General features: G+C 43.0%; 1 protein-coding gene across 1 annotated transcript; it reads left to right on the top strand.

Moving 5' to 3' along the window:
* The first annotated feature begins 9,908 nt into the window (after nt 1–9,908).
* LOC124279167 (flocculation protein FLO11-like) lies at nt 9,909–36,300 on the top strand. The gene is made up of 6 exons (XM_046714968.1): nt 9,909–10,012; nt 10,384–10,467; nt 28,769–29,025; nt 34,730–35,251; nt 35,419–35,509; nt 35,746–36,300. The coding sequence occupies exons 1-6, from the start codon at nt 9,909–9,911 to the stop codon at nt 36,056–36,058; spliced, it is 1,371 nt and encodes a 456-aa protein (XP_046570924.1). The 3' UTR covers nt 36,059–36,300.
* Nucleotides 36,301–66,354: the final 30,054 nt, after the last annotated feature.

Genomic DNA, 66,354 nt, shown 5'->3' with positions numbered 1-66,354 from the left:
ATGTATACTCCATAAGTAATGTCTTCATCATATACATCTATCCTAACTCCCCATGACTTCTGCCACATGGGACACACACTTATGCCAGGTACGTTCATCATGGGTTACACACCATCCTAACCTCCGGTGATGACCGCCACACGGGATTTACATAGCGCCAGGTACGTTCATCATATACACTCCATCTAACTAACTGATGACCTCCGCACGACGGCAAAGCCCAGGTGCGTCCATCATATACGGACAATAATTTGACCATAGCGCCAGGTAATGCCCATTCATCATACACTCCATCTCACCTTCCTGATGACCGCCACACGGGACACACTTAGCGCCAGGTACAAGTTCATATATCATATACACACTATCCTAACTTCCCTAGTGATGACCGCCGTACACGGGATACACTTTTAGCGCCAGGTAATGCGTTCATCATATACACACCATCCTAACTTCCTGATGACCGCCACACGGGGACACACCTCTAGCGCCAGGTACGTCCATATCATATACACACGCCATCCTAACCCTCCTGATGACCGCCACACGGGACGCACAGCGCAGCGCCATTTGCGTCCATCATACATACACACCATCTCTAACCTCCTGATGACCGTCACACGGGACACACTTAGCGCCAGGTACGTTCATCATATATACAATCTATCCTAACTCTCCTGATGACCGCCACACGGGACACACTTAGCGCCAGGTAATGTCTTCATCATATACACTCTATCCTAACTCTCTGATGACCGCCATGGACGGGACACTTTAGCACCAGGTACGTTCATCATATACACTCCATTCCTAACTCCTGATGACTGCCACGGGACCTTAACGCGCTAGGTATGCCCATCATATACACAATCCATCCTAACCTCCTGATGACCGCCACACTTGGGACACACTTAAGCGCCAGGTACGTTCATCATATGCACTCCATCCTAACTTCCTGATGACCGCCATCGGGACGCACTTAGCGCCAGGTACGTTCATCATATACACAATTCATCCTAACCTCTTGATGACCGGCTACACGGGACACACTTTAGCGCCAGGTACGTTTCATCACATCATATACACTCCATCCTTGCACTCTCCTGATGACCGCCACATACGGGACACACTTAGCGCCAGGTACGTTCATCATATACTACATACCCATCCTAACCCATCCTTGATGACTGCCACACGGGACACACTTAGCGCCAGGTACGTCATCATATACACTCCATCCCTAACCTCCTGATGACCGTCACACGGGACACACTTTAGCGCCAGGTACGTTCATCATATACACTCCATCCTAACTTCCTCCTGATGACCGTCACACGGGATACACTTAGCGCCAGGTACGTCCATCATATACACCAGCATCCTAACCTCCTGATGACCGCCACACGGGACGCTTTGTAGCCATGGTGTAACGTTCATCATATACCATCCTAACTTCCTGATGACCGCTCACACGGGACACACTTAGCGCCAGGTACGTTCATCATATACATACCAAAATCCTAACCGCTCCTAATCGATGACTGGTGCGCCACATGGGACACACTTTCCTAGCGCCAGGTAACGTCCATCATATACACACCATCCTAACCCATCCTCCTGATGACCGCCACATCGGGACACACTTAGCGCCAGTGCGTACGTTCATCATATACACGCCATCCTAACCCTCCTGATGACTGTACGCCACACGGTGATGTTCATCATATAATTTATCCTATCCATCGCCACCGCCATCTGCGCCATGTTGCCCTGCACCGCCAGGCATATTGCGGTTCATCCTAACAATTTATCCTAACCTCCTCCTGATGACCGCCACATCGGGACACACTTAGCGCCAGGTACGTTCTCATATACACTCCATCCTAAACCTCCTTGATGACCGTCACACGGGATACACTTAGCGCCAGGTAATGTCCATCATATACACACCATCCTAACCTCTTGATGACCCGCCACGGATGGATAATTTAGCGCCAGGTACGTTCATCATATACACACCATCCAACTCTCCTGATGACCGCCACATCGGACACACTTTTCTTTTAGCGCCAGGTACGTTCCTATCAGATATACACCATCCTTAACCTCCCGATGATGACTGTCACACGGGACAATACTTTAGCGCCAGGTACGTCCATCATATACACTCCATCCTAACCTCCTGATGACTGCCACCACGGGACACACTTAGCGCCAGGTACGTTCATCATATACACACCATCCTAACCTCTCCTGATGACCGCCACACGGGACACACTTAGCGCCAGGTACGTTCCATCATATACACACCATCCTAACTCTCCTGATGACTGCGCCACACGGGACACAATTAGCGCCAGGTACGTCCATCATATACACACCATCCTAACCTCCTGATGACCGCCACACGGACACACTTAGCGCCAGGTACGTCATATCATATACACACCATCCTAACTCCTCCTGATGACTGCCACACGGGACACACTTAGCGCCAGGTACGTCCATCATATATACACCATCCTAACTCTCCTGATGACCGCCACACGGGATACACTTAGCGCCAGGTACGTTCATCATATACACACCATCCTAACCTCCTGATGACCGTCACACGGGACACACTTTAGCGCCAGGTACGTTCATCATATACACACCATCCTAACCTCCTGATGACTGTCACACGGGATACACTTAGCGCCAGGTACGTTCATCATATACACTCCATCCTAACCTCCTGATGACCGCCACACGGGACACACTTAGCGCCAGGTACGTCCATCATATACACACCATCCTAACTCTCCTGATGACCGCCACACGGGACACACTTTAGCGCCAGGTACGTTCATCATATACACTCCATCCTAACTCTCCTGATGACCGCCACATCACGGACACACACTTAGCGCCAGGTACGTTCATCATATACACACCATCCTAACCTCCTGATGACCGTCACACGGGATACACTTAGCGCCAGGTACGTTCATCATATACACTCCATCCTAACCTCCTCCTGATGACCGCCACACGGGACACACTTTAGCGCCAGGTACGTCCATCATATACACTCCATCCTAACCTCCCTGATGACCGCCACACGGGACACACTTAGCGCCAGGTACGTCCATCATATACACACCATCCTAACCTCCTGATGACCGTCACACGGGATACACTTAGCGCCAGGTACGTTCATCATATACACTCCATCCTAACCTCCTGATGACCGCCACACGGGACACACTTAGCGCCAGGTACGTTCATCATATACACACCATCCTAACCTCCTGATGACCGCCACACGGGACACACTTAGCGCCAGGTACGTTCCATCATATACACACCATCCTAACTCCTCCTGATGACCGCCACACGGGACACACTTAGCGCCAGGTACGTCCATCATATACACACACCATCCTAACCTCCTGATGACCGTCACACGGACACACGCATTTAGCGCCAGGTACGTCCATCATATACACACCATCCTAACCTCCTGATGACCGCCACACGGGACACACTTAGCGCCAGGTACGTTCATCATATACACTCCATCCTAACCTCCTGATGACCGTCACACGGGACACACTTAGCGCCAGGTACGTTCATCATATACACACCATCCTAACTTCCTGATGACCGCCACACGGGACACACTTAGCGCCAGGTACGTCCATCATATACACACCATCCTAACCTCCTGATGACCGCCACACGGGACACACTTAGCGCCAGGTACGTCATCATATACACACCATCCTAACCTCCTGATGACCGCCACACGGGACACACTTAGCGCCAGGTACGTTCATCATATACACACCATCCTAACCTCCTGATGACCGTCACACGGGACACACTTAGCGCCAGGTACGTCCATCATATACACTCCATCCTAACCTCCTGATGACCGCCACACGGGACACACTTAGCGCCAGGTACGTTCATCATATACACTCCATCCTAACCTCCTGATGACCGCCACACGGGACACACTTAGCGCCAGGTACGTCCATCATATACACACCATCCTAACCTCCTGATGACCGCCACACGGGATACACTTAGCGCCAGGTACGTTCATCATATACACACCATCCTAACCTCCTGATGACCGCCACACGGGACACACTTAGCGCCAGGTACGTTCATCATATACACACCATCCTAACCTCCTGATGACCGCCACACGGGACACACTTAGCGCCAGGTACGTTCATCATATACACACCATCCTAACCTCCTGATGACCGTCACACGGGATACACTTAGCGCCAGGTACGTCCATCATATACACACCATCCTAACCTCCTGATGACCGTCACACGGGGACACACTTAGCGCCAGGTACGTCCATCATATACACACCATCCTAACTTCCTGATGACCGCCACACGGGACACACTTTAGCGCCAGGTACGTTCCATCATATACACACCATCCTAACCTCCTGATGACCGTCACACGGGACACACCTTAGCGCCAGGTACGTCCATCATATACACACCATCCTAACCTCCTGATGACCGTCACACGGGATACACTTAGCGCCAGGTACGTTCATCATATACACACCATCCTAACCTCCTGATGACCGCCACACGGGACACACTTAGCGCCAGGTACGTTCCATCATATACACTCCATCCTAACCTCCTGATGACCGCCACACGGGACACACTTAGCGCCAGGTACGTCCATCATATACACCATCCATCCTAACCTCCTGATGACCGCCACACGGGACACACTTTAGCGCCAGGTACGTCCATCATATACACACCATCCTAACCTCCTGATGACCGCCACACGGGACACACTTAGCGCCAGGTACGTTCATCATATACACACCATCCTAACCTCCTGATGACCGCCACACGGGACACACTTAGCGCCAGGTACGTCCATCATATACACACCATCCTAACCTCCTGATGACCGTCACACGGGACACACTTAGCGCCAGGTACGTCCATCATATACACTCCATCCTAACCTCCTGATGACCGCCACACGGACACACTTAGCGCCAGGTACGTTCATCATATACACACCATCCTAACCTCCTGATGACCGCCACGGGACACACTTAGCGCCAGGTACGTCCATCATATACACACACCATCCTAACCCTCCTGATGACCGCCACACGGGATACACTTTAGCGCCAGGTACGTCCATCATATACACACCATCCTAACCTCCTGATGACCGCCACACGGGACACACTTAGCGCCAGGTACGTTCATCATATACACACCATCCTAACCTCCTGATGACCGTCACACGGGACACATTGCTTAGCGCCAGGTACGTTCATCATATACACACCATCCTAACCTCCTGATGACCGCCACACGGGATACCTTAGCGCCAGGTACGTTCATCATATACACACCATCCTAACCTCCTGATGACACGGGACACACTTAGCGCCAGGTACGTTCATCATATACACACCATCCTAACCTCCTGATGACCGCCACACGGGACACACTTAGAAGCGCCAGGTACGTTCATCATATACACACCATCCTAACCCCTCCTGATGACTGCCACACAGGACACACTTAGCGCCAGGTACGTCTCATCATATACACACCATCCTAACTTCCTGATGACCGCCACGGGACACACTTGAAAGCGCCAGGTACGTCCATCATATACACACCATCCTAACTTCTCTGATGACCGCCACACGTGACACGCCTTTAGCGCCAGATACGTCGATTCATCATATACACTCCATCCTAACCTCCACCTGATGACCGTCACACGGGACACACTTAAGCGCCAGATACGTTCATCATATACACGCCATCCTAACCTCCTGATGACCGTCACACGGGACACGCACTTAGCACCAAGGTGCGTTCATCATATACACTCCATCCTAACCTCCTGATGGCCGCCACGGGACACACTTAAAGCGCCAGGTACGTTCATCATATACACACCATCCTAACCTCCTGATGACCGCCACACGGGACACGCTTAGCCGCCAGGTACGTCCATCATATTAACACCATCCCTAACCCTCCTGATGACCGTCACGCCGGGATTACACTTAAGCGCCAGGTACGTTCATCACATACACACCATCCTAACCTCCTGATGACCGCCACTGGGACACGCCAAAACGCCAGATTACGTTCATCATATTTACACTCCATCCTAACCTCCTGATGACCGCCACATCGACACACTTAGCTGCCAGGTACGTCCATCATATACCGCACCATCCTAACCTCCTGATGACCGCCACACGGGATTACGCTTAGCGCCAGGTACGTTCATCATATACACACCATCCTAACCTCCTGATGACCGTCACACGGGACACTTAGCGCCAGGCATTTCATCATATACACTCCATCGCAACCTCCTGATGACCGCCACTTTGCCGGGACACACGCAGCGCCAGGTGCGTTCATCATATACACACCATCCTAACTCCTGATGACCGCCACGGGACACACTTTAGCACCAGGTACGCGCCATCATATACACTCCATCCTAACCTCCTGCGCCAGATTGCGTTCATCATAGCCACACCATCCTAACCTCTGATGACCGTCACACGGGACCCACTTAGCGCCAGAGTTTTCGTCCATCATATACCCCGCACCATCCTAACCTCCTGATGACCGTCACACGGGATCACTTTTACGCCAGGACATCATATACACCAGGTTAACGTCCTGATGACCGCCACATAGCGCACCATCCCATCTATACACACCATCCTGATGGCCGCCACACGGGACACACTTAGCGCCAGGTTGCGTTCATCATCATATACACTCCATCTCAGCTAACTGTCACATGTATGACCTTAGCACGGGACTCATATACACACGATCCAAGATGATACGTTACATCGCTATACGTCCATCATATACACAATTATCCTAACCTCCTGATGACCGTCACACGGGATACACTTAGCGCCAGGTACGTTCCATCATACTACACCCATCCCTAACCTCCTGATGACCGTCACACGGGATAAACACACTTTAGCGCCAGGTACGTTCATCCTAAAGCACACCATCCATAACTGGCCTCCAGTGATGGCCCGTCACGGGATACACTTAGCGCCGGGTACGTCCATCATATACACACCATCCCTAATCCTCCTGATGACCGTCACGGGATAAGTACTTAGCCAGGTACGTCCATCATAGCATGACACCATCCTAACCTCCTTGGCCTGGCCGCCACTTTGGGTTACACTTAGCCGCCAGGTACGTTCATCATATACACGCCATCCTAACCTCCTGATGACTCGTCACGGGACACATTACACATGGCGCCAAGGTACGTCCATCATATACCGCACCATCCTGATCGCCTCTGGATGACCGCCACACGGGATACGCTTAGCGCCAGGTGCGTCCCGTCATACGCACCATCCTAACCTCCTGATGACCGCCACGGGACGCTTAGCGCCAGGGTACGTCCATCATATACAATACCATCCAACCTCCTGATGACCGCCACGCACGGGACACCCGAGCGCCAGGTACGTTCATCATATACACGCCATCCTAACTGGCCTCCTGATGACCGCCACACGGGATACACTTAGCACCAGGTACGTCCATCATATACACACCATCCCTAACCTCCTGATGACCGCCACACAGGACACGCACTTAGCCGCCAGGTACGTCCATCATATACACCATCCTAACCTCCTGATGAGCCGCCACACGGGACACGCCAGCCTCAGATGTGCGTACGTCCATCATATACACACGCCATCCTAACCTCCTGATGACCGCCACACGGGATGCACTTAGCGCCAGGTGGAATTGCGTCCTAACTCTCCTGATGACTGCCACACGCGACCACTCCCTACGTCCATCATATTAAGCCCATCCTAATCCCTCCTGATGACCGCCACACGGGACCCATTTCCCGCGCCAGGTACGTCCATCATATACACACCATCCTAACCTCTGATGGCCGCTACACGGGACACTCCGCGCCAGGTACGTCCATCATATACACACCATCCTAACCTCCTGATGACCCGCCACGGGACCCGCCTTAGCGCCAGGTACGTTCATCGCCGCACCGCACCATCCTAACCTCCTGATGACCGCCACACGGGACCGCATAGCGCCGGGTACGTTCCATCATATACACACCATCTAACCTCCTGATGACCGCCACACGGACACGCTTAGCGCCAGGTACGTCCATCGCCCGCCCGCACATCCTAACCTCCTGATGACCGTGCACGGGTGCGGGACCGCCGTCCAGAAGCCAGGATGACGATCCCATCTTAGCGCCAGGTACGTCACCATCCTCCATCCTAACCTCCTGATGACCGTCACACGGGACCACACTTTAGCGCCAGGTACGTCCATCATATACACGCCATCCTAACCTCCTGATGACCGTCACACGGGGATTACACTTAGCGCCAGGTACGGTTCATCAATATACACCATCCTAACTTACCTCCTGATGACCGCCACACGGGATACACTTAAGCGCCAGGTACGTTCATCATATACACATCATCCCTAACCTCCCTGATGACCGCCACGCACGGGACACACTTGAGCGCCAGAATTACGTTCATCATATACACTCCATCCTAACCTCCTGATGACCGTCACGGGACTACACTTAGCCTCCAGGTACGTCCATCATATACAATACACCATCCTAACCTCCTGATGACCCGATCACACGGGATACACTTAGCGCCAGGTGCGTCCATCATAGCCACACACCATCCTAACCTCCTGATGACCGCCACGGGACACACTTAGCGCCAGGTGCGTTCATCATATACACCCATCCTAACCTCCCCTGATGACGCCGCACACGGGACACGCCAAAGCGCCAGGTAATGTTCATCATATACGCTCCATCCTAACCTCCCCTGATGACCGCCACACGGGATACACTTAGCGCCAGGTACGTCCATCATATACACGCCATCCTAACCTCCTGATGACCGCCACGGGACACGGGATACATCATTACACACCATCTCTAACTCCTGCCGAGCGCCAGGCGCGCATCGTATTATACACTCCATCCTAACCTCCCTGATGACCGCCACATCGTCACGCACGGGATGCACGCCAGCACCACACACTTAGGGTACGTCCATCATGTACACAATGCATCCTAACTTCCTGATGGCCACACGGGATACACTTAGCGCCAGGTACGCAGGGACCGTCACACGGGATGCCACCTTCTAGGCGCCAGGTGCGTCCATCATGCAGTACACCATCCTAACCTCCTGATGACCGCCACACGGGACGCACTTAGCGCCAGGTACGTTCATCATATACACACCATCCTAATCCTCCTGATGACCCGCCACTGCAGGACGCACTTAGCGCCAGGTTGCGTTCATCATATACACAATCCTAACCTCCTGATGACCGCCACGCGACACACTCCACGCGCCAGGTACGTCCATCATATACACACCATCCTAAACTCCTGATGACCGCCACACGTGACACACTTAGCGCCAGGTACAGTCCATCATATACACTCCATCCTAACCTCCTGATGGCCGCTACACGGGACACACTCCCGCGCCAGGTACGTCCATCCATCGCCACTCCAATCTAACCTCCTGATGACCGCCACACGGGACACGCCGCCAAGCGCCAGATTACGTCCATCATATACACTCCATCCTAACTTCCTGATGACCGCCACACGGGATACACTTAGCGCATCCAGGTACGTTCATCATATACACTCCATCCTAACTTCCTGATGACCGCCACGGGGACACGCCCAGCGCCAGGTACGTTCATCATACACTCCATCCTAACCTCCTGATGACCGCCACACGGGACACGCTTAGCGCCAGGTTGCGTCCATCATATACACACACCATCCCTAACCTCCTGATGACCGCCACACGGGACACACTTAAGCGCAGTTACGTCCATCATATACACACCGGCATCCTTAACCTCCTGATGACTGCCGCCACGCAGGACCTCCGCGCCAGGTACGGTCCATCATATACACACCATCCTAACTCTCCTGATGACCAGTGACGCGGGATACACTTTAGCACGGGACTATACACATCTATCCACGCCAGATTGCGATCCATCATTATACCACGTCCATCCCTAACCTCCTGATGACCGCCACGTGACACACTTGGCGCCAGGTACAGTCCATCATACACACCATCCTAACCTCCTGGATGGCCGCCACGTGGCTTACGCCTAGCGCCAGGTACGGTCATCATATACACACCATCCTAACCTCCTGATGGCCGCCACGGGACACACTCCGCGCCAGGTACGTCCATCATATACACATAATCCTAACCTCCTGATGACTGCTACTTTGGGACACACTCCGCGCCAGGTACGTCCATCGCCATACACCACACCATCCTAACCTCCTGATGACCGCCACTTACCGGGACGTCTCATCGCCACTAGCACCAAGGTACGTCGTTCATCATATACACACCATCCCTAACCTCCTGATGACGGTCACGTTTGGGACGCACTCCGCGCCAGATTGCGTTCATCATATACACACCATCCTAACCTCCTGATGACCGCCACGCACGGACATACCCAGCGCCAAAGTTACGTTCATCATATACTACACCATCCCTAACCTCCTGATGACCGCCACACGGGACACACTTAGCGCCAGGTACGTTCATCGCTGCTCACACACCACCATATTACATGAATGTTAGGCGCATGTTTCAAAGAGGAAATAAGCCTTGTTTTGTGGTTTGTCTGCAAATCTTGTGTTTTCAACAGTGTTTTCTACTATCAAAGTAGTTCAAATTATACATACAGTCACCTCCCACAAAGAGTTGAAACTATCCAATGACGATATTCAGCGCAAACATCAACATTTGATTCTGATATTTCAGATTATTATAGGTATTTGTTCTTGGCAGCCACAATGGCGGGGTGTCCAGTATACAATGATCTAGTCTCCGCTATACTGGAGACTGATGTCACGAAGCACCTTCTGCTGACGGATTTGCTTGCAACATCAAGGCTATTTCGAGTCTGACCACCGAATAAACCAGTCGACTTTCCATTTTGAGACGAATGAATTTACAAGATGGACGTAAAATACGAATTTAAAACACTTACATTTCTTGTCTTTTCAAGGCCAATATCTGATGGCTTTAAGATAACTTCAAATAAGGCAGACCAAGGCATCATTTGTCAACTCTTTGTGGAAATACTTGGTAACGCTTAAAATCTACATTGAAGACTTTATCGAGGAAACTGTCGTATTTGTCTGTATGATGCTGGTATAGCAACATGGAGCTTCGCTCTCAGCCTCCTGGCGCTATAGGCATGCTGCATGTTCTGGGGCACCACCGGGAAAGTGCCTTAGGGCCGGAGTCTAAAAATATCCCCACCCTCGCCGGGTTGTATCTACGCGGTGTAGAGGGGAGGTCTTCTGATTTCTGAGTGGAGAATGAAGTATCAATCAAGCTTCACGAGGATATTGGGTTGACAGGTGCCCGACTCAAGGCATTTGCGTTGGTGTTAAGTTTGAATGAGGAGGTGAGCTGCAAGATACATTTGAGGGAAAACCCCTAGTTTACTTAACGTATAACAACTCAACAGACAAAATCACATCCTGTTTTTAAAGAGTTTTGGCCCTAGGAGCAAACAATGATGATGTATGGCAGTGAGTATCTGTGGGTAGCATATGGTGGGAACCAAACAGGCGTGGCAAAGTATCTGTAGAATTTGTGGTGGGACAGAGCATAATGATAATATGGCAGTACAGTATCTGTGAATTGTATATGGTGGGAGCAAACAAAAACAGTAGTATGTGATAAGTATCTGTGAGACCCATGCCATGGTGAACAGGAAAAACAACCAGCCATTATGGCGTGAGTGTCTGTGGTGCATATGGGGAACAAACAATAGTAGTATGGCGGTGGTATCTGTGGGTGTATATGGTGGGGAACAGTAAAAGCAGTAATATGGCAGTAAAATTATCTATGAATTGTATATATAGATTGGGAGCAGACAAATAAATAATATGGCAGTAGTATCTGTGATTTGTGTATATGAGACAGGGAACAAACAAACACCGTATGGCAGTGGTGTGTAGTTGTATATGGTAGAGACAAACAACCAGTGAATTATGCTTAATGGTATCTGTGAATTGTATACAGTTGGAACAAACAATGAGTAGTATGTGGTGTCTATGAATTGGCATGTGGTGAACGAGTATGGCAATTATGTAGTATTACATCTGTGATTTAGTATGGTGGGAACAAACAAACAGTAGTGTATGGCAGTGAAGGCTGCTCTGTAGAGATTTATTATGATTTGGGGCAAACAATGATAATATGTGTGTCTGTGAATTGTATATATGGTGGGAACAAACAAGCCAGTGTGAGTATGGCAATGGTATCTGTGGATTGTATATGAATTGGAACGAAATATGTGGTGGTATGGCGTGTAGTGTCTGTGGTGTATGTGAGCAGACAAACAATAAATTAATATGGTGGTGTCTGTAGATTTATTACTTGGTTGGGAACAGAGCTAAACCAGTAGTATGTGAGTATCTGGCAGTTGTATGGTGGGGCAAACAGGCCAAATGTGTAGTGGTATCTGTGGGTGTATGTATGGGTGGGAACAAAACAATAAATATGGTGTCTGTGGTTGTATATGGTGGAACAAACAGACTGATAATATGTGGTAGTATCTGTGAATTGTATATAGGGTGGAACAAACAACCAGTAATATGGCAATGAGTATCTGTAAGGGTGTATATGGTGGAACAACTGATAATATGGCAGTGGTATCTGTGAGTTGTGTATGTAGTTGAGACAAACAACAGTAATATGGCAATGAGTATCTGTGGTGTATATGGTGGGGAACAAACAATGATAATATGGCAATGGTATCCTATGGATTGTATATGGTTGGGAACAAACAACAAATAGTATGGCAGTGAGTGTCTGGCAGATTGTATATGGTAGGAGACAAACAACCAGTGAGTATGGCAATGGTATGTGAATTTGTATATGGTGGGGAACAAATAAACAGTGGAGTATGGCAGTGAGTATCTGTGAATTGTATATGGTGGGAGCAAACAATGATAATATGGCAGTAGTATCTGTGAATTGTATGGTGGGGAGACAAACAATGATGAGTGTGACGTGGAAGTATCTGTGAGATTGTATATGGTGGGAACAGGCAGCTCAGTAGTATGCTTGGTAGTATCTATGGATTGTATATGGTGGGAACAAACAAGCAGTGATGTGTGGTGGTATCTGTGAGATTGTATATGGTGGGAACAAACAATGGCTCCAGTAATATGGCAGTAGTGTGTGGTGTATATGGTGGGAGACAACAATGATAATATGGCAGTGGCCTCTGTAGATTGTATATGGTGGAACAAACAACCAATTAATATGGCAATAGTATCTGTGAGATTGTATGTGAGACAAACTAACCAGTAATATGGCAGTGGTATCTGTGGTGTGTATATGGTGGGAACAAACAACCAGTAATATGTAATGAGTATCTGTGGGTGTATATGGTGGGAACAAACAATATAGTAATATGGCAATGGTATCTGTGAGATTGTATATGGGTGGGAGACAAACAACCAGTAATATGGCAGTGAGTATCTGTAGATTGTATATGGTGGGAGCAGACAACCAGTGTATAGTGAAGATTGTCTGTGAATTGTGTATATGAATTGGGAACAAACAACCAATGTGTGTCTGTGAGTTGTATATGAGTTGAGACAGCCAGTAATGGTATCTGTGAATTGTGTATGTATGGTGGAGACAAGAGCAATGTGTGGCAGTGGTATCTGGTGTATATGGTGGGAACAAACAATGGTAATATGTGATAGGTATGTAGATTGTATATGGTTGGGAATAAGACAACCAATATAGTGTGTCTGTGAAGATTGTATATGGTGGGGCAACCAATAGTAAGCCAATGTGTGGTGGAAGTATCTGTGAATTGTATATGGTTGGGAGACAGACAATGATGGTATGGCATTAGGTATCTGTGGATTGTATATGGTTGGAGACAGTGACCAGTAATATGGTGGAGTATCATGTGATTTGTGGTTGGAGACAAACAATGATGAGTATGTAATGAGTGTGGTTGTGTATGGTTGGGGACAAACAATGATGGAGTATGTGATAGAGGATTGTGTATATGGTGAGACAAACAATGATAATATGTAATGGAAGTATCCTGGCCAATTGTATATAAGGTAGGAACAAACAACCAGTAAGTATGGCAATAATTATCTGTGAATTGTATATAGGGTGGGGAACAAATAACATTATCTACCAGCAATAGTATCTGTAGAATTGTATATGGGAACAAACAATAGCAAATGTCAGTAGTATCTGTAGATTGTATATAGGTAAGACAAGCAATATGGTAATATGGCAATAGTATCTACATGAATTGTATATAAGGAGGTGGGAACAAAACAACCAATAATATGGCAATAGTATCCATGAATTAGTATATGGGTGGGAGCAAACAATAGCCAGTAATGAAATATGGCAATGAGTATCTGTAAGGGTGTATATATGGTGGGAGCAAACAACCAGTAATATAGCCAATAAGTATCTGGGAGAACAGCTTCAGTATGCTGTGGCATCTGGGTGTGGGAGCCAAACAACAGATGGCTAACATGTTATCCATGAGAATTATATGGTGAGAACTTAAACAACCAAATGTGTAGTATCTGAGTGCCTGGGTGGGAACAAACAACCAATGGTATGCTTGTGTATCTTGTGGTGTATATGGTGGAGACAAACAACCAGTAATATGGCAATAGTATCTGTGAATTTGTATATGGTAGAGACAAACAACCAGTACTAGTAGTATCTATGGTGTATGTAATTGAGACAAACAATGATATGTAATGTATCATGAATTTGTATATGGTGGGAGCAGCAGCTTCCAGTGAGTATGTAATAGTATCTGTGGTGTATAGGTGGGAGCAAACAATAATAATAGCAATAGTATCTATGGTGTATATGGTTTAGAATAAACAATGATAGTATGGCAATGAGTATCTGTGAATTGTGGTGGGAATAGACAATGATAATATGGCAGTGAGCATCTGTGGGTGTATATGGTGGGAATAAATAGTAATTATGTATGAGTATCTATGGTGTATATGGTGAGACAAAACTAATGATAATATGGCAATGATACATCTGTGAATTGTATATGGTGGGGAACAAACAATAGTGGTATGGCAATGAGTATCTATGAATTGTACTGGTTATACAGAGCCATTATATATCCATAAAGGAAATGATAGGGTTTGCTGGTCCCATTTGCATTCATTGAAACCCCCAAGGGCAGGGAAGGGAGAATGCTTCTTCCTTTAGGGGTGGAAGTGTCAGGGAGAACTCTACTTGGGATAGAGGGATGTTGCTTAGCATGGGCATGTTGAAGTGTACTTTCATGTCAAGGGAAACCTATTTATGTGTGCAGTTTTTTGTGAGAAGCAGTATACTGTAGACATAAAATATGGTTTAACCTTGTCCAGGGTTTTGCAGATGAAACATTGCTTTTGGGGCCCAATCACCACAAAACAATTGTCTATATTTTCTGGGAAATATCAAATGGATAGATATGGTGGAATAAAGTTCTTTCTGAGAAATTACAGAACTATTTGTTTCAAGGAACCATTATTTGTATGTTAAAGCCACAGCAGCACCACTTGGCTTCAACAATGTCTCCCACGTTAGGCATGCTTGAGGCTTTGAAACTCCTGGGCAGTCCTGAATTTGTTTTGATTAAATGGCCCACTGTCCATTCCATTACTTATATCTGAGGCGTTCAATTCTATCATACGTCTCATATCCACAATGCCTCCCTATGTGCTTCTAGTGAAAGAACCCTCACTAAAATGTTACATTTAATAAGCAAATGGCCTCTTCAGTTTAAAAGCATCAGCTGCCTTGTACACATCCATGTCTGCATTTAATGTGGGCAGTTCAATGTTTCTTACATAGGTGTAGATTCTTAGCTAGAATACCCTCTCTGTGACCTTCACTTCTGACAGTGTATCCCACTTCACACCGATTGTGTTGGGCAGGTTCCAAAGGAGGAGGGAACTATGAAGATTTGGTTCCCCCAAATTGAACATTTGGGTGGTTCCAGGGTGCAGTGAAGGTGGTTCCCAAGTGGAGCTGTGGGGTGGTTTCCCAGGAGTTGGAGCTGGTTCCAGAAGTGACCTGTAGAGTGGTTCCCCAAAGGTTGAACTAGAGGTGGTTCCCAAGGGTAGAACTGTGGGGTTTGTTCCCAGTGTGAGCTGCAGGAATTAGTTCCCAGGGTGAAGTGAAGGTGGTTCCCAGAGGTGAGGAGCTGTAGAGTTGTTCCCAGGGTGAACTGCAGGTGGTTCCAGAGGGTGAAGTGAAGGTGTAGTTCCCAGTATTGAGACTGTAAGGTGGTTTCCCAGGGTGAGAACTGTAAGATGGTTTCAAGGTGGAGACTGTAGGGGTGCAGTTTCCCAGAAGGTGTTCAGACTGTGGGTAGTTCCAGGGTGGAGTAAGGAAGCTGGTTCCCAGTGTGAACTGTAGAGTGGATTCCTAGGAATTGAACTGTAGGTGGGTTTCCAGAGTTAGAACTGTGGGAGTGGTTCCCAGGGTGAACTGTAAGTATGGTTCCCAAGGTGTAGAACTGTGAGTGCGTTCCAGGAAGTGAAGCTGTGGAGTATAGTTCCCATAGGGTGAACTTCCAGGTGGTTCCCAGAATTCGAACTGAGAGATTCCAAGGAGGGTGAACTGTAGGGGTGGTTTCCAGTGTGAGACTATGAGAAGTGGCTCCCAAAGGGAGTGAAGACTGTAGAGTGGTTTCCAGGATGAATTATGAGTGGTTCCAAGTGGGAATTATGGAGTAGGTTTCCAAGGGTGGAAGTGAAATTGATTCCAGGGGTGAACTGTGGAAGGTGGTTCCCAAGAAGCTGAACTGCTAAGAGTGGTTCCACAGGATGAATTGTGGGTGGTTTCAAGGATAGACTGTGGGGTGGTTCAAGGATGAAGCTGTAGAGTGGTTCCCAGGGTGAGAAGTGAAGGCTAGTTCCCACAAGAGACTCTGAACTATGGGTGTAGTTTCCAAGAGTTGTTGAACTGTGGTGGGTTTCAAGAATTGAACTGTAGGTGGAACCCACAGTGGTCAGAGTGAAGGTGGTTTAAGAAAGGGTGAGACTGTAGATGGTTCCAAATTGGAGGAAACTGTAGAGTGGTTCCAAGAGTGGAACTGTGGGTGAAAAGTTCCCAAAGTGTGAGCTGTAGATGGATTCTAGAATGAACTATGCAGGTGAGTTCGAGGAGGTGTGCATTATGAAGAAAATTGATTTCCAGGGTAGGAACTATACAGGTGGTTTCCAAGATTTGAGCTTCCTTTGGGTGATGGTCCCAGGGAGGGAGCTGTAGGTGAGGTTCCAAGGGTGAAGCCTAATGAGTGTGGTTCCCAAAGGGGTGAACTGTACATGTAGTTTGAAGGATTCAAAGTGAGAGAGTGGTTTCAAAGTGTTGAACTGTAGAGTATGGTTCCCAATTGTGAACTAATAGGTGGTTTCAAAGCTACAGACTGCCAGGTAGTTCCAAGAATTGAACTGCGGATGGTTCCAAGGGTGAAGTAGAAAGGTGGTTCCAAGAGGTGAGCTAGGGTAAAGGTTCCCAGAGTGTAGAGCATGGAAGTGGTTCCCAGGATGTTGAACTGTGATTATTTCCCAGGGTGAAGTGAAAGAGTGGATTTCCAAAGGATAGACTGTATAGTGTGGTTCCAAGGATGAATTGTGGGTGGTTTCCCCAGGATGAACTAGCAGAGTGAAAGTTTCCCAGGATAGAGAAATGTAAGAGTGGTTCCCAGGATGAACTGTAGGTGGTTCCAAGGTTGAACTTGTAAGGTAGTTCCCAAGGATGGAGTGAAAGGGGGTGGAACCACCTTGTGGAGTATACGCGTCCTTCATCAAAGACATGAGGTTTCGCGTTCATACGGCATTGAACATACTTGCGTTGGCTTATTTGAGAGAATTATATGTAAGACAGTAGTGATTTGAAGCCCATTGAATGCCAACGTCTCCAGTCAAATATGGAGCATCAATGTAAATTATATACAGGCATTTGGCCATTTGGATGAAAAATGCCAGTCTTGTCATAAGGCATCGTGTAGAGGTATAATACAGGCTGTGTGAAACATTGAAGTCCAGCATTGAGAGTGTAAATATAAGAGTGCATCAATATAGAGTATATCCTGACTGTGTGTTGGCTATTGATGAGTCAACGTCCCCAGTGTAAAATATAAGTGCATCAGTATAGAGTATATCCTGACTGTGTGTTGGCTATTGAAGTCCGCGTCCCCAGTGTGAAATATAAGTGCATCAATGTAAATCCATACATATCCTGACTGTGGTGGCCATTTGGTGCCAACGTCTCCGGTAAAATATAAGGAGGCATCAATATAGGTATATCCCTGACTGTGTGTTGGCTATTGAGAATCAACGTCCCCAGTGTAAATATAGGGTGCGTCAATATAGAGTATATCCCTACAGGCACAATGTATTGTTAGCTATTGATAGTCAACGTCCCCAGTGTAAATACGAGGGTACATCAATATGAAATTATATATCAGGCACAGTAGTATTTAGCTATTGGTCAAACGTCCCAGTGTAAGAAAATATAAGTGCACATCAATATGGGAGTATATCCCCTGACTGTGTAGTATTTAGCTATTGAAGTCAACGTCCCAATTGTGAATACAGTACATCAATACGAATTATATGCCGCGTGGCTGTGATAGTCCAACGTCCCACAGTCATAAATATAAGTACATCGTAGAGTATATCTGACTGTGTGGTGGCCATTGAATTCGGCGTCTCAGTCAAATATAAGTGCGTCAATATAGAGTATATCCCTGACTGTGTGTTGGCTATTGAAGAGTCAACGTCCTCGAAGTGAAATAGAAATATAAGTCATCAATACATAGGTATATCCTGACTGTGGTAGCTATTGAAAGTCAACGTCGGTATAAAATAGAAGTGCATCAATGCAAATTATATGCCTGACTGTGTTGGCTGGTGATAGTCAACGTCCCAGTGTAAATATAAAATTTACATCAATATAGAGTGCTTAATATCCCTGACTGTGTGTTGGCCATTGAATGCCAGCATCTCCAGATAATAAATAAGTGCACATCAATATGAGTATATCCCTGACTGTTAGTGGTAGCTATTTGAAGTCAACGCGTCCCTCAGTGTAAATATAAGTGCATCAATATACAAATTGCTGTCCCTGACTGTGTGTTAGCTATTGAGAAGTCAACGTCCCCAGTCAAATATAAGTGCATCAAGTATAGAGTATATCCTGACTGTGTGTTGGCCATTGAATATCAACGTCTTCCGGTGTAAATATAAGAATTCATCAATGTAGAGAGAATATACCTGACTGTTAGTATTTAGCTATTGAAAGCTAACACGTCCCAATTAATAAATATAAATTACATCAAACAGGATATTGCATCTACGACATCATTTTTTGTCTTTCATGCTCCATATTTTGAACTTTCCTTCATATACATATATATAGCCTACAGACACTTGACATCTCTATACAAGCACTAATGTTGTAACCTTGATCAAACAACCTCTTAGCAAGGATCCTCTGAATGTTCTTTGAAATATTGATGAATAGAGCATGCGTCTATAAATGACGATGAAAGAGTGATGACACCCACAGGGTAGAAGTGATGACAGCCACAGGGTAGAAGTGATGACAACCACAGGGTAGAAGTGATGACAGCCACAGGGTAGAAGTGATGACACCCACAGGGTGGAAGTGATGACAGCCACAGGGTAGAAGTGATGACAGCCACAGGGTGGAAGTGATGACACCCACAGGGTAATGAAGTGATGACACCCACAGGGTAGAAGTGATGACACCACAAGGGTAGAAGACTGTCCACACATGAAATGTGAGTTGCCCCCAAAGCAACTCCATTTCCTCGATGGACAGTGAAAGAAGGACACGTGGTGCAAAAGTAAAGGTAGGTTTGTCCTCGCATTGTCATTATTTTGCAAGTATATCAGGTTTTGCCTTTTGACAGACGGGTCTAGAAAGTTACAGATCTTTCTGTAATAGCTTGACATCCTCTATATTTATTACAATTGCGCGTTAAGCGAGGACACCCTCCTGAGTGTCGAAACAAGATCGCGGAAAATGATCGGGGCGGGGGACACCAGAAATGGGCTTCACTCATTGTACCCGGGTATTTTTTCAATGATCGTCGAAAAATCAATCTGTACATTATATATTGAGTTGTTCTCGTTTAGCAAACAAACTGTCCAATGCGTTATGATTTTACTGTCCAGGAGTTGACAGTTTATACTTTTAACCGTCAGATGATCAAACGTTATTCTAGAGATATTTGTTGTGAAGAAGAATGTTTTGTTACTGCCTACCTGGCGTATTTATTACGATTTTTTATCTTCAAGTACGATTGTACACCCTGATTGCATTTTGTACCCTGTGTGGGATTTATTGGATGGGAACCTATAAAAACACAAATGAATTTGTTTTAAAAAACATGCATTCGTTTCAGCTTTACTTGCCAGCGTAAACACGACATGAAAACGAAGCTAAACAAGAGTAACCTCTCTTTCAAGTCACTTTCGCGCGTGCAACCGAAAGTTAATTTATTCAAAATCGTGACCGTATAGTATGTTCATTGATGAAAGTTATAGATCAAGTACTTCGGTAGATGTGAAAATATAAAGTAATCTGATCAGCTGATTTTTCTGGTCTTTATCGTCGTATTTTCCCGGTTCCTACCCATCTTATCCGATTGCTTCCCAACCAGTGGCATCATGGCGGAGCGTTCATCGGACTCATATGGGCCATAGGATTCAAACATTTTCAAAATCATGTACGATCAGAAGTGTATTAACAAATATACATCTACCCCAGGAATAACCAAGACCAGGTTATTCCAAAGTATGTACATTGTTCATACTATCATTCAGATATTAGTATTGCAGTATTCGGGTAAAGCACATCACCAAGCATCTGAACACCCAGGGACATCTAACCAATGTTGAATGTGCGAAATCAAATATAATAATGACTTCCTTTGTTCCCACCGGTGGCACCAACAGCGATATGGACAAGTCAATGGCAGTTGTAAAAAAAATAAAGGAGAAATCTAAATGGCACAATTTAATGAGAAAATGAACTTGCCGATGTTATCTGCAGACCTCCTTGCGAAGACAGTCAAAACTGTGCTGAAGTTGATTGATAAACACTATTCTGGCATTCAGGAATGTGTCAGATTTTCTTTCTTATAAAATATGATTGTACACTTTTGACACTTGAAAATACACTTTCAAACCACAATGAATACACCTTGCAGACAAAGGGGGTAGGCTGGTCTGTTAATGTATATAGTCTGTGGTAAATATATGCATTAGTTTGATATGTTTAAGGTTTCAGGAAATGAATTTCGAAGTTGAACCACTGGACGAGTCGCACATATCCTTCAATACCAGTCTTTTGTTCTCAAGCAAACCGAAAATCAAAGAAGAAACAGGATGGACACCGAATCAAAACATTGATTTCACAATAGTCTCGTTACCTGCTGACTGGGGTCCGTCCTATTGCGCAACTTAGTACAATAACCAGTTCAGAATTTTTTAGACCAACTCATTCAAGTGGATATATAAATATCAATCAGTATTATTTGATACATCTAATCACTTGTATATTGGATACTACTCTCCTTCTAATCCGTACTCTGTCGTACAACGTGCTTTGACAAAAGGAAATCGTGGAATTATGAAACATTTTTTACGACCTCATGAAACAGGGGCAGTCTGTGACGTCTTAGTTAACGTCATGCTGCCTACACCTCGCCATAAAATATAGAAATACGATTTTATTAAAGTTCATTGGTAAATACCAATTTCTTGGAATTGGAATTTAGTGTAACCATAGTTGTCTGTAGTGTCTCGTTTTCACTTTCACACGAGAATATTCAGATCGGCTGGAAGGTAGGTCATTGTCTGAATTGGTTCATGAGACTCATGTTTCGGTTTGACCTCTGCCACATATGCGGCAAATTCTTCTTTTGGCCTCAGACTGCATGTTAAAGGGATCCTTCACAACAACTACCGTTTCCATTGCCAAGGCAGCGGAAAGGGGTATCAACAACTGTGGGAGTTCAGCAGTTAATGCTCTAATATCAATGCAACTACATGGACAGTTACTTCAACGTAAACATTCAAAGCAATGGACAGTTTTAAAACAACCCCATGTAAAATGTACAGTTTGATTTTTCGACGATAACTGAAAAATTTCCGATGCATTAAAGCCTAAACTGTGAATGAAGACCTAAAATCACTATATCTAAGAACTGACACCCCAAAAAAAGGTGTGTCTGCTGATGAGGATGTCATATTTCGTGCTGAAACGATCATTTTCTTTCGACGCTCTGGAGGGTGCCCTCGCTTAACGCGCAATTGTAATAAATATAGAGGATGTCAAGCTATTACAGAAAGATCTGTAACTTTCTAGATCCTTCCACCAAATGGCAAAACCTGATATACAAAACCTTATATACTAATAATGAAAATGCGAGGGTAAACGTACCATAACTCTTGCGCCACGTGTTCTTCTTTCACTGGCCAGCGAGGGAATGGAGTTGCTTTGGGGGCAACTCCACATTTCGTGTGGACAGCGCTTCTACCCTGTGACACCGCGTCACCCTGACCCTCCCAGCGGCCCTCATAAACAAATTACAGAAGTAGTCAGTTGTTCATCAACTTTGGACTTGTCCTCCACATGTCTACCACGAGACTTCCCGCAAGCTTCACTGGGGCCTTGGGTATTGTAACTTCTGAGAAACAGTCGTACAAGCCTGTATCTGAGAACCTGTGACTACTGGAAAGTTGAGTGAGTGAATGAGTGAGTTACGTTCCACGCCGCACTCAGCACTACTCCAGCTATATGGTGGCGACCTGTAACTGATCGATTCTGGACCAGACGATCCAGTGATCAACGATCATGAGCATCGATCTACGCAACTGGGAACCGATGACATGTGTCAACCAAGTCAGCGAGCCTGACCACCCGATCCAGTTAATCGCCCTTTCGACAAGCATGGGTTACTGGAGATCAATTCTAACCCGGATCTTCACGGATTGGAAAGCTGAAGTTATCCCTGTTATCAGGTTTGATTTGACGCAGCTTTTAGCAATATTCCAGCAACATCACGGCGGGGGACATCACAAATGGGTTTCACACATTGTACCCATGTGGGGTCTTGTTGAGAATTCCTTGCCACTGTACGCAAAGATCGTATTACATGTCAATTTCAAAATTGAAAGTTAATCCAGAAATGTGTTCGTAAAAATAATTTAGTGTGAACCCCCGAAAAACAAAATTTTGATATAATGAAGTGTAATTTACAAATCCATACAAGTCAATGCAAAGTAATTTCGATAGCAGTGATAACAATGCTTTCTTTTTCCTCGTCTACGATCGATAACATCACACACTGACTTAACCCTCTCTGAAAGACGTTCAAAAGGAAACAATTCTCTTTTGGCGCATTTGTAGTACATTCTTCGACAGCGTCAAATAAATTGTGTATTTGTAATCCCAATTGGGAAGAGCCTTTTTTGACATACAGGCTGGCAGCAGTATGAGTCTGGACAGCTGAAGTAGCGGAATTTACATCACAATGTTCTGCACCACTTCCCTGTTACTGAATAGCCTGGATGTAATGTTGATTGTAAAGGAAGTGGTTGGTGGTTCCGGAAATTAGAAATATTGTTTGGATATTTGAGGATATTTGTTCTCGGAATATTCCAAGGTATCACGTCAAGGGGGTTTATTGTACACGATGCCTCCGACCCATATACAAGAGATTAGATACTGTAACACAACAAAGATACACGTTCTTTAAACAGATCGTTTCTTTAGGCTGGTGCATGTTTCATATCTAGTGAAATGTTTAATATATGAAATTCACGTCAAAGGAAAGAAATCTGGGTGTTTATATGGACTCAAATCTATCAATGAGAAGTCATATCAACCACTTGTGCAAAATATGTCACTTCCATCTCCGAAATATTGGTTCCATACGCAACATCTTAACCATGGAAGCAACGGCCACCCTCGTTCGAAATCTAGTTCTAACACGCTCGGACTAGTGTAATAGTTTACTATTTGGTATCTCTTATGAGCAATTACAGCGCCTCCAGAAAATACAGAACCGGGCTGCTCGCATCGTCACAAGGAAAAACCTACGCTATCATATTACGCCAGCTCTCAATTCTCTTCATTGGTTCCGGATCCGTGAGATGATTAAATTGAAACTGCTCTCCCTTGTCTATCAGTCGATTAATAATATTGGCCCAGCATACCTCCAGGACTTGATAACACTGTACAAACCGGAAAGATCTCTCCGCTCCAGTGATCAACTCTTGCTAGTTGTCCCCGTGTACAAACTCAAAACCTTTGGTGCAATATCATATGCTCATGCTGCTGCCACCCTCTGGAAATCTCTACCATCAGATCTTAAAACCTTCCCGTCACTGCAAGTCTTTAAGTCTAAGATCAAAACTCATCTCTTCAAGAAATATCTGTGAACGCCAACTTTCTTGTACACAGAACCTATATATATGTTATGCGCTTAGAGCGTGTCCCTGAGTGATGTGGGTGACGCGCTATAAAAGTACTCTTATTATTATTAATTCTTTGCTTGTCACCAAAAATGTATACGACAGCTTTTATCCGTGGCACCTGTATCAAATAATCTTTGATATATTTCTTTCAAGCGTCACTATAAAATGGACAGATAAACACAAAGTGAATGTCATTTTCAATTTCAATATCGTATAACTGACATATTTGTATCGATTTTTCAGTGGAGTGATTTCTGCATTTAAACCAAGCCGATATATAATAAAAGTTTCCTTCAAGTTTCCGTCGTGAGTACTGATAAATATATTTCGGGTTGCAGATGTCCACTTTGCAGCAGTCCACTGATTTCCGTCCATGACACAGAGTATAGTCGTGATCTCACTTTGTGCTGTCCCAATGGTCCCTGATGAACAAATCTTAAATATATATGTGGAATCATTTTTCCGTCTTCCGTTCTTGTGACAAAAACGGCGTTGACGCCCTTGGGATAGACCTTGATTGGTTCAAACGACTTTCACAGTACTGTATTTTGTCATCCATATCATATTGTACACAGCAGTCGAATCCCAACATCTTACTCTACTCGTCATTGACATGATGTAACAAGCATCAATCACTGTGTCTTACAATAACATCGATTTCTTGTATTAAGCTGGACCTTTACCTTAGTACAAATCATCGTTAGATTGGTGATACTCTCTTTGAAAGTGGTTGTCCATCAGAAGTCATTGTTTCACACATATGACATGACCCTCTCTATTTTCAAGGTTTTTTTTTAACACGAGTCACTTGAATATCCGATACGTTGTGATAGTTAGCCCAGGACTCAGGAACATTTGCTGCATGTTTGTACAGGAAGTGTAGACGTTCCTGGTGTAACTGCTTCAATGAAAGTGTCTGCTGCAGTCAGTCCCGATGGTTGTCCTGGCTATGTACAGGGGTGTTAAGCAGGAAGTGTAGACGTTCCTGATGTAACTGCTTCAATGAAAGTGTCTGCTGCAGTCAGTCCCGATGGTTGTCCTGGCTATGTACAGGGGTGTTAAGCAGGAAGTGTAGACGTTCCTGATGTAACTGCTTCAATGAAAGTTTCTACTGCAGTCAGGCCCGATGTCTGTCCTCGCTATGTACAGGGGTGTTAAGCAGCAAGTAACTGGACGGACACATTTAAATCTATTCCGCGGTGAACTTTTGAAATGACGCACTTTTTGTGTTCCTGTGGAGAGGCTTTGTATTCCTGTGGAGAGGCTTTGTGTTCCTGTGAATCTATATGCACAGACCTAGCTGTTTAGCCTATCACCCGATGCTCAAGCTATCCTTCTTGTCCAGATTCCTCAGATGAATTGCCAGTCGAGCAATATTCCGATTCATACAACTTTCTCAAAATTAATTTGACCTTTTTATGTTTATAAAGTATCACTAAATCACTAAATATTAACGTCCAGAGAAGTGAAAACATTCTAATGTTTAAACAAGAACATTTCATCCTATATACTGCTACAGTATGTTTCTCTATTTACACATGCAACGTATTATTTCTCTTTCCTCATCCACCTGCAAAATGTCAGTTTGGTTCTCCTAGTATATTACTTGTGGTTTTGATTGATTGGTCCGATCTCGGTATTACGTGTGTGTGTGTTTAAATGCATCGTGTTTTATACGTCTCATCATGTTCCAGGAAAACTCACTTCTTTTTAATTCATTTCACACTCGTCCAAATGTAATCATATTTCTGTGATGTTTTAGCTAAACATTATTTACACAGAGATGCAGTTTCCTGGGTGACGCCTTTGTTGACCAAGATGACAGAGCTGGTAACAAACAACTACCACAGCTGCTGGACCACCCATCAGTGCAGCAGGTCCTCCAATCGGGTTGTGTTTCCCCGCATTAGTGAGTCACCTCGAGACGACGGTGGACGGCACAAACTCCACACAGTGTTTCGCTGACTATACTTGTCACGCCGAATCATGATACTTGGTCAGTTGGTTTGAAACACTCCTTGACTATGGGTAGACCACAGATGAAGATTGGCTGTACACGACTTGGCGAAGCAGCGAGCTGTTTCTGGTTCCTGTTTCTAGTTCTCGCGGGTCCTTCCAGATTGTGCTGAAAGTGAGTAGACGGTTTAAGATTGTAAAGAAGTAACTGTAAATATGTTTTTCGGGAGTTAGTCAGGAGAAGGAGAATTGTTTGGGTGGGGATACCGTAGCGTTGAACGGCTGGGAATTAAAAATAGTAAATCTTTGACCGACAAACACAGAAACGCATGGGTAAAAAAACAACAACCGTTAATTGGTATATATAGATTAAATAACATGATAGGAAATATATAATCCTTCTGTAAATCCTTCTGTGCTACACAGTTTGTCTATATGATGTCCAGGTGCCGTGCAGATGGTCAGTGGTGGCGTCAAGGCCAAAGTCTGTTTGACCACTACGAGCTTTCACAACCGCACGGCAACGTCCAGACATTGGCAGTGTTGCAGGCTGTGGTTGGCGATGTCGCAATAGTCGGCCGAGTTTATCCCAAAGATCTTACATTTGGGTTCACATCTGTCTCTCTGGATGTCCAAGGATGGGTAGTGTCATTGTCCAACATTGCTCCTGTGTCGCGAGTCGTCTTCTCAGTGGTGTTATGTTTGATCAAACCCAAGCTTGACGTCAATGGCAGGGAAGAGGTGTTGGTGCAAAGCATCGTTTCTGTAACGTATTGCCATCAGTTTGAACTGCATGTGAGCAAGATTCCTACGTTGAGTGCATGATATACCAATATATAGGATATAGGATATTTATATAGCGCACATATCCAGGCAACTAGTGCTTGCTCAAGGCGCTGATATTTTTTTCCCTCTATCATTGGATGTCAATCTCAATGGCACATCGTATTATCAATCTCAGCTCCCTGGGGAGTATACAACAAAGTTAACACTTCTGGGGATCTGTAACAGGAAGTCGGCTATCGCGTCTTTGTCAGAGGAAACATGATTATCACTAACCAAACTCGTCGCAGATTCCAGACTTCGAACACCAACGAAAGCCTAACATGTGGTGATGACGTCGCAAGACGTAGCCAATGTATGGTCTCCAGGCTGACCAAGAATGTTGAAATCGTACAACGAGACGTGCAATGGTACTCTGACATTGAGACGACGGCCACCTGCTGTGTCAGACTCTCCAGCTGGAGTTGGGGTCTGCATGCTGCATGTTGCAGAGTCGAGTCGTGGAATAGTTGAAGTAGTTCAAAACTGCAGAACCACGTAACACATTTGTACACAGATGGTTTTCTGTTATAGACAAATATAGCCTTACGTTTTCCATGTTTTGCACGTGTGAAACATTTAACGTGTGTTTTGGGCTTGATGTTTTAGACGTCAGCAAACAACGCACAAGTTCCTGCATTGAATATTCACATCTGTACATGCTCATGAGCCATGGCGACCTCAACGATTTTTAAGCCATTTTTGTGAAAGAAACAAAATTCATTATACTGCATATTTCCAATGAACAGAAAACTGCCTACAGGGTAAACAGCCCGCCTGTAACCATGTTCTACACCACATACTAGATTTCTACACCACATACTAGATTTCTACACCACATACTAGATTTCCACACCACATACTAGATTTCCACACCACATACTAGATTTCCACACCATATCCTAGATTTCCAATACTGACTGTTGAAACAGACATTGTAAAGGAAATGAAAAACTTGTGAATACTTCTTGTATAAGACGAACGAAATATTCGTTGTACTTGTCGTATATAAATAACTTCATAGGTCCCGTCAAGCGTATGGATACAATATGTCACCGTCATGTAAATATTGTAAATAATACATCTTCAAAGACATATACCAACTGTCTTCCTGGGCCTAGATTTGCGAAGCACTCCTAGCGCTAAGATAGTCGTAAGTGCCATACATTAACATTAACTTACGACTATCTTAGCGCTAAGTGAGCTTCGAAAATCTAGGCCCTGTACCTTAGTTTTTGTACATAATCATCGTGTATCTTCACGTAGAAACATCCAGTGGTTGTGCTACATACAGAGACAATGTCACTCTCCTCCTGGCCTGCGACCCTGGACAGTATATCACCATAGATGCCGTGTTGGTTGGGCCTCTAACCTCAGACTGTAAGGTCAGCAAGGAGTGCGGCAGCCCATCAGCCAACATCTCACAGCTGCCTGGAGTCATCGCTTGTAACGGCCAAGGAAGTTGTAATGCGTCGCTGCAGTTAGCCGTCACCTGTAACAACAGCTTCCGGTCAAATTATGCCGTGGAGATACTTTACAGGTGTTTTCGATGTAAGTATACTGTTACTTGTATACTACCATGTCCGCGAACACCACATGTGTGTGACATATCGCCGTGTTCGCGAACACCACATGTGTGTGACATATCGCCAAGTCAGCGAACATCACATGTGTGTGACAGATCGCCATGTCCGCGAACACCACATGTGTGTGACATATCGCCGTGTTCGCGAACACCACATGTGTGTGACATATCGCCTTGTCCGCGAAAACCACATGTTTGTGACATATCGCCGTGTCCGCGAACACCACATGTTTGTGACATATCGCCGTGTCCGCGAACACCACATATGTTTGACATATCGCAATGTCCGCGAACACATGTGTGTGACATATCGCCATGATCGCGAATACCACATGTGTGTGACATATCGCCGTGTCCGCGAACACCACATGTTTGTGACATATCGCCGTGTCCGCGAACACCACATATGTTTGACATATCGCAATGTCCGCGAACACATGTGTGTGACATATCGCCATGATCGCGAATACCACATGTGTGTGACATATCGCCGTGTCCGCGAACACCACATGTCTGTGACATATCGCCGTGCCCGCGAACACCACATATGTGTGACATATCGCCATGTTCGCGAATACCACATGTGTGTGACATATCGCCGTGTCCGCGAACACCACATGTCTGTGACATATCGCCGTGCCCGCGAACACCACATATGTGTGACATATCGCCATGTCCGCGAACACCACATATGTGTGACATATCGCAATGTCCGCGAACACCACATATGTTTGACATATCGCCATGTCATCGTATACTATTCAAGGGAAACATAAACAAACATAGAGGGTACATCAACCCATGTAGTGGGGCGGTTAAGGCCAGGATTTTGTCAAAATTGTGCACTTTGGGTTAAAAGCACCAAACTTGGCACACTGATACATTGAACAATTCTCAACATTTCTGGATATGGATCCACCTCAGTAGTGCCCCCTGGTGGCCGAAAATCCAAGATGGCCGCCAGTTTGACTGAAATCTCTAACTATGTCAGCCCATGCTCAACATATCATAATTATCTTGTCATATTCAATATTTTATAAAGGAATTGTCTTCATAGTGCTGTATGTAATTTACATCTAGCATGTAGCGCCCCCTGGTGATGACAAAATTCCAAGATGGCCGCCAAATTTAGACTTCTATAGAATGTTTCAAATGTTTGTACACAATGTCAGTATTATTTGTTCAGATCAGTTTAATTTAAGATTTAAAAAAATCCTTGTTACTGAATGTTCTAGCTATTAATACCAAAATGATTTTCCTTGTACATTTAAAGTATTACCTTTTGTTATTTATAAAATAATTAACACATGATTAACATGATGAATACAGTATTGATCAACGTTTGGATGGAGAGCATTCTTGTGATGGATATTTCATTAATGAGGTACCCAAAGGTATGAATGGGAGGGAACATCAAACAAAGTTCAACTGATGGAAGAAATAGGAAGATCATTGTCAAGCTGCCGTTCGTCTATACCAGTGTACCCCCATTTTGTTTTACCAAGACGGATCATTATATGCCGCCTTTGAAATGACCTTTTACTCAAGATGAACATTGTGTTAACACAATGTTTGATTATGAGAACTAGGTAATAATGATGTTTTTCTCTCATGGGAAGCATACAATGCACTAACAGACCCTCCAACAACAATTGCGCTTATGCCACTGTTTTTAGAATGTGCACACTCTGTTGCTACGATACAACATTCAATGAATGTGGCAAAGAAGGCTGTTGAGCAGTCACACCTAGGTCATCTACCTGTATGCAAATGCTAAAACAATCCAGTGGAATTTTCCGGAATCATATGATGATGCCAGTTTCCTTATATCAGGTTTGGTGGATTGGGTATTGAAATAGCTGCGTTCAGGATCCTCGGATTTGACGGACAACTGCAATTTGCGTAGCTTGGTTTGCTGATTCCTTCATCAAGTGTACCCACCTTGCTAGAACAAGGCATGTCCATCAGATCACAGCCGCTACACTATTCCTACAACACCACCAGGCACATGCTCACTGTCAGGAAACAGAACCAAACAAAGAAGACCTTTTTACTTTTAGAAGCTTGTGTGATGCAAAGTCAGCTTCTCAATCCTAGTTTCAGTATTGGTCCTTTGTTCCTGAACTTGAACTTTGCACATTGTGCCTGGTGGGTGCAATTCGAAAAGCAGATTCCCCAAAGTATGTAGCATCACTTGTCAGAGTAATACCATGGGTCTTTATGTTAGATCATGTCATCTATGCACGTTCGCTTTCAGTTCACATCAGAAACATGTCTTCCTTATCAGTGGAACACTCAGCACTGTACCACACAGTTTGTTCTGGTGGATTTGTAGAACATAAAACTAAACGACCATTCCCTGCCATGGTACTAGATCGGGCTCATGAAGAAGTCAATGCTCTTGTGAAAGGAGATGGAGGCGCAGTTGGACTGACAGAAAACCCATCAGGATGGGTGGTTGCAGGACCAGAAGCGTCTAGAATGATTCAAGAATTCAATTCAATATGAGAGTTTTGTAAAAGAAAGGTTCATTGACAGATCAAAACCAATAAAGGAACCAATAAGAAAGAGCAAGCTGCCACTGTTTTTAAGACTGAAGACTCTTCGTCTTCCTATCTCATTGTGCATCACTTGAGGGTGACTGTGCGCTCTGTTTACCAGGTTGTACATATCATGTCTACCAAGAGAAGGGGACTTTCTTCGAGCATGAAAATCAACCATGGCCTCCTTTATTGTCCAAGATGGGATGAATTAGATCTCGTACAGACCTTCTTGAACAACTTGAACATATACAGGCGGAGCCACCAGATGCTACTCCAGCTGTTTCTGCAGTGATACTTGATGGCCCCATGATTGTGCAGATGCTTCATCCCAGAACATCCATAATGTTTCAAGTCGATATCCAGAATGTATTTCTGCCATACATGTTCCAGTATCTTGAACAACAGGACAGACTGGATATTCTTTGGGACACCTAAACGTACAGCCTTAAAGCATTCACCATAGAAAAAGGTGGCAAGGGTCTAAGAAGAATAGTCAAAGCATCATCACTTGTGCGAAGTAACTGAGAAAGCTTCTTCTCAGTTAATGAGAACAAAGATGAGCTTTTGGCACTGCATGCTGAACAGGTTTCTTCAACATAATTTGAAGGAAAACAAATTTACAGCACCCTTGAGACAAGAGTTGTAACCTCTCCTGAAACAGCTGACAGAAGAGTCCATGAAGAAGCCCACACTCGTCTTGTATTGCAATATCTGCTGCTTCACGTGGTGCGCTAAAACGGTGCTGATTAGTACTGCTTACACAGACGTTGTTGTCATAACGATAACAAACATTCAACAGATACCTTCAGAGTATGGATATCATTTGGCCTAGGCAAGCACAAAGGATATATAGCTGCACATTAAATTGGAACTACCCTCTTTCCATCAAAATAAAAGGCATTGTCAGTATTGCATGCCTTCACCAATTGCGATGTAACTTCATTTTTTTTTGCCGGGATCGTGAAGAAAACTGCTTGGGATACTTGGAATGTATATCCTGAAGTCACCAAGCATTCCTGTCACTGGCAGATGCCCCAGTAGATACCTGTATTGTATTTTATCTGACAACGCAATGCAATTCCTTGAGCTGTTTGTCATTCTTTTATATGACAGAACTAGTGTGACTTGGAACGTCAGTCAGACAAAAGCCAGACAGACACAGGCAACCCTAAAACAACACACATTACAGGAAGGTCAGGTGCATCTCTGCCACGTCCTGCAGACTGGGGTTGGAAGTTGGCATGTGATAAAACATGGATACCATAGTGGACAACGCTAGGTCAGGCTTTGTGCAGTTGTGAAGGAAAGTGTTTCCAGTGAGTGAGTTTAGTTTTACGCCGCACTCAGCAATATTCCAGCTATATGGCGGCGGTTTGTAAATAATCATGTCTGGACCAGACAATCCAGTGATCAACACCGTGAGCATCGGTCATGTATTATATTCTTCTGATGAAATTTACGCAATCACAGAGAAATAGTTTCTTTTCTTACAATCTGGAAAGTACGTTTTAAATAACCACCTTACTTTGTTTAAGATATGGCCAGGAATATCAGTACAATACATCTTTCTACAGTTTCAATATTCATGATCAGTCACTGGAAACAGACCCATGAAGGTCCGAGTTAGAATATTGATCTTCAGTAACCCATGCTTGTCGTAAGAGGCGACTAACGGGATCGGCTGGTCAGGCTCGCTGACATGGTTGACACATGTCATCGGTTCCCAATTGCGCAGATGGATGCTCATGCTGTTGATCACTGGATTGTCTGGTCCAGGCTCGATTATTTACAGACCGCCGCCATATAGCTGGAATATTGCGTGTGGCGTAGAACTAAACTCACTCACTCACTAATAATACAACAGAATCGTTTACTTGCAAATAAGTACTGCATTATATTGTTCTCTGAAACTTTGCATTTGTAAAATACTAACCGGAATACTTCTTACATTATAAAGCATAATACCAACAGATCATACACAAGAGTGCACAAATATATACATTCATTTGTTGCTATTTAAAATGTCTTTTTCAAAATATTTTAAATATATCAGTATAACAAGGCAATTTCTGAATATTTTGGCGGCCATCTTGGATTTTTATCACCACCAGGTGGCGCTGTGTAATAAATTGGGAATATGTACCTCACTGTTCCAATTAATCCTCTATGAAATACGAAATTTGACAAGATAATTATGATATATTGAACATCGATTGCATTTTAGTCGAAATGGCGGCCATCTTGGATTTTCTGCCACCAGGGGGCACTGCTGAGGTGGATCCATATCCAGAAATGTTCGGAATAGTTCAATATATAAGTGTGCCAAGTTTGGTGCTTTTAACCCAAAGTGCACAATTTTTGCCTTAACCGCCCCACTAATGGGCCCCGAGGGACCAATGAACAGCGTATTTATCTTACCGAACACCCCCATGTTAATTTCGAACTCTTTGAAGCACGGGTATCGGATTATAATAAGGCGTACCAGAGTTAGGCAATTACCTATACCGACAACGGCAGACGACAAGAAAACCAACTTGAGAGTTATCTCCCTTCCATCGATTTGCATGCGCAAAACATTGGTAATCTCCGTACACCATACGTGACTCAATTATTCGAGATAAAGAATTACAAACACGAAGTGCCCAGCGGGGTACATTGATATTAATAGAAGAGCGCTCAACCAATCAGAAAATGACATTTATGTGCGAGGAAAGATAAGTTGTCCTGTCCGTGTACACCACAGATGGGCGACCCTCGCATATGTCGGACATATCTTCATGTCTTCGTATACCACTGATGGGCGAAGACAGCTTTCTCACTCAATTATAGCATATTTTATTGAGCTGTCACTTCAGGATGTTTCAATCAAATGTGTGTTATTAAAGCTTACTTCCAATACTCATTTCGGGGCAGTGGGGTAGCCTAGTGGTTAAAGCGTTCGCTCGTCACGCCGAAGACCCGTGTTCGATTCCCCACATGAGCACACTGTGTGAAGCCCATTTCATGTGTCCCCCGCCGTGATATTGCTGGAATATTGCTAAAAGCGGCGTAAAACTAAACTCACTCACACCAATACTCATGTATTGTTCAACTTTGTTTTCTACACATATTTTATGACCGTTGCCAGCTTCCGCACACCCGATTTCATCAGAAGAATCCACAACTGAAAGCACCATGTCATCAACAGAAAGAAACATGTCACCGACAGAATCCACGTCCGGAAGTACCTTGAAACCACCAGAATCCACGTCCGGTCGTACCATGTCACCAACAGATTCCATGACCGGAATTACCTTGAAACCAACAGAGTCAATGTCACCAACAGATTCCATGACCGGAAGTACCAATTCACCAACAGAATCCATGACCGGACGTGCCATATCACCAACAGATTTCATGACCGGAAGTACCATGTCACCAACAGAATCCACGTCCGGAAGTACCTTGAAATCAACAGAATCCACGTCCGGAAGTACCAAATCACCAACAGAGTCGACGACCGGAAGTACCTTATTACCAACAGAATCGATGACCGGAAGTACCATGAAACCAACAGAATCCACGTCCGGAACTGCAATGAAACCAACAGAATCCACGTCCGGAAGTACCATGTCGACAACAAAATCTACAACAGAGTCCCGAACTAACGGTAATAACATTAAAGTGATCGCATCTGTGTCATTGAGTTATATAAATATCATGAAAGGCACTTGAAGGCCAATAATTTACATATGAGAACAGCACATGTATCGTTTGTTGTAAATGTTAGAGGATATAGTGATAATGATTGTCAGTTTGATCTCCATTTTGTTGCAGCTAGTGTCCACGGTGTTGTTGTATTGCTGGTGTTGGTGGGTGTGATGGTCTTCACTACACTGCTAGTGACCTGTCTCCTCTGTGTGTACAGGTAAATCAACTAGGAACTATTCATGAAATGATTAACCGTCACATCAAATATGCTTCTGTATTACATGTCATGTCACTTCTGATCGTCATAGCAATATCGCGATTTGTAATTTGCATGTGTGAACAAGTACAATGTACTGGCCAGTTCCTATATTCTACGAAAACATTCTTTCAACATTTAATGTAAGCTGGACGTGTGTTTATTTGTTGAATACAAGATGATATATTTTGTTGTAGGAAACCCTGGAAAAAGGACCAGTCTTCCATCGTATCGCCCAACACGTGCACACACTTAAACCACGCGAGTGCACCTGTCGTTGCCAACCTATACTCTGAAATGACCTCTGGAGACGAGAATGTGGTGCATATGTCCAGTTTGGAGAACATTGGGCAGATGGCAGATAGTGACCACTGGACTCCCCTCACTGTCCGCCAGGGACACAGTGCAGTGAAGTACAGTGTGAGTCGGGTGGAGAACGGTGAAGGAGGTTGTCCAGGAGACCGTGTGTACGCCCAACTGGACATCCCCAGTGCACTACTGGGAGATTGAGGTTGGGAAGGAGGACTCCTTCTGTGTTGTCCATTCTCAGGTAAACCGTGATGACGTCATGCTACAGGAGCTGACCCTACAGAAGACATCGCAGACACGCCACATAGCAGATTCACCCACAGATCATCCCCCACGTCATCTTCGTACCTGTGAGATGGGATTTGCCGGATCTGATAGCGGAGACGTGTTCGAAGAAAGTTCAATATATGAACCCCTCTCCGACTTTAACCGCCTTTCGGTACGACGAACAGATGACACTTACACGTCCTTTCAGCTGCAGGAACTTAATGTCAAGCCAGGCATTCAGAAAACGAACAAGAGCTATTACTTCGAAAAAGAGCCCCTTTATTTGAAAAATGAAAGTAAAGCAGCTTTTGATAAACGCAGTTATACATCTGAAAACTCAGATAACCCTTATAACCATCTCAGCAGAACTGAACTACGAGTGACCTTCACCCAAGACTGTGACCTTCAAGAACAGTGTGAAAGGTCCGACAGTATACATGGCCGCCACGACGATCACCAAACAGTGACAGAAGCAGATGAGGACAACAGAAATCAGGACATTCGAGAACGCACTGGGCGAAAGAACAGGCATGACTACTTCGAATTAGAAGCCGTCCGATTTCCACAATACAAAGATGCTAGTGTCTCTCCCCGTCACGAGGATCTACCAGAATATATTGAGCACACAACCTATCACACTTCTGGGTGTCCATGTGAGCATCTGATGTCTGCCACCAAACACGTGTCAATGGACGTCTCGGATATCGCTGCTCCTGACATCTCAACCCCGAAAGACTTTGTCCCCCAGACAGACATGACAGGTGGGTTTAGACGTCGTGACCGGACCTCAGTCACGGTGAACCCATACCACCATCTGACACACCCATACAAGGTACATGGGACATACGAACATGACGTGGGGATCAGTATTCCAACAAACGGTCAAACACAGGATAGTACGGATGAGAACCTCCAAGATGCATTGGATCAATGTCAAATCCAGACAACAAGGAATGAGGATAGTAGTCACGTGACTCAAGGAAACCAGACAGCTCGAGACCGGCGTTTGGATGACGAGGGTTTGAGTGACGAGAGGAGTGGTGGCTACGCTGTCGGTGAAGTTACAGGTGGCGGTGACAAGCGATGAAAGGAAGCTGGGTCATACCGATCTTCTGTCTTGTTTAGACCGCCTCGACACTAGGCTGTAAGTGGGAACTCTCACGTGTGTAAATGCCACTCGGTTGCTATGCGCGGTTTATTATCCATATGTAAATACGGAGAAACTATCAGCTGACACAGACTTCAGTTACTGCACACCTGGTACGTCCCGGAAATTCTCGCCTGGGTTATTGAAAGGGTCGTTTGGTTGGTTCCAATCAATCTACATTTAGTATATGTGTATAAATAGTGTTGACATTAGAATATAATCACGACATGTGTATAAATAGTGTTGACATTAGAATATAGTCACGACATGTGTATAAATAGTGTTGACATTAGAATATATTCACGACATGTGTATAGTGTTAACACGCGACAGTGTTGACATTATAATATATTCACATGTGTATAAATAGTGTTAACATTAGAATATAGTCACAACATGTGTATAAATAGTGTTGACATAAGAATATATTCACGACATGTGTAAAGTGTTGACATTATTAATAATCACATGTGTATAAATAGTGTTAACATTAGAATATATTCGCGACATGTGTATAAGTAGTGCTGACATTAGAATATATTCACGACATGTGTATATAATATATTCACATGTATAAATAGTGTTGACATTATAATATATTCACGACATGTGTATAGTGATGACATTATAATATATTCACGACATGTGTATAAATAGTGTTGACATTATAATATATTCACATGTGTATAAATAGTGTTAACATTAGAATATATTCACGACATGTGTATAAATAGTGTTGACAGGATCTTATGTTCACGACGTGTATAAATAGTGTTGACATAAGAATATATTCACGACATGTGTACAAATAGCGTTGACATAAGAATATATTCACGACATGATATAAATAGTGTTGACAGGATCTTATGTTCACGACATGTGGAGACACAGAGCCCATGGCGTCATATTGGCAACTCCCTGTCTGGGTACATCAGTCAGTGACAGGATATATTGCACCTGATATTTAGGACACAACCATCGCTTTATCTGCCAAGTAAATTAGAGAAACATTGTTCAAGATAGGATTCTCACATGTATGGATCGCACAGGATGTCGGAGATGTAAATAATTTCTTATCATGTTTAAAACAGCGCCTCAAAGATATATCACACCAAAACTGGCATCATGAGATAAACAGTTCAAGTTTCCTTACCCACTACGCTTCATTCAAGTTTTCACTGGACAGAGAATCATATATCACGAACATCAGGAACAAACAACTAATAAGAGTCTACTTCAAATTTAGAGCTTCGCTAACAAACTTCAAGATAAACAAGCTAAGAACCAATAAAGATACAGCGGCAATCAACCCCATCTGTGAACTTTGTAATCATAACCTTAATGAAGATGAGAACCATGTATTTTTTGTTTGTGACAAGTATAATCAAGCCAGAACTCTATATCTACAGAAGCTACAATCAGTCTACAGAGGCCCACTTACCATTCAGGCAATTTTCATGTCACAAAATAGTAATGTACAGCATCTAACAGCTATCTATCTCAATGAGATATTCAAAATAAGATCAATATGAAACTCAAATGTTTATGATCACGTGTAATTTAAATTGTATATGTCAACTGTATCATAGGCCTTATGGCCCAAATACTACTGAATAAACTTCTCATTATCTGCCAAGTGAGCCGTGACGTTGCGTGGTTTTGAGGAATATTAGCACGGATGTTTCCTGGTGCACATAATGCTGGGATGTGTGTTGGCGAGGGAACACATCCTCATTGATGCTACTCCATACAATGGGAAGAAAGCCGAACATTGAAACAGGAACAAGGATAACACCAGTCAAACAGGGAAGAAAAACTAAGCTATAAAAGAAACATTGTATTAATTGTCATCCTTATCAGACACAGACACATGAACAGCTATTTAGTTATTTAGTGTTGCCCAACGATCGTTTTCCCAGAGGGTAAACATGGTTAGACTTCGGAAAACAGATCCCCGAGTTATGTCACCACTCCAACAATGTCGACACTATCGAGGAGTTGAATGGATGTGCAGTTATAGCAATTCCCCAGTTTCATAGAAAACAACTGACTGGGTAACGTCATGCTTTATTCCACTGTGTGAGTCCCTGCCTTCAACATTCCCATCTAATGTATATAGAAGAAACGACCAAAGTAACGCTGTCGACGACGTTAACGTCATTGGTGAAAACTGAACTTTGCAAACAAACCATCATGAATGTGGGATTAACACGATCGCTCGTGTAACCCTGAGATAGCCTGTAAAGCAGTTTGTAGAGTAGACCTAACCCGTTACCCCGTCACACATTGAAATCACCCGATCCCCATTGTAGTCTGACGTCAGGAACGACGTACCCTGCATTGTCCCAGACTGGGTTATTCAGGGTCCGCTCAGAGCACAGCAGTTACATATAAAGACCCTTTCACACAGTGACTGGATCAAGGTGTAACCCTGCAAGGTAGACAGGCCCCGATTTCTCGAAACCAACTTAAGTCTGAGTTTTGACTTAAGTTAGAGCTTTTACTCAATATTGACAAAATGCAGGAAAATACATTTTCCAGAATAAACTGAAACCGATATTTAACTCAAACACAGTAGACAATTTAAGTTTGGTAGATAGGTTGCTTGAGTTATTTTTGCTTTTTGACTTTAGAAATACACGCGAGTTAGACATTCAGCTGTTTCAAATTGTCAAACTCAGTTTGAAATTTGAGTAAAAACCAAATTTGTTTCGAGATACCAGGTCCTGGAATAGTTAGTTGAATGGTACAAATGCCGCGTGTCCGATGCGGAAAACCTAGTTTCATAATGACGTAATCTATTGGGCTAAGACGAGATTAAGTTCGCACCTAAATGTTCCAGGTATTCGGGCTCGAACGATGGTCCTCGCTGCTGGAAACAACAGTACACTTTCTGGGAATATGGTCACCATGTTAGTTAGGGCCAACATTGGCGGCATTTTATGGCCGCTTAATGCACCACTCGCATACAGGTCACCATGACAACACACAACCCCATGTGTGTAAACAACACTGAAGATACTACATATATCAGGGCATGTGGTCATAGCAACGTTCCCGGAACAGAACCGGTTGTATTATACGTGGTATGGTGAGCTCGCATCGAGGAGCGCTACTGAAACCACGGAGGCGGTCACTAGCAGGTATGACAACAATACGCCATCTAGGTCACGTGGCCCAACAGTTGTTCCTGGTATGGTGAGTTTACATCATAGAAACGATACATGTTGTAGCTTGGCGCATAGCTTGGTGCATACGGGAACGCCGAGTACACCATCATCTGCTCGTACCGATTCTGCCATTCTGATCGTAGGACCAGTTACATGTCAGGGCTATTGCTACATCCAAGTGTTACCATTCTGATCGTAGGACCAGTTACATGTCAGGGCTATTGCTACATCCAAGTGTTACCATTCTGATCGTAGGATCAGTTACATGTCAGGGCTATTGCTGCATCCAAGTGTTACCATTCTGATCGTAGGACCAGTTACATGTCAGGGCTATTGCTACATCCAAGTGTTACCATTCTGATCGTAGGATCAGTTACATGTCAGGGCTATTGCTGCATCCAAGTGTTACCATTCTGATCGTAGGATCAGTTACATGTCAGGGCTATTGCTGCATTCAAGTGTTACCATTCTGATCATAGGACCTTTTACATGTCAGGACTATTGCTGCATCCAAGTGTTACCATTCTGATCGTAGGACCAGTTACATGTCAGGGCTATTGCTACATCCAAGTGTTACCATTCTGATCGTAGGATCAGTTACATGTCAGGGCTATTGCTACATTCAAGTGTTACCGCTCTGATCGTAGGACCAGTTACATGTCAGGGCTATTGCTACATTCAAGTGTTACCATTCTGATCGTAGGACCAGTTACATGTCAGGGCTATTGCTACATCCAAGTGTTACCATTCTGATCGTAGGATCAGTTACATGTCAGGGCTATTGCTGCATCCAAGTGTTACCATTCTGATCGTAGGATCAGTTACATGTCAGGACTATTGCTGCATCCAAGTGTTACCATTCTGATCGTAGGATCAGTTACATGTCAGGGCTATTGCTACATCCAAGTGTTAGACGAGCGGCTGGAATGTATATAAAGCAAGTGATTTCTGTTGGTGAAATATCATTCGAGCGTGTAGATGACATGAGTTTCTGGCGTGTAGATCTGTAACTGTTGTGTCCATCATGTTAGTCGTTGTAGCCACCGTCTTGATTGAGTTCTGTCTATCAGCTTGGTTATGGTTGTCCCTTGTAATGGGTCGCCACCGTCTGAAGAGAGGTACCCGGATGTAGGGGCACAGTGAGTTGTGTCTATCAGCTTGGTTGTGGTTACCCTTGTAATGGGTCGCCACTCCGTGTGAAGAGAGGTACCCGGATGTAGGGGCACAGTGAGTTTTGTCTATCAGCTTGGTTGTGGTTACCCTTGTAATGGGTCGCCGCTCTGTGTGAAGAGAGGTACCCGGATGTAGGGGCACAGTGAGTCGTGTCTATCAGCTTGGTTATGGTTGTCCTTGTAATGGGTCGCCACTCTGTGTGAAGAGAGGTACTCGGATGTAGGGGCACAGTGCGTAGTGTCTATCAGCTTGGTTGTGGTTGCCCTTGTAATGGGTCGCCACTCTGTGTGAAGAGAGGTACCCGGATGTAGGGGCACAGTGCGTAGTGTCTATCAGCTTGGCTTGTGGTTGCCCCTTGTAATGGGTCGCCACTCGTGTGAAGAGAGGTACCCGGATGTAGGGGGCACAGTGAGTTTTGTCTATCAGCTTGGTTGTGGTTGCCCTTTGTAATGGGTCGCCTCTCTGTGAAGAGAGGTACTCGGATGTAGGGCACAGTGCGTTGTGTCCCATCAGCTTGGTTGTGGTTGCCCTTGTAATGGGTCGCCGCTCTGTGTGAAGAGAGGTACTCGGATGTAGGGGCACAGTGCGTTGTGTTGTCTATCAGCTTGGTTGTGGTTGCCCTTGTAATGGGTCGCCGCTCTGTGTGAAGAGAGGTACCCGGATATAGGGCACAGTGCGTAGTGTCTATCAGCTTGGCTGTGGTTGCCCCTGTAATGGGTCGCCACTCTGTGTGAAGAGAGGTACTCGGATGTAGGGGCACAGTGTGTTGTGTCTATCAGCTTGGTTGTGGTTGTCCTTGTAATGGGTCGCCTCTCTGTGTGAAGAGAGGTACCCGGATGTAGGGGCACAGTGCGTTGTGTCTATCAGCTTGGTTGTGGTTGCCCTTGTAATGGGTCGCCACTCTGTGTGAAGAGAGGTACTCGGATGTAGGGGCACAGTGCGTTGTGTCTATCAGCTTGGTTGTGGTTGCCCTTGTAATGGGTCGCCACCGTCTGAAGAGAGGTACCCGGATGTAGGGGCACAGTGAGTTGTGTCTATCAGCTTGGTTGTGGTTGCCCTTGTAATGGGTCGCCACTCCGTGTGAAGAGAGGTACCCGGATGTAGGGGCACAGTGAGTTGTGTCTATCAGCTTGGTTGTGGTTGCCCTTGTAATGGGTCGCCACTCCGTGTGAAGAGAGTACCCGGATGTAGGGGCACAGTGAGTTGTGTCTATCAGCTTGGTTGTGGTTGCCCTTGTAATGGGTCGCCGCTCTGTGTGAAGAGAGGTACCCGGATGTAGGAGCACAGTGAGTTCTGTCTATCAGCTTGGTTGTGGTTGCCCTTGTAATGGGTCGCCACTCCGTGTGAAGAGAGGTACCCGGATGTAGGGGCACAGTGAGTTGTGTCTATCAGCTTGGTTGTGGTTGCCCTTGTAATGGGTCGCCACTCTGTGTGAAGAGAGGTACTCGGATGTAGGGGCACAGTGCGTATGCCTACTCGTCGGAGATATGCGTCGACCACAAAGGCATAATTGTGAATGTTAGAAGCATCCTATTCTCAGGAAGACAAGGGTTGAAGTGTGGATTGTGCTGTATGCTTTTAATAATTATTGTTTATGAACTTGATATCAATTAACACTAACTGCCCAGGGAAATCGACACAGGACGTTTGGAAGCATTCGTAAAATCTCGCCTTTCCACCAAAAAGAATATGTCTGTCACGTTGTACAGTATTGTTGCATTGTAGTATTGCAATATCGAGGATTTTCAAGAAATAAAAAATCAAGCTTGAGGAAGTATTTAAAGGCGCATAGTTTGTATCCCTGCCTGTCTAGTAAACTGCCAGGTCAACACAGAACGGGGGGAGTATTTAATGCATCGTGGTGATTTAATGTAGGATCGTTAAGTTTTAATGTAACGAGAATGCTTTTAATTTCTGTTTGGCATTTCTGTGAATTACATGTGAAACAATAAATGTTATTGAAGTGTCTGCCATAGACAAGACCCCTATGGCAGTATCTGGCAGAACCATTTCTTCGGCGTTCTCTCAGACTACAGGCCAATTGGAAATGGAGAACAGGTATTAAAGAAAGAAAGCAATCTAAAGTTAAGTTTAATGATTTTATTCCATTTTGGTATCTGAACCAAATGAAATGGAGACACGTTTATTGTGCACTTGAAACAGCCTTTCTTCCTTGTGTCCACTTTATGAGCCTCTATTGGTTTCTCCTCTATTGATTCCACCACGACTAATGCTTTTACGTGCAGTGTGCTAACTTTATTGGTCCTTTAAAGTTGTAAATCAGAATATATATCAAAATCCTATAGTAAAATGTCTACCTGTGACATCATTTCATGCAAATCTATAAATGAATTATGCAAAACCTCTTTAGAGCCGGAGAAATTAAATTGCAAAATAGAGGGGTTTCGACAAAAACTGATTCCGTGATTTCCCTCAACGAACACTGGCAGTCTGGCATCGCGGAGTGAGAGGTGTAATAAGCGTGTAAATGTTCAGAAATTTCCCAAAGGAGGGATACTGCCTGATTTATGAGGGACTTTACAACAAAATATGTGCCCCAATTAAAGACGAGGATTAACTCTTATGGACGACCATACTGTACAGAGGTGGAAGCCGATAAGGCCATTAAAGACTAGTCAGAGCGTATCCCCTGTCACACAAGGGAGATAACCAGCTGTAGATCACAACTAGCAGGTGGAAAACAGACGACTATCACACACGTCCATGATCCATCACCTACACTACATTAGTTTCATCACTGGTGAAGATCCTGTGGAGACAGAGAGAGAGTGTCTGTACCATGTATGAAGCATGAGAAGGGTCCTTGGTACACCCCTAGTGTTAAAGGTCAAACACCCAGGGTGTCCATTAAATAACGTGGACACAACAACCTCTTTTAATACGGAAGACATGTATGGGCTTTGTCCGCTCATGCTTCAGAGAAGTTCCACTGCACCTGGCATGACAGCTGGATGCCGATCACTGGGGAAACAGAATGGCATGTTGTTGTGGCCAGTGCTTTGTCTGGCTTCCATACTGGGTAGACATGTACCAGACTTGAACTGAAGGGTATCCTCCCAAAAATTCAACATCCCAAAACTTCCACAGCTTATAACAACAACATTTCTGGTTGACTGCACACACTTTAGCATACTGATTACCCCAGTCTGTAATGGTTTAACCCATTAATCAGTAGTGAATACAAACAATCACTTAGTAATAAATTGTATATTTTATTAAGGCGGGGTTACTAACAAAACACTTAGCTTTTCTAGTAACATACCAGTCTATGTAGAACATTTATATAGAACTGATGTCCTATAGTGTCTAAGATGTCACAGTTGACAGTCATAACCCTGTCACCCTGTACTGTTCTGAAGAGTCTGGCGTAGATCAACACGGCTGTGACACTGACAGGGCCGTTACGGTGGTGACATTATATACCGACTCAGTGTCACTGGCGTAACATGCAGTCTTTTGCCTATTACATATTCTTTAAACATTCTAAAATATCTGACAATTAATGCCAGTGTCCATATCATAACATTATCAATTTCCTGATTTAATAAAAAATGATTTTTGTGTTTATGCCTGGATATGGTAGTGCAAGTATGTTTGGTAGCAGAGCTTCAAGTAAGCAAATGCAATTCACATTCTCATTTTGAATTTTGCTACATATTAACTTATATTTGCAAATCAGAAGTGAAAGGAATTATTTGGCTTGTTGGACCCTTTTAATTAAGAAATAAATCTAAAATTTAAAAACTCATTAGCCATGTTAATTTGTATAAGTACATATTTTAATATACATGTACATTAGATATACCTTAAGCTCGCAGAATTTATGTTTTGTATATTCAGAATACTATGAACGTAATCAACAACATTTCAAGGTACAACAACAAAACAAAACTTAACATTTTTTGCCTACATGAAATATGCACGAATTTATATTATATATATTTCAGATTTATTAACTAACTGCTCTCTTCTCTACTAAACTCTACTCTAAGTCAGGTGATATATCATATATCTGTTGTTTCAATTCAGTGTACTTTCCGGGCTATCCTGTTGCCTAAAAAGGGGTGATGAGGAGTTGTTGTTTTAACAGTGTGTGGTAGTATTGGGATGTGGAAGTTTTGGCTTTCATCAATCACTTGATTGTTGGTGTAGATATGTACCACACATGAACTGAAGGAGTCTTGGCTTTCATCAATCACTTGATTGTTGGTGTAGATATGTACCAGACATGAACTGAAGGAGTTTTGGCTTACATCAATCACTTGATTGTTGGTGTAGATATGTACCAGACATGAACTGAAGGAGTCTTGGCTTACATCAATCACTTGATTGTTGGTGTAGATATGTACCACACATGAACTGAAGGAGTCTTGGCTTTCATCAATCACTTGATTGTTGGTGTAGATATGTACCAGACATGAACTGAAGGAGTCTTGGCTTTCATCAATCACTTGATTGTTGGTGTAGATATGTACCAGACATGAACTGAAGGAGTCTTGGCTTTCATCAATCACTTGATTGTTGGTGTAGATATGTACCAGACATGAACTGAAGGAGTCTTGGCTTTCATCAATCACTTGATTGTTGGTGTAGATATGTACCACACATGAACTGAAGGAGTCTTGGCTTTCATCAATCACTTGATTGTTGGTGTAGATATGTACCACACATGAACTGAAGGAGTTTTGGCTTTCATCAATCACTTGATTGTTGGTGTAGATATGTACCACACATGAACTGAAGGAGTCTTGGCTTTCATCAATCACTTGATTGTTGGTGTAGATATGTACCAGACATGAACTGAAGGAGTCTTGGCTTTCATCAATCACTTGATTGTTGGTGTAGATATGTACCACACATGAACTGAAGGAGTCTTGGCTTTCATCAATCACTTGATTGTTGGTGTAGACCATGTACCAGACATGAACTGAAGGAGTCTTGGCTTTCATCAATCACTTGATTGTTGGTGTAGATATGTACCAGACATGAACTGAAGGAGTCTTGGCTTTCATCAATCACTTGATTGTTGGTGTAGATATGTACCACACATGAACTGAAGGAGTCTTGGCTTTCATCAATCACTTGATTGTTGGTGTAGATATGTACCAGACATGAACTGAAGGAGTCTTGGCTTTCATCAATCACTTGATTGTTGGTGTAGATATGTACCAGACATGAACTGAAGGAGTCTTGGCTTTCATCAATCACTTGATTGTTGGTGTAGATATGTACCAGACATGAACTGAAGGAGTCTTGGCTTTCATCAATCACTTGATTGTTGGTGTAGATATGTACCACACATGAACTGAAGGAGTCTTGGCTTTCATCAATCACTTGATTGTTGGTGTAGATATGTACCAGACATGAACTGAAGGAGTCTTGGCTTTCATCAATCACTTGATTGTTGGTGTAGATATGTACCAGACATGAACTGAAGGAGTCTTGGCTTTCATCAATCACTTGATTGTTGGTGTAGATATGTACCACATATGAACTGAAGGAGTCTTGGCTTTCATCAATCACTTGATTGTTGGTGTAGATATGTACCAGACATGAACTGAAGGAGTCTTGGCTTTCATCAATCACTTGATTGTTGGTGTAGATATGTACCAGACATGAACTGAAGGAGTCTTGGCTTTCATCAATCACTTGATTGTTGGTGTAGATATGTACCACACATGAACTGAAGGAGTCTTGGCTTTCATCAATCACTTGATTGTTGGTGTAGATATGTACCACACATGAACTGAAGGAGTCTTGGCTTTCATCAATCACTTGATTGTTGGTGTAGATATGTACCAGACATGAACTGAAGGAGGCTTTGCTTTCCTCAATCACTTGATTGTTGTAGTAGATATATACCAGACATGAACTGAAGGAGCTTTAGCTTTCATCAATCACTTGATTGTTGGTGTAGACATGTACCAGACATGAACTGAAGGAGTCTTGGCTTTCATCAATCACTTGATTGTTGGTGTAGATATGTACCAGACATGAACTGAAGGAGTCTTGGCTTTCATCAATCAATTGATTGTTGTAGTAGATATGTACCACACATGAACTGAAGGAGTCTTGGCTTTCATCAATCACTTGATTGTTGGTGTAGATATGTACCAGACATGAACTGAAGGAGTCTTGGCTTTCATCAATCGCTTGATTGTTGGTGTAGATATGTACCACACATGAACTGAAGGAGTCTTGGCTTTCATCAATCACTTGATTGTTGGTGTAGATATGTACCACACATGAACTGAAGGAGTCTTGGCTTTCATCAATCACTTGATTGTTGGTGTAGACATGTACCAGACATGAACTGAAGGAGTCTTGGCTTTCATCAATCACTTGATTGTTGGTGTAGATATGTACCAGACATGAACTGAAGGAGTCTTGGCTTTCATCAATCACTTGATTGTTGGTGTAGATATGTACCACACATGAACTGAAGGAGTCCTAGCTTTCATCAATCACTTGATTGTTGGTGTAGATATGTACCACACATGAACTGAAGGAGTCTTGGCTTTCATCAATCACTTGATTGTTGGTGTAGATATGTACCAGAGATGAACTGAAGGAGTCTTGGCTTTCATCAATCACTTGATTGTTGGTGTAGATATGTACCACACATGAACTGAAGGAGTCTTAGCTTTCATCAATCACTTGATTGTTGGTGTAGATATGTACCAGACATGAACTGAAGGAGTCTTGGCTTTCATCAATCACTTGATTGTTGGTGTAGATATGTACCACACATGAACTGAAGGAGTCTTGGCTTTCATCAATCACTTGATTGTTGGTGTAGATATGTACCAGACATGAACTGAAGGAGTCTTGGCTTTCATCAATAACTTGATTGTTGGTGTAGATATGTACCAGACATGAACTGAAGGAGTCTTGGCTTTCATCAATCACTTGATTGTTGGTGTAGACATGTACCACACATGAACTGAAGGAGTCTTGGCTTTCATCAATCACTTGATTGTTGGTGTAGATATGTACCAGACATGAACTGAAGGAGTCTTGGCTTTCATCAATCACTTGATTGTTGGTGTAGATATGTACCACATGAACTGAAGGAGTCTTGGCTTTCATCAATCACTTGATTGTTGGTGTAGATATGTACCAGACATGAACTGAAGGAGTCTTGGCTTTCATCAATCACTTGATTGTTGGTGTAGATATGTACCACACATGAACTGAAGGAGTCTTGGCTTTCATCAATCACTTGATTGTTGGTGTAGATATGTACCAGACATGAACTGAAGGAGTCTTGGCTTTCATCAATCACTTGATTGTTGTAGTAGATATGTACCAGACATGAACTGAAGGAGCCTTAGCTTTCATCAATCACTTGATTGTTGGTGTAGACATGTACCAGACATGAACTGAAGGAGTCTTGGCTTTCATCAATCACTTGATTGTTGGTGTAGATATGTACCAGACATGAACTGAAGGAGTCTTGGCTTTCATCAATCACTTGATTGTTGTAGTAGATATGTACCACATGAACTGAAGGAGTCTTGGCTTTCATCAATCACTTGATTGTTGGTGTAGATATGTACCACACATGAACTGAAGGAGTCTTGGCTTTCATCAATCACTTGATTGTTGGAGTAGATATGTACCACACATGAACTGAAGGAGTCTTGGCTTTCATCAATCACTTGATTGTTGGTGTAGATATGTACCACACATGAACTGAAGGAGTCTTGGCTTTCATCAATCACTTGATTGTTGGTGTAGATATGTACCAGACATGAACTGAAGGAGTCTTGGCTTTCATCAATCACTTGATTGTTGGTGTAGATATGTACCAGACATGAACTGAAGGAGTCTTGGCTTTCATCAATCACTTGATTGTTGGTGTAGATATGTACCAGACATGAACTGAAGGAGTCTTGGCTTTCATCAATCACTTGATTGTTGGTGTAGATATGTACCACACATGAACTGAAGGAGTCTTGGCTTTCATCAATCACTTGATTGTTGGTGTAGATATGTACCACACATGAACTGAAGGAGTCTTGGCTTTCATCAATCACTTGATTGTTGGTGTAGATATGTACCAGACATGAACTGAAGGAGTCTTGGCTTTCATCAATCACTTGATTGTTGGTGTAGATATGTACCACACATGAACTGAAGGAGTCTTAGGCTTTCATCAATCACTTGATTGTTGGTGTAGATATGTACCAGACATGAACTGAAGGAGTCTTGGCTTTCATCAATCACTTGATTGTTGGTGTAGACATGTACCAGACATGAACTGAAGGAGTCTTGGCTTTCATCAATCACTTGATTGTTGGTGTAGATATGTACCAGACATGAACTGAAGGTCTTGGCTTTCATCTTGGCTTTCATCAATGAAGGAGTCTTGGCTTTCATCAATCACTTGATTGTTGGTGTAGATATGTACCACACATGAACTGAAGGAGTCTTGGCTTTCATCAATCACTTGATTGTTGGTGTAGATATGTACCAGACATGAACTGAAGGAGTCTTGGCTTTCATCAATCACTTGATTGTTGGTGTAGATATGTACCAGACATGAACTGAAGGAGTCTTGGCTTTCATCAATCACTTGATTGTTGGTGTAGATATGTACCACACATGAACTGAAGGAGTCTTGGCTTTCATCAATCACTTGATTGTTGGTGTAGACATGTACCAGACATGAACTGAAGGAGTCTTGGCTTTCATCAATCACTTGATTGTTGGTGTAGATATGTACCAGACATGAACTGAAGGAGTCTTGGCTTTCATCAATCACTTGATTGTTGGTGTAGATATGTACCACACATGAACTGAAGGAGTCTGTACCAGCTTTCATCAATCACTTGATTGTTGGTGTAGATATGTACCACACATGAACTGAAGGAGTCTTGGCTTTCATCAATCACTTGATTGTTGGTGTAGATATGTACCAGACATGAACTGAAGGAGTCTTGGCTTTCATCAATCACTTGATTGATCAATCACTTGATTGTTGGTGTAGATATGTACCACACATGAACTGAAGGAGTCTTGGCTTTCATCAATCACTTGATTGTTGGTGTAGATATGTACCAGACATGAACTGAAGGAGTCTTGGCTTTCATCAATCACTTGATTGTTGGTGTAGATATGTACCAGACATGAACTGAAGGAGTCTTGGCTTTCATCAATCACTTGATTGTTGGTGTAGATATGTACCAGACATGAACTGAAGGAGTCTTGGCTTTCATCAATCACTTGATTGTTGGTGTAGATATGTACCACACATGAACTGAAGGAGTCTTGGCTTTCATCAATCACTTGATTGTTGGTGTAGACATGTACCAGACATGAACTGAAGAACTGAAGGAGTCCTGGCTTTCATCAATCACTTGATTGTTGGTGTAGATATGTACCACACATGAACTGAAGGAGTCTTGGCTTTCATCAATCACTTGATTGTTGGAGTAGATATGTACCACACATGAACTGAAGGAGTCTTGGCTTTCATCAATCACTTGATTGTTGGTGTAGACACTATACCAGACATGAACTGAAGGAGTCCTGGCTTTCATCAATCACTTGATTGTTGGTGTAGACAGGTACCAGACATGAACTGAAGGAGTCCTGGCTTTCATCAATCACTTGATTGTTGGTGTTCTCAAATGGCGTGTGGTCCAGATGGAATTGCCGATACTATTGATATTCCCGCTGACATTGTGGTGGATGATGATGTTCCCGATGACGTTGTTGTCGGTGACGGTGTCACCCTAATGAAATTACTGTTAACGTTCACGATGATCTTGTGATGGGTGATGATGTTCCCGATGACGTTGTTGTCGGTGATGTTTACAAGCTCCTCAGTGTTCTGCTGACCGGCGGGACCTACTGTGTCGAATGGCATCATACGATGACCGTGTTTCCTTATACACTTTACCTACAACTATTTCTGGTTTAAATAATGTTAATGACACAAATTACTATATTGTGGGTATACTTTAAATTGATTATTGGGAAATATAACTGTATTTATTCTGATTAATGTATTGCATATCCATGTTTGATGAAAACTATTGATACTAAAGGAACTGTAGTAGAAGTGACTATTTGCTGTAGCTGTGTGAGGGCCTGGAGGTACGTGACATGTGCGCCATCACGATGCAGGTGTATGTGCTCCCCACGTGAGACAAGCATGACGCTTGGTATCGGTGTCGCATGGTGGAACATTTCCCTCAATCATGTGTATTAGGAATATCGATATTTTACATATTTCCTGTTATTATCCGGGGTAACCGTAATATATGGGATAGATTGCCACGAGGAGCAAGCACAAGCAAATATGTGCATTATTTGAGAATGGATGGTGAAATGGTATAGAAATATTGCATGAATATGTTTAAAAGTATCCTTTGAAGAATATGATAGGCCTGTTGCATGTCTGGTAAAATACCTTTGATCCTTGTAACGGCTGATGTTTAATGATATTGTGTTAGCATAGCGCGTATGGTGGAGGCCGGATGTGAGTAAACAAGATTGAAATTGACAGTTTTTCTTATACTTTTACCATCATGTGACAGGGTATTTGAGATGTGGAAGAAGATCAAAGTCAAGATGACGTTGTGAATGGGCTATGTCATAAACTACACAGACAAGTGATTGGACCTATGACGGACGGAGGAACAGTTTAGGGGCCATCGCACACATTACCTATGTATTCGTGTGGACACACACACACATAAACAGTCACATTAAGCAGACTGATATATTTGCAACTCAGAATTCCACATTGTTTTTTCCTGTATCGATGTTGTATGTACTTGACTTTTCTCGTCACCCGGCAGGCGATATCCATACTTTATCATCTAATGGAGGATGTTATCGGTGCAACAAAGCAATCTGACAAACTTGGTATCCAAATCTGATAACTATGCAAATTACGTCAATCCACGAACTACTTTCTCAAAACTCCATACATGCCATGCGAATCCTAAAACATTTTAACATTTTATTGATGACGTCGTCGCGAGGTTACATTGCGTGGACGAGTTTGTAAACAAACATGGCTGCCTCCATTGTCAAAATTAGTGATTCTGTAAGAATTTGATGACATACGTTCTGGAGTCGTTACTGCAGAAGTTGACTTTGGAAAACATGAAACGGAGAACTCCCTTCAAATTGAAGGTACGGATTATGAGGCTCGAGTGCGAGGCTATTGTCTAAGAAAGGTACCAACTAAGGATTTCGATCTATCCATCACAACAAAGAAGACGACGAATCGATTCAGGTATCAGAAACTGATACTGATGATGTGATTACCCGCAATGAAAATAGAAACACTACCAAGAAAACCCTGCCTGATTTTAGGCATGAGTTGTTTACACTGTATTAGCGACTAGTCACAACCATAATTTTGCCGCCGTCACGACGACCTTCACCTTGGTGTACCGCTAAGTATTCTTACGCGAATGCTCGATTCTCTTCATATATAAATTCACATACGATTTGCTTTTTTTTAAAGTAATTTTAATAATAACCTCGTGTGTTTCCGTATCATTCATATCATATATTAGGAAAAAAATATGTATTATGCTCGCCAAGGGCTCACATAATACAATTTTTATTGGTAGGCACATCCAAGGGTGTAGGTCGGAAACACAAACCAGGACTATGATCGGATGAACACCCAAGGCTGTAGGGCGGGAACACAAATCAGGACTATGATCGGAGGTACATTCAGTTTTTGAAAAGTCAGCTGAGAAATCAAACTTTTGGCTCTAACATGTCCAGTTTGACTTGTTACTGACAGATTATGTTGTTCTACATCTATGCATGTAGCTGTGTGATCATTATGTGTCTTGAAGTGAAATGTGTAGGCTCAAGTGATTTTGATAAATGTTATCAGGAAACGTTTGAGGATTTTGTGATATTCACATGGTAAAAATTGTGCAACAGCTGTCGGCCTGTAAATAATCTAATCGGCCAAGTAAATAATCTAATTGGCCGTGGGACATCGTCGTTTGTCCCACTGAACGGTCCGAGCCCGGGTATAGAGCCAGACGACAGGCAGACGTCCGTTGTAATCCCCAGAACTCAAAACAGCACTACGAGTTTGGTGTCATTTCAATGTCACTGCAATTTGAGGTCATGGGGACCGGTCCACAGGTCGGACGAAAGGTCGGACGATGCACAACGGATTATCTTGGAGCAAGTACCGTTCAGGGTTCACTGATGGTGTTACCGGCGCCTCACACTGTTGACTTGACCCTGTGACGATCAGACAATGGACCGCGGTACATCATTCACATAATCGATAGGGGTGTTGTGCCACATTTTGTCGACCATCCCCTGAACGCAAGGCCAGTCCTCATGGACGAACAATGCTCGGTCACATTATATACTTGACGTTGATGTTTTTTCACGTTAAGAGTAGGTCGTAACTCTACTTTGGCCAACCAGAAGCCCAGATCCCAATCCAGCACAATATGTTTGGAATAGTATGGGTTGCAGAATACGCCAGAGAGATCATCCAGTACACCATCTTGAAACACTTGAACAAACCGTCCATCGACAAGGGAGCGCAATACCTCAACGTCAAATACGTCTGGTACACTCAGTGAAGAGGAGGGTGAAGGATGTTACTGCATTGTTGGCGGAGGTTACACTAGACACTGACATTGTACTTGCTTATTGATACTTATATGATATCTTGAGGCTTGTAGGCCAGAATCTTGAACATGAATGCCTTTGTTAACGTGATACGACCATAGTTATCAGCAATACAGAAAGAGTCAATGTTGTGCCATGACAAAACCTCCAAATAATTGGTACAGAAATAATTTGAGTGTTTTCAACATGTTTAAGTTATAACTAATGAGTATTAAAATGTCCTCCCTTGAAATATGATGCTTAGTCCTATTTTGGGGGGTAAAAGGTTTTAAAATTGAAATCTTCATTAAATAATTTATAAAATCTCATATTGAGTCACAAATTTACCTTTATATATATATTTTCAAAGAGTACACAAGGTACTACCAATAGATGAAGTAGAAAAGTCAATATGATGTTATCCGAAGTCTTATTTTGCGCTAAAAAGTAAAAAAAATGAAATCTTCAGAGAATATTTTAAAAATTTCATTTAAAATGTACTTTTTATGGATATTTTCAAAGAGAACACAAGATATTACTAATACATGGGTTATAAAGTCAAATAGATGTTTGCTAAATCCTATTATCGGGTAAAGAATTGAAAGCTTAAAATTTTCAGAGAATAATTTTAAAAATCTCATACTGAGACCCAAGTGTACTTTTATATGCATATTTTCAAAGAGGACACATGGAACTACTAATACATGGACTGGAAAAGTCATAATTTGAATAAAATCATAGATAAAAGACTTTTCAGAGCATACATTTTCTATTCTCAAGGGTAAAATAAACACAGCTTCAGGAATTTGCCATTTAGTTGCTCTTTTTGCCTCATCGAAGTTAAGATTAATCTGAAAGGGAACTATCCTCTATCAATATAGAGAAGCTGTTATATCTCTAAAACTAATACATATTCATTCATAAACTTTGAACAGAGAGAGAGATCAAGTTATGAACTTGAGCCCTGTGCTATTTTAAGATGTTGAAATGTGTATTTATTGTTTCCTTGGCAATACGTTTGACTTTATCCATGGTAGTATACTTGCAACGGCTATATCCAAAGCCAATAGGAGTTCAATTAAGAAACTAAGTGGTGCCTTTGCTCTCCAGGTATTTGTCCATGACACTAGGTTTAGGTTTACTAAAAGAAGAGTGTATTTATTACTAAAGACTGAAATCCACATCACTATTTTCTGCTGTAACCTCATGGAACCGATTGAAGTACAGGGGACCAGATCATGCACGATGGAACTTCCATGTCAACATATGGGTGACAAATTCTCACAGTAATTCCATTACAGTGTCCTATGTGACATATTATCTGTCAAATACAACCAGCTGACTTCCACGTGAATATGAATCTATGTAGATTACTTGACTCTGGTTAACCTAATATATGTGGCTTGTCGAAATGTGTACCGAGAGTGTACGTCTTTGTCTTGACCGCTCACAAGTTGAGCAAATACAGCTTTTGGATTCAGGTTGGTCATAGGCACGAAGGTGACATAACTCAATACTGAGAATGATACAATCTAGTGATTCATTTCATATTCTACATGCATTGTTCAAGACTTCAAGCAATTTGATTCAGCATCTCCGTAACATTTGAACCCAGGACATTGACCATCCCCTTTAGCGCATCAACACCTCAGCATTCTTGGCAGTCATCTAATTGGCACAAACGTCATCGGTATGCGTTAATCCATGTTCTCAGATTGATCTACATTATCTGTTGCAAACTGAATGAAGTGACCCTGTGTACACCCATTTTCGGAAGCGTTGCACTTAGTCCCTTCTTCTGTAACTAGAGATTGTAATAATGAACTAGATATTAATTTACATATCGGTTGGCTTGAATAATGGCGATGGTGACCCTGAACACCAGCGGTATCTAACACCAAGGGCAGAGATACCCTTGGTCTCATAGTCTGTATATTGGATTTAATTTTGAGTATCATGCTTGGTGACAATGCTTTTCCAAGCAAAACTTAACACTAACAGAAGATATTCTGAGTAAAGGAAGTCCAATAATTTGAGGGGTTGTGTTTAGGCTAACATGAATATTTGAGATGTGGTTGGGTGAGGTGATTTGATTCAACGGTGTTTCCAATAGTTTTTCACTTACCGGTACATTGAATTGTATATGATTTCATGACAGTTACCCCCAACGACATGTAATACCATGGGATATATAGTCATCCCTGTGTCAGTTAGAGATCTTTTCGTTTCCTTAGCAAAATTTAAAGATGGTTGATAATGCACCACCTACTATTTAAGAATTTGAAATACTTAAAGTATTTTGTCCATTAGTTATTTCAGTTTCAAAACTACCAATATTATTAATTTTTTTACTAGCAGTAAAAAGGACAATATTGGTGGTTGTGCTGTCAAAACCTTTTCTAGAGCTTTGATCAAGTAGCACAACATGTTGATCTCTGGATTGTCTGGTCCAGACTTGATTATTTACAGACCGCCGCCATAGCTGGAATATTGCTGAGTGCGGCATAAAACTAAACTCAATCACTAGAAAGAGCCTAAGTTAATGATTTTTTCAGTTTTAAGAAAAAAATGTTTTCAGTAAAAATATTTGTTGTACATCTAATTTATGTGAATCAGTTTCAAGTTTTTCATGAAGATTTCAGTCCGTTTTTCAAATGTTGCTGAGATTTCAAATCAAATACAAAAAATACCAGTTGTTCTAAAAATATTTCACTCAATTCTGCTCACAAAAAGGGGGCGGTGGGGTAGCCTAGTGGTTAAAGCGTTCGCTCGTCAAGCTGAAGACCCGGGTTCAATTGCCCACATGGGTACAATGTGTGAAGCCCATTTCTATTGTCCCCCGCCGTGATATTGCTTAAAGCGGTGTAAAACCATACTCACTCTGCTTACATAATAATATGTAGTTGCCAGTTAAAGTTAATAGAGAACAAACTTATCCTTCAATCACCTTTTGAAATTGTTATTAATTTAATAGCATAGAAAATATAAATGGTATTATATTTTCCTAATCTATCATATAATCTATTCTGGCATATGTTTCTTCAAGTTCTGTTAAATCTTGATACAGAATGTCCCATTTATCACCAAGGTGCGTAGTCTTACATGACCGCAGTGCATATAGTTATATGCCATAATTATGGGAGCAGAATCACCTTAGTCCTCCTCCTCATCTCTTTTAATTGAAGCTTTTAGCTGTCTTTTTAACCCATTATCTATTTGGCTAACTATAGCCTCATCTTGTTAGAGTTTTGTAAAAGATATAACCTTTCCTTTCCATTCTGCTACCTCAAACTATTGTAAACAAAGTGGAGATAACTCTCATTTACTTGTTTCCAGTGTGCTGGAGTGTCCAAAATCCAAGTTCAATCCTCATGTCATACATTTTTTTTCAGTTTTAATTTTCATTATTTACTATTTTGTACACTTCAGCAAGATTTTATACCATTTTCTGGACTTAATTGAAAAATACAATTTTTCATAGTTTTTGTCACAAAAAAGCCACTTGGCATCAACATCCAAGGGAGGACTTTTTATATATTGTTCACATAACTACTGTAAACGATATAAACACAAAAACATTTCTGTACCAATTTTTGGGAGGTTCAGTGATTTATTCCACTAATTTTACTGGACTATTTGGAATAAACTACATCATTAAGAAACTTTTTAATTCTTAGATTTGCAATTGTTCCTTAAGGTCATTTTAATACAGATTGTAAGTTAAATTTATGTTTGGATAAGTTCCTATGTTGAATGGTAACATATTGATAACATGAAAATATGGGGAGGAAAAATATTGAAACGCGAAACTTTAAAAACCCGAACCCCATTACCTTGTATTGTGCAAAATGTGTATAAATCGCATTAACCAGCAGTAGCGCTAAATTACACAAGTCAGCAGTGATATCGCTGGTCAACAGCATCAACATGAAAACTAACATTGTCTCTGTTTGACAAGCTTTCTATTGGTTTCAGCTTTGAGGCAGGTGGTGCTAAATGCTGCCATGGTAAATAAACCTAAATGAGTCGGAAGTTGTGGAAGTGAGATCGGTGAGTATCCACATCTCCTAAGTAATTTATGACACCTAATCAAGTTGAGTAAATATGTTTCCCATGGCATGTTAAAGATTAGTAGACTCGTGGTGACTGAAGCAAAGCGTTAACTGATAAACAGAGGAACGACTTGGATTCAAAGTAGCTAGAATACTGGATCCCCGTCTATCGGGATAAACACCGTACATAGAGGACCAAGTTGATAATTTATTGATACCTCAGTAATGTGAAGCGGTCACTGTCTTTACCCCAGTGTCTACCTCAGTGATGTGAAGTGGTCCCTACAGTCTCTACCTGGTCAGTAATGTGAAGTGGTCACTGTCTTTATCCCAGTCTCTAAGTAATGTGAAGTGGTCTCAGTAATGTGAAGTGGTCACTGTCTTTATCCCAGTCTCTACCTCAGTAATGTGAAGTGGTCACTGTCTTTACCCCAGTGTCTACCTCAGTAATGTGAAGTGGTCACTGTCTTTACCCCAGTGTCTACCTCAGTAATGTGAAGTGGTCACTGTCTTTACCCCAGTGTCTACCTCAGTAATGTCAGTAAAGTCAAGCAGGCATTGTCACACAAGACAGCAATCAACTCTCCATGGATGACCTCCATCTTGTCACGACACATTCCGACTATAGTATCTGAAGGGGATGAAGAAACCCTGAATGGGGAGCCTGACACCATCACAAACGTGCATCCCATCCCGCCTGATGCAACCATTTCACCAACCACAACAACTACTGCGACCTCAACTACCCAACACCGAGCATTCTGTCAAGTACACTTTTGCACAACACAGAACCCCAACACAACGTTTGCACCTATGAGAGTTAATTTACATGTATGAAACGTGAAACGTGAAGTGTGAATGCCCAGGTATACGAGTCTGACTGGGCAGGCTTGCCTTATATTTCCCTGAGTCGGTTTGTCGCTCGGGCAAAGCAGTTAGTGATCATTCGCAAACAACTTTTCAACACTTTTCCACAGCGGAAAGCCAAAGTTCCTCCCACCATTTCTTATGGCAGTTTAGATACTGATTCAATATCCTGTACGGTGAACGACAGAATTCAATGATTTGATAAAAGAAATTACCACAATGAATAGGATGAATAAATGTCATAAAAAAATATTCCCTTTTGTAGAAGGCAAAAGTTCAAAGTAAAACTGTCAGTTCAATTGTATTCAACAAAGAAGGAGTGTCTTCAAATTGAATTTGACTTTGTTGCGTTTTGTGTATTGAGTTATCGCTGTTAACCAGCGGCCGCGGCAGTGATGGCAAAACAGAAGACTTTACGTCCAAGTTTGTTTGATGTTATCAAATGATTCATTTCATAAGTGGTAAAGTTCGTACTTAGCTGCGTGTGTCACGTTCATAATCATACGGGGCCATATAACTTGAGAAAATTAAGGCCTTTAAAGCTGCAGCTAACAAATCATCTGTTTCTTTAATGGAAATATATATCGTGAACAAACACAAATATTACTGCTTGAGATACAGGTTTCCTACCCGTTCCCAGTCGTGTTGGATGCTGTTGACAACAGCAGCGAGGGACCTGAAGACTACCGGCTCACAAAGTACTGCATAATGACAAACAACTAGGCCCACCATGCTAGATATCTGAGAAGAGGTGATATCTGAGAAGAGATGATATCTGGAAACAGGTGATATCTTGGTAGAGGTGATATCTGGGTAGAGGTGATAACCGGGTAAAGGTGATAACTGGGTAGAGATGATAACTGGTAGAGGTGATAACTGGGTAGAGGTGATAACTGTAGAGGTGATATCTGGGAAGAGGATATCTGGGTAGAGGTGATAACTGGGAGGAGATTATATCTGGGTAGAGGCAATATCTGGGAAAAGGTGATATCTGGGTAGAGGTGATATCTGGATAGAGTGATATCTGGGTAGAGGTGATATCTGGGTAGAGGTGATAACTGGATAGAGGTGATATCTGGGAAGAGGTGATATCTGGTAGAGGTGATATCTGGGTAGAGTGATAATATGATTAGGGGTGAAATCTGGGAAGAGGTGATATCTGGGTAGAGGTGATATCTGGGAAGAGGTGATATCTGGGAAGAGGTGATATCTGGGTAGAGGTGATATCTTGGTAGAGGTGATATCTGGGTAGAGGTGATAACTGGGTAGAGGTGATAACTGGGTAGAGGTGATAACTGGTAGAGGTGATATCTGGAAAGAGGATATCTGGTAGAGGTGATAACTGGGAGGAGATTATATCTGGGCAGAGGCGATATCTGGGAAAAGGTGATATCTGGATAGAGTGATAACTGGGAGGAGATTATATCTGGGTAGAGGTGATATCTGGGTAGAGGTGATATCTGGATAGAGTGATAACTCGGTAGAGGTGATAACTGGGTATAGGTGATATCTGGGTAGAGGTGATTACTGGGTAGAGTGATATGTGACTAGAGGTAAAATCTGGGAAGAGGTGATATCTGGGTAGAGGTGATATCTGGGTAGAGGTGATATCTGGGAAGAGGTGATATCTGGGAAGAGGTGAAATCTGGGTAGAGGTGATATCTGGGTAGAGGTGATATCTGGGAAGAGGTGATATCTTGGTAGATGCGATAACTGGGAAGAGGTGATATCTGGGAAGAGGTGATATCTGGGAAGAGGTGATATCTGGGAAGAGGTGATATCTCGGTAGATGCGATAACTGGGAAGAGGTGATATCTGGGAAGAGGTGATAACTGGTTCGAGGTGATATCTGGGAAGAGGTGATACCTGGGTAGATGTACTAACTGGATAGAGTTTATATGTGGGTAGAGGTGATAACTGGGAAGAGGTGATGTCTGGGAGGTGCAGAAGGCGTCAGGTTTCATGATCGGTGATGGAATTCCTTGACCTTTCTGCCAACCCATTGCATGCAGCTCAGTTCTAATTGTCTCCTTACAGACAGCCACAGTTCCTCTATCAATCACATCCAGCCTTAAGTTTTCTAAACGGCTTCGTTTGTTTTAAGAAACAAGAATACCAAGCCGCCTTCTGTCACCAACAGTCAATTTTCTGGGCCTACCTGCGCCTCCCTGGTGCTCATTGCCATATCCATTTGCAATATTTTTCAAAACACGATAAACAGTGGACAAAGGGATGCCTGTTCTACTTGAAATCAATTTAGCTGATCTGATGTCCTTGTTATAATACTCTAAAATCAACTTCCTCTTCTCTAAATCATCCATACTGAGGATCACTGAAAATGTCGTCTGCTAGCAAGTAAACAAATGGGGGGATAACTCTTCACAAACTAATGAAAAAAGGATTAACGGAGTTGTCTCTCTTGAATCAAACCACGCACTTGATAGCTTGTCAAGGTTGTTTATACTAGAAATCCAATTAAACATATTCCTAAAATTCTCAATAATTTCTGGTCATACTATATGCAGCAGAAGGCGTCAGGACCTGTACCGTTCGTCTGATGTGTGGAGTGACTGGAGGTGTGATGAAGCTGCTGAATTCCTACTCTTAGATAAAGGCCCCTACGTATGTGTAGTGGTTCAGGTTACTGCAACTGTACAGCGTGAAGACTTTGTCAATAGGTTATTGCAAGTAGATTTGTGGATGCCTTCCCTACCTGTAAATGATGGGTTTGATTTATAATTTCAGGTCACTTACTGTGAAATCTTCAGAAAGAAACAGTCAGTGGGTGCTGTGATTCAGCTAAACACCTCTCCATCACTGTTTTCTTCCTCATACGTGAACGCGGCAAACACATACACTGCCAACACATCATGCTCTGACAGCTGACTAATTCAACTGCGTATAAAAAAAAAATCCTTACAAGTCCAGCCATTGGCCAATGTGCCAAGATTCACCAGGAATATATAGAGTATCAATCGTGTCAGGGTGTGGAGGTGACAGATATACAGATGTTTAACAGTGTAAACCTACAGCAAGGCGGTTGATATGAGTTAATGTGTCTGTCCCCGTCGGTTGATGGCGTCCCAATCTGGCAGGATGGGGAGCCTGCCAAGTACACAGACAACAGAGCGCGCGGAAATGTAGACGGGCATGCACACTTTCTATTATCAAGGGAACAACCACACAATCAATTATTGATAGAGATTAATCCTCCTCCATATCTGTAAAGGTTGCCACATTAAAAGCAGAGACGACAAGTCGCTTACATATTAATAATTTGTGTGTGATATTTCGTGTCTTTCAAGCTTGATAGGCATCACTACATAAATGTGGTTGAACCATCAAATGAAATGTGTCACTTAAGGCCACACTACGAACTTCTGAATGTACCATCAAATGTGGCACTACAGTGAACAGTATATAACTGTGTCTGAACCACCAAATGTGGCACTACAGATAACAGTATATAACTGCGTCTGAACCATCAAATGTGGCACTACAGAGAACAGTATATAACTGCGTCTGAACCATCAAATGTGGCACTACAGATAACAGTATATAACTGCGTCTGAACCATCAAATGTGGCACTACAGAGAACAGTATATAACTGCGTCTGAACCATCAAATGTGGCACTACAGAGAACAGTATATAACTGCATCTGAACCATCAAATGTGGCACTACAGAGAAAACAGTATATAACTGCGTCTGAACCATCAAATGTGGCACTACAGAGAACAGTATACAACTGCGTCTGAACCATCAAATGTGGCACTACAGAGAACAGTATATAACTGCGTCTGAACCATCAAATGTGGCACTACAGAGAACAGTATATTACTGTGTCTGAACTGAACCATCAAATGTGGCACTACAGAGAACAATATACAACTGCGTCTGAACCATCAAATGTGGCACTACAGAGAACAGTATACAACTGCGTCTGAACCATCAAATGTGGCACTACAGAGAAAAGTATATAACTGCGTCTGAACCATCAAATGTGGCACTACAGAGAACAGTATATAACTGCGTCTGAACCATCAAATGTGGCACTACAGATAACAGTATATAACTGCGTCTGAACCATCAAATGTGGCACTACAGAGAACAGTATACATCTGCATCTGAACCATCAAATGTGGCACTACAGAGAAAAGTATACAACTGCGTCTGAACCATCAAATGTGGCACTACAGAGAACAGTATATAACTGCGTCTGAACCATCAAATGTGGCACTACAGAGAACAGTATATAACTGCGTCTGAACCATCAAATGTGGCACTACAGAGAACAGTATATAACTGCGTCTGAACCACCAAATGTGGCACTACAGATAACAGTATATAACTGCGTCTGAACCATCAAATGTGGCACTACAGAGAAAAGTATACATCTGCATCTGAACCATCAAATTTGGCACTACAGAGAAAAGTATACATCTGCATCTGAACCATCAAATTTGGCACTACAGAGAAAAGTATATAACTGCGTCTGAACCATCAAATGTGGCACTACAGAGAACAGTATATAACTGCGTCTGAACCATCAAATGTGGCACTACAGAGAACAGTATACAACTGCGTCTGAACCACCAAATGTGGCACTACAGAGAACAGTATATAACTGTGTCTGAACCATCAAATGTGGCACTACAGAGAAAAGTATATAACTGCGTCTGAACCACCAAATATGGCACTACAGATAATAGTATATAACTGCGTCTGAACCATCAAATGTGGCACTACAGAGAACACTATATAACTGCGTCTGAACCATCAAATGTGGCACTACAGAGAAGACTATATAACTGCGTCTGAACCATCAAATGTGGCACTACAGATAACAGTATATAACTGCGTCTGAACCATCAAATGTGGCACTACAGAGAACAGTATATAACTGCGTCTGAACCATCAAATGTGGCACTACAGAGAACAGTATATAACTGCGTCTGAACCACCAAATGTGGCACTACAGAGAACAGTATATAACTGCGTCTGAACCATCAAATGTGGCACTACAGAGAAAAGTATACATCTGCATCTGAACCATCAAATTTGGCACTACAGAGAAAAGTATGCATCTGCGTCTGAACCATCAAATGTGGCACTACAGGGAACAGTACAGAATCGTCACTGATTCTAACTGACAGTTCTTAATACCAAAGTGCTCTGCAAAGCAGCAATCTGAATCGTTGATTATTTCCCTGTCGGGGCTCCTTGTAAGCAAGTTTGACCAAAGTCTTCATTCCTTTCTTGTCAGTGGGACACTGCCCCACTACAGCGCAGCTTGCACGAGCGTTTGTGAAGTCACGTGCACCCACTTGAAATTCTATTAGTCATGTTTATCTCGGAAAGCCATTGCCCGTAAAAACGGTGTCTGTATGTGACTGTGACGAACATGATGTTCATCAAGTGAACTGAAAAATAAGAATTTACGACATCCGGACAATGCATAGTCATCACGAAGTCTCATTTGGGCGATCTATAATTTCACAAGAGATTGATCATGTGATACAAGGTGCACACAAGAGTGTGATCATATGATACCAGGTGCACACAAGAGTGTGATCATATGATACAGGTGCAAACAAGAGAGTGATCATATGATACCAGGAACACACAAAAGAGTGATCATATGATACCAGGAACACACAAAAGTGTGATCATATGATACCAGGAACACACAAAAGTGTGATCATATGATACCAGGTGCAAACAAGAGAGTGATCATATGATGCCAGGAGCACACAAAAGTGTGATCATATGATACCAGGAACACACAAAAGTGTGATCATATGATACCAGGTGCACACAAGAGTGTGATCATATGATACAGGTGCACACAAGAGAGTGATCATATGATACCAGGTGCACGTAAGAGAGTAATCATATGATACCAGGTGCACACAAGAGAGTGATCATATGATACCAGGTGCACACAAGAGAGTGATCATATGATACCAGGAGCACACAAAAGTGCGATGATATGATTCCAGGAACACACAAACGTATGGTCATATGATTCCAGGAACACACAAACGTATGGTCATATGAAACCAGTAGCACACGAAAGCGTGATCATGTGATACCAGGTGCACACAAGAGTGATCATATTATACCAGGAGCACACAAAATGTGATCATATGATACCATGAACACAAAAACGTATGGTCACATGATACCAAGTGCACACAAGAGAGTGATCATATGATACCAGGAGCACACAAAAGTGCGATGATATGATTCCAGGAACACACAAACGTATGGTCATATGATTCCAGGAACACACAAACGTATGGTCATATGAAACCAGTAGCACACGAAAGTGTGATCATGTGATACCAGGTGCACGCAAGAGTGATCATATGATACCAGGTGCACACCAAAGGGTGACCATGTGATACCATGAACACAAAAACGTATGGTCACATGATACCAAGTGCACACAAGAGAGTGATCATATGATACCAGGAGCAAATAAAAGTGTGATCATATAATACCAGGAGCACACACAAGTGTGATCATATGATACCAGGAATACACAAAAGAGCGATCATATGATACCAGTGCACAAAAAAGTGTGATCATATGATACCAGGAGCACACAATAGTGTGATCTTATGATACCAGAAGCACACAAAAGTGTGACATATGATAATAGGTGTACACAAAACTGTCATCATGATACCAGGTGCACACAAAAACGTGATCATATGATACAGGAACACACAAAAGTGTGATCATATGATACCAGGTGCACACAAATGTGTGATTATGTGAAACCAGGAACACACAATAGTGTGATCATATGATACCAAGTGCAGAAACGTGTGATGACATGATACCAGGTGCAAACAAACGTTTGATCACATGATACCAGGAGCACACAAACGTATGATCATATCCGTCACAAACACGTGCAAAGGCAAACGTACAGTGTGCATGCAAATTGATATCTCAAATGTGGATATGCCCTTCACATGTCTACCGAAACACCCTTTAAAGGCTTTACTGCGGCCCTAAGCTTCACTAACAGAGCATGCTCGAGTTTATCTCAAATATGTTTGAATGTGGACACCAAAGACTGCAGCTGAAGTCATCAATCTTGTCGTACGGCCGTGTGGACATTTTCATAGATTTAAATGTAAAACAGTTCGGGAGGTCTCACTGGCCTCTTTG

The sequence above is a fragment of the Haliotis rubra genome, unplaced genomic scaffold, assembly GCF_003918875.1.
Source record: "Haliotis rubra isolate DU_JTF1 unplaced genomic scaffold, ASM391887v1 Scf247, whole genome shotgun sequence".
In the NCBI taxonomy this organism is placed as follows: domain Eukaryota; kingdom Metazoa; phylum Mollusca; class Gastropoda; order Lepetellida; family Haliotidae; genus Haliotis; species Haliotis rubra.
The sequence above is the reverse complement of the archived record's forward strand: the minus strand, read 5'-3'. Positions and strand labels throughout refer to the sequence as shown.

Bases quoted from the DNA above. Each gene is read 5' to 3' on its own strand.
- LOC124279167 (XM_046714968.1), top strand. From the start codon at position 9,909: ATGACCGCCACACGGGACACACTTAAGCGCAGTTACGTCCATCATATA. The intron at 35,252-35,418 runs GTAATAACATTA...ATTTTGTTGCAG, and splicing joins AACAGAGTCCCGAACTAACG to CTAGTGTCCACGGTGTTGTT. The intron at 35,510-35,745 runs GTAAATCAACTA...ATTTTGTTGTAG, and splicing joins TGTCTCCTCTGTGTGTACAG to GAAACCCTGGAAAAAGGACC.